The sequence below is a fragment of the Bufo bufo genome, chromosome 6 (genome assembly GCF_905171765.1).
Source record: "Bufo bufo chromosome 6, aBufBuf1.1, whole genome shotgun sequence".
NCBI lineage: Eukaryota > Metazoa > Chordata > Amphibia > Anura > Bufonidae > Bufo > Bufo bufo.
In genome coordinates, this window is record NC_053394.1 from 101,328,161 (window position 1) to 101,400,249 (window position 72,089).

A 72,089-nucleotide genomic window follows, 5' to 3' on the forward strand; every position below is an offset into this window, starting at 1 on the left:
GAACGCAAATTTCCGCAAATGTTCGTGAACGGGCGAACCGTGCGAACCGCCATTAGACTTCAATAGGCAGGCGAATTTTAAAACCCACAGGGACTCTTTCTGGCCACAATAGTGATGGAAAAGTTGTTTCAAGGGGACTAACACCTGGACTGTGGCATGCCGGAGGGGGATCCATGGCAAAACTCCCATGGAAAATTATGTAGTTGACGCAGAGTCGGGTTTTAATCCATAAAGGGCATAAATCACCTAACATTCCTAAATTGTTTGAATAACGTGCTTTAAAACATAGGGTATGATGTTGTATCGATCAGGTAGTGTAAGGGTTACGCCTGCTTCACAGTGACAGACCAAACTCCCCGTTTAACACACACGCAAACAACCGCAAACAGTCCATTTTCACAACCGCAAACTCCCCATTTGCACAAGGTTGAATACCCAAGCAAGCCATGTCCCGTTCCTTGTCCTCACTGACGTCATTGAAGGTCTCTTCCTCCACCCAGCCACTTACAACACCAAGGGTCCCCGAAAGGTGACAACAAGCCCCCTGGGATGCCTGCTGTGGTTGGTCTTCCACCTCCTAAAAGCCACCTCCTTCTCTGACTCCTCTTCTTCAGACTCCTCTCTCTGCGTTGCCGCAGGTTCAGCAATCGACGACGACAAGGCTGCTTCTGGTGGTGATGGTGACCACAACTCTTCCTCTTCATGCTCATCTACGGACTGATCCAGCACTCTTCGCAGTGCACGCTCCAGAAAAAAACGCATATGGGATGAGGTTGATGATGTTGCCTTGGGTTTGACTGACCATGTTTGTCACCTTCACAAAAGGACGCATGAGCCTACAGTCATTGTGCATGAGCGTTCAGTAACGCGGCCAAAAAATACCCAGCTCCGCAGAGGCTGTCCTCTTTTTATTTTATTTAAAAAATCTGTTCTTACCAGTTTAATCTCTGTTTTTTCCCCTATCAGGGGCCGGTGTGGTGTATGGAATAGATTTTCGGAACCGGGAGATGGAAAAAGATGATTGGTCGGTCCTCTTACTTCCAATTTGGTGCACTGCGCGTGTGTCGTGCAATGTACTATGCAATCCCAATATGAGTGGTATGTTAAGTAGTACTATTCCTATCAGTTTAATCCCTGTTACGTCCCCTATCAGGGGCCGGTGTATGGAATAGATTTTAGGAACCGGGAGATGGAAAAAGATGCTTGGTCGGTCCTCTTACTTCCAATTTGGGGCACTGCGCGTGCACCGTGCAATTTACTGTGCTACCAGATATGAGTGGTATGTTAAGTAGTACTATTCCTATCAGTTTAATCCCTGTTATGTCCCCTATCAGGGGCCGATGTATGGAATAGATTTTAGGAACCGGGAAATGGAAAAAGATGTTTGGTCGGTCCTCTTACTTCCAATTTGGGGCACTGCGCGTGCGCCGTGCAATTTACTGTGCTACCAGATATGAGTGGTATGTTAAGTAGTACTATTCCTATTAGTTTAATCCCTGTTACGTCCCCTATGAGGGGCCGGTGTATGGAATAGAGTTTAGACAACCGCAAAGAGTTGTCAATAGTTGACACACTCATGACATAAATTTTATTCCTCTATGCGTCAATCTTGGTGTAGTGATGAATGTGCTCGGGCGCGCGTTTGGCAGATTGCAGGCGATGGCGGTTTTTCAAAGCCTATGGTCATGCTGAGGTAGTTCAGTGACAGTTAAGTGACCCAGAAAACAATGATTCTGCAGTGTGGGCCCATTGTTGGCCTAGTAGGCTTTAATGGTCACCTTAGATGATCACAAAGAAAATTAATGTTTTTTCTATGCAAAATTATCCAGCCGATCGCTTTTGGTCTGTTCACAATGAAGCAACGACCTTATCTCATCTGGGGTGTGCCAACATTGCCATTGCCGACACACTCATAGAGGTGATCGCTTCATTGTGATACGCAATCCCCTTCACCACAACAAGGTAACGATCACGAAGGGGAATTGACACATGTATGTGACTTTTTTTTTTGTTTGTTTTGTTTTTGCAGCCACAGTGCAGCACCAGAGGCCAGAAAAATTGGGCATGTACACATGCCTGAAAAATTAGGTAATGTTGCAGCCGGAAAAATTTATGTTTTCCAGGCAGAAAGTGCACTAAAACATTTTGCCTTGAACCCTAGTTGGAGAAGTCATGCAACTCATCCGGCATACAGAGATAAAATACAGCAGCGTGTGGACCATTTTTAGCCCAAGGCAGCTCATCTCATCACCAGGCCTTTTTTAGTCAAATGTATCGCCCACTGTCAGTCCCTTCGGGATCCATGCCTCATTCATCTTAATAAAGGTGAGGTAATCTAGACTTTTTTGACCTAGGCGACTTCTCTTCTCAGTGACAATATCTCCTGCTGCACTGAAGGTCCTTTCTGACAGGACACTTGAAGCGGGGCAGGCCAGAAGTTCTATCGCAAATTGGGATAGCTCAGGCCACAGATCAAGCCTGCACACCCAGTAGTCAAGGGGTTCATCGCTCCTCAGAGTGTCGATATCTGCAGTTAAGGCAAGGTAGTCTGCTACCTGTCGGTCGAGTCGTTCTCTGAGGTGCACCCCGAAAGGGCTGTGGCGATGCGTAGGACTTAAAAGCTTTGCATGTCCTCTATAAACAACACGTCTGTAAAGCGTCCTGTCCCTTGCCGGCGTGGTCGTGGTAGGAGGAGGATTTCTTTCACCCTTTCCCCTGTTAGATTCCGTTGTGCTGTGACATCACCCTTATACGCTGTGTAAAGCATACTTTTTAACTTGTTTTGGAACTGCTGCATCCTTTCCGACTTCCGGTAATTCGGTAACATTTCAGGCACTTTCTGCTTATACCGGGGGTCTAGTAGCATGGCCACCCAGTACAGGTCATTCTCCTTAAGCCTTTTATACGAGGGTCCCTCAACAGGCACGATGTAACAGTCCTACAGGCTCACCTGAGTAAGGGGACCGCTGGCTGGAGGTATGAGTGGAGCCCAGTGGCAAGGACCGCAGGTAGGTAGTAAGCGTGGTCAGACAATCCGGATGGCAACGGTGGTAGCAGTTCAGTAGGTAGGGATAAGGCAGAAGAGTAGTCGGTAGGCAGGCGGTGGGTCAGGGCAGGCGGCAGTAAGCGTGGTCAGACAATCTGGATGGCAACGGTGGTAGCAGTTCAGTAGGTAGGGATAAGGCAGAAGAGTAGTCGGTAGGCAATTCCTGGTCAGCAGTGGACTTCCAGCAGTAGTAAGAGCAACAGATGAGGAGAAGCTTGATCAAGGCTCAGGAGCTCAATAATCAGAAAACTGGAGTGCAAGGGGCTGGACTATATAGGGAAGTACCAGGTGTGGGGAATCAAGGGTAATGAGCAAGGCTAGGCAAGACTGAGGTTAACTAATAGGCTTCAGGGAGGAATGTCCAGAGAGGACGGAAGCCTAGTAAGCAGGGCTACCGCCTGGGATGTGGCTGGTCACGGGTTCGAATCCCGACAGTACTCCCCCCCTTCCAAGGTGACCTCTGGGCACCGCAGGGGCAGGCTTACCGGGGTGCCGTTGGTGGAACTCTTTTACCAGTCTGGGGGCGTGGACATTTTCTTCTCGCTCCCAGGAGTTATCCTCGGGAGGGTAACCCTCCCACCCAATTAGGTATTGTAGTCTTCCCCGGTGGATCCTGGAGTCGAGAATCTTTGCGACAATGTATTCTTCTTCACCCTGTACCCTCACAGGTGGTGGAGGGGGCGAGTGGCGGCCTGTGAAGGTGTTCTCCACGTATGGCTTGAGGAGAGAGCAATGGAAGACAGGGTGCACCCTAATGGAGTCCGGGAGGTCGAGCCGGAACGTGACCTCGTTGATTTGTGCGGTGATCCGGAACGGACCCATGTATCTTTGGGCAAATTTTTTGGAGGGGACCTTCAATCTGAGGTTCCTGGTGGACAGCCACACCTTGTCTCCCACATGGAAGCCCGGGGTGGGTTTGCGACGTCTGTCTGCTCCCTGTTTAAAGCGCCTCTGGGCAAGCTGGAGGTTGTCTATAATGTTCTCTTGTGCCTCCTGTAGGGTTGTTAGGCGTTCGGCCACTGCTGGGAGGGTGGAGGCAACGGGTAGGTGGGGAATGAACACCGGGTGCGAGCCTGTGTTAGCAAAGAAGGGGCTGTGCTTGGTTGAGCTGTGCTCAGCATTGTTGTAGGCGAACTCGGCCGTGGGGAGATGATCAAGCCAGTCATCCTGCAGGTGGGAGCTGAAACAGCGTAGGTATTGCTCTAGGGTCTGATTAGTTCTCTCCATCTGCCCGTTTGACTGAGGGTGGAAAGCAGAGGACAGGTTCACTTTAACCCCGAGCGCCAGGCAGAAGTTCTTCCAGAACTTTGAGGCCAATTGTACGCCTCGGTCGGAGACCACGTCGTCCGGGATCCCATGCAGCCTGAAGACCTCTCTGAGAATAAGATCGGCCGTCTGTTTGGCTGTGGGTAGGCCTTTGTAGGGGATGAAATGGGCCATCTTGGTGAGACGGTCGACCACGACCAGGATGGTGTTCATCCCTTTTGAAGGAGGAAGGTCTACCACAAAGTCCATGGAGATCGAGCCCCAGGGGCGGGAGGGAATCGGGAGGGGTTGTAACAGACCCACGGGAGAGGAACGAGGAGTCTTATTGCGGGCACAGACCGTGCACGAGGAGATGTACCTCTTGATGTCCTCTTTGTATGTTGGCCACCAGAAGGAGCGGGAGAGAAGCTCCTGGGTCTTTCTTGTGCCAAAATGGCCGGCCACCTTGGAGTCATGGTTGAGTCTGAGCACTTCGAGCCGTGCGATTTCTGGTACATATAGTTGTAGGTCCTGATGAAACCAATGATCGTTCTTAAACGTAAGGCTGACATTGCCTGTGGGGTGGGGGAGGAAGGGGTCATTTTCATATCCTTCTTTGATTGTGCCCAGGAGTTCTTTAGAGTAGGTGGCCCCTACGACCCTTCTCTCGGGTAAGATGTTATTTTGGCCCTTGTTACTCTGTGAGGGCTCGGAAAACATTCTGGAGAGGGCGTCAGCCTTGCCGTTTTTTGATCCAGGGCGATAGGTGATGAGATAGTTGAAGCGGGAAAAGAATAGGCTCCATCTGGCCTGTCTGCCTGAGAGTCTCTTAGTGCTGCGGATGAACTCAAGGTTTTTGTGGTCAGTTAGTACGATTATGGGGTTGGTGGCTCCCTCCAGCAGGTGTCTCCACTCGGAGAAGGCATCCTTGATCGCCAGTAGTTCTTTGTTCCCGATGTCATAGTTCTTCTCGGAGGGGGACATCTGGCGGGAGAAATATGTGCACGGGTGTAATAGCATCCTCTCCCCTGTCCGTTGTGACAAAACTGCCCCCACCGCAGAGTCTGATGCATCCACTTCGACTGTAAATGGGAGCTCGGGGTTCGGGTGGATTAGGATTGGGGCAGAAGTGAAGAGGAGTTTCAACTTGGTGAAGGCCTCCTGGGCCTCGGGTGTCCAGGAGAAGGGGACTGCCTTATTGGTGAGTTGGGTGATTGGTGCTATGACCTTGGAGAAGTTCCGGATAAACTTCCGATAGAAGTTGGCGAAGCCAATGAATCTTTGTATCTCCTTCTCGTTCTTCGGAATGGGCCAGTTCATCACAGCTTGGACCTTCCCCGGGTCCATACTTAGGCCCGCTGGGGAGATGATGTATCCGAGGAACTGAGTGGTGGTTCGCTCAAACTCGCATTTCTCTAGCTTGATATAGAGAGAGTTCTGTCTGAGCCTCTGCAGTACCCTGCGGATGTGTTCGCGGTGCTGCTGAAGGTCTTCAGAGAAGATCAAGATGTCGTCCAGGTAAACGACTACAAACAGATCCAGCATGTCCCTGAGGACATCGTTAATGAAGTGCTGGAAGGTGGCGGGAGCATTGCAGAGTCCGAAAGGCATGACCAGGTACTCGAAATGACCATAACGTGTCCGGAAGGCGGTCTTCCATTCGTCCCCAGGGCGGATTCGGACGAGGTTGTAGGCCCCTCGAAGGTCGAGTTTGGTGTAGATCTTCGCTTCCCGGAGTCTCTCAAGGAGTTCGGAAATCAGTGGGAGCGGGGTACCGTTTTTTTTACGGTTATGTCATTAAGCTTTCTGTAGTCTATGCAGGGACGCAGGGAGGAGTCTTTTTTCTCTACGAAGAAAAAGGGGGCTCCCGCGGGGGAGGTGGAGGGCCGGATGAACCCCTTCCTCAGGTCCTCGTCCAGGTACTCTTTCAGAGCCTTGAGTTCAGGCTCTGAGAGGGAGTAGATACTGCCAAAGGGTATTTCGGCCCCGGGCAACAGTTCTATAGGTCAGTCGTAGGGTCGGTGTGGTGGCAGCTTGTCTGCGTTTTTCTTGTCGCAGACATCCTGGAACTCGCTGTATTGAGGGGGTAGCAGATCCTTGACGGATAGCTTTGAGATGGTGGTGTCTTCGGGTGGAAGGACGGGTCTGTGGGAGCAATTTAGCGAGCAGAACTCGGACGGGAATCGTATGCAGCGGGTTTCCCAGTCCACCGAGGGGTTGTGGGTGGCCAACCAAGGGATGCCCAAGATCACCGGGAACTTCGGGGAAGCGATCAGCGAGAAGTGGATCTTTTCGCGGTGATCGGGTTCTATGAGGAGTTGTAGTTCGGTGGTCTCGTGAGTGGCCGGCCCCGAGGAGAGTGGGGATCCGTCGACGGTTTCCAGGTCAACGGGGGCTGCCTTGATTGTCAGTGGAATGTTCTTTTCGCGGGCGAAGGTTAGGTCCATGAAGTTGCCTCCCGCCCCGGAGTCTAACATCGCTGAACAGGGGAGTTGTCGCCCCTCAATGTCGATGAGGATGGGAATGATGAAATGGGATCCATGAGCCGCCGTATTGTTATTTTCCGGGGCTGCTGACGGGGTTGGAGTCTGTGGTCCGAGGACCAGAGTCTTTCTCTCTTCCTCTCGGAGAGTCTTTGATCTATCCGGATGCATAACTGAATGAAGTCATCCAGATCGTCCGGGGCCTCAACTCTGGCCTTTATTAATTCTGACAGGCCTCGCCGGAATTGGCTCCTCTGTGCCGCTGGGTTCCAGGTGGTGTCTGTGACCCAACGGCGAAACTCGGCGGTGTATTCGGCGACGGAGCGTCTCCCTTGCTGCAGACCATGTAGTCGCGCCTCAGCTGTCGCACAGCGGTTGGGGTCGTCGAAGACTTGGCTCATGGCGGTGATGAAGTTGTTTAGGTCGTCCAGGAGCTGACTGTTAGTCTCCACGTAAGGTGATGCCCATGCTAATGCTTCTTCCGTCAGGAGATTGACCATGAATAGCACCTTCTTTTTCTCGGTGGTGAAGGGGGCCGGGTACATCTGAAAATAGATGCGGCATTGGTTTAGAAATCCCCGATACTGGCGTCTGTCGCCGCCGAATCTTGATGGGAGTGGCATGCGGGTCTCTGCGGCCGCGCCGCGGACGTCCAGGTGTTGCCTCTGTAGTTCAATAATCTCCCTTTGCTGGCTTTGGACTACGCCTTGGAGCTGGGCAAATTTCTCCTGATATGTAGTACCAAATTCTTGAAGTTCGGAGACCTGCTTACGCAGAGTGGCCATTGCGGACTCCATAGTGTGGCTGATTATTCTGTAACAGTCCTACAGGCTCACCTGAGTCAGAGGACCGCTGGCTGGAGGTATGAGTGGAGCCCAGTGGCAAGGACCGCAGGCAGGTAGTAAGCGTGGTCAGACAATCCGGATGGCAACGGTGGTAGCAGTTCAGTAGGTAGGGATAAGGCAGAAGAGTAGTCGGTAGGCAGGCGGTGGGTCAGGGCAGGCGGCAGTAAGCGTGGTCAGACAATCCGGATGGCAACGGTGGTAGCAGTTCAGTAGGTAGGGATAAGGCAGAAGAGTAGTCGGTAGGCAATTCCTGGTCAGCAGTGGACTTCCAGCAGTAGTAAGAGCAACAGATGAGGAGAAGCTTGATCAAGGCTCAGGAGCTCAATAATCAGCAAACTGGAGTGCAAGGGGCTGGACTATATAGGGAAGTACCAGGTGTGGGGAATCAAGGGTAATGAGCAAGGCTAGGCAAGACTGAGGTTAACTAATAGGCTTCAGGGAGGATGTCCAGAGAGGACGGTAGCCTAGTAAGCAGGGCTACCGCCTGGGATGTGGCTGGTCACGGGTTCGAATCCTGACACACGACAGCATGAAAGACCCCATTTGCACAAGGTTGGATGCTGAGCTACTCATGTCCTGTTCCTCATCCTCACTGAAGGTCTGTTCTTCCCCCCAGCCACGTACAACACCACGGGTACCAAATAGGTGACAACGAGCACCCTGGGATGCCTGCTGTTGTTGGTCTTCCTCCTCCTCAAAGCCACATTCCTCCTCTGACTCCTCTTCTTCAGACTCCTCTTCCAGCATTGCCGCAGGTCCAGCAAGCGATGCTGATAAGGCTGTTTCTGGTGGTGATGGTGACCACAACTCTTCCTCTTCCTCTTCACGCTCATCTACGGCCTGATCCAGCACTCTTTCCAGGGCACGCTCCAGGAAGAAAACAAATGGGATGATGTCGCTGATGGTGCCTTCGGTGTGACTGACTAGGTTTGTCACCTCCTCAAAAGGACGCATTAGCCTACAGGCATTGCGCATGAGCGTCCAGTAACGTGGCAAAAAAATACCCAGCTCCGCAGAGGCTGTCCTAGCACCCCGGTCATACAAATACTCGTTGACAGCTTTTTCTTGTTGGAGCAGGCGGTCGAACATTAGGAGTGTTGAATTCCAACGTGTCGGGCTGTCGCAAATCAAGAGCCTCACTGGCATGTTGTTTCGCCGTTGAGTATCTGAAAAGTGCGCCATGGCCGTGTAGGAACGTCTGAAATGGCCACACACCTTCCTGGCCTGCTTGAGGACGTCCTGTAAGCCTGGGTACTTATCCACAAAGCATTGTACAATCAGATTCAACACATGTGCCATGCACGGCACATGTGTCAACTTGCCCAAATTCAATGCTGCCAACAAATTGCTTCCGTTGTCACACACCACTTTGCCGATCTCCAGTTGGAAATTAATATATGTCAAAAAGGCTGTAATTTTCTCACTTCACCACACAACGGCTAATAAGCCCCTTTTTCCCCCCACTAATACACGCCAAAAGAAAAGGCTTTAGAACATATAACTGCGGCCGTGAACGGCAAATAAAGTTTTTTTTTGCCACAAATACATGCCAAAATGGGCTGTAATTTTACAGGTATCATCTATTGCAAACCTGAAATGAGCAGCAGTATAATGGCAATTTGGATCCCCAGTTAGTGCAGCAAGGTGTAATAGGATTGTTCTTATCACCCAGGCTGTACACTCCGCCAATGAACCCTGTTCTGCTTTAATACTGTGTAATAATTACTCCATATCCTTTCCCTACACTTCTATTGAGCAAAATTTAAATGTTCAAGTCTTTCCAAGCACTGTCCCTAGCACCTGCTAACGTCTCTCACTGCACTAAGTATCCTGTAAAATGGCTGAATCCAAGATGGATGAGGCATTTTATAGGGCTGTGACATCACAGGGCTGGCTGCTGATTGGCTGCATGCATGTCATTGTGGGCGATCCCTCGTTCCCAGAGATCCTTGCTCCATGTCCAAACATGTGCAGAAGCCATTTTAAGAAAAAATGTGAATCATTACCACGAAGTGTGAGGAAATTCGGATTCGGTGCGAATAAAATAATTCCTGAAATTCGGGTCGAATTCCACTTCGTCAGTTTCGATTCGCTCATCTCTAATCAGGACCCAGGCTAGAGGTTTTAACCCTTTCCTAAATAGCTTTCCTCACATATACACCTTCAATTACTTCACCCTGTGAAATACCATGTGAGAAACCACAACATGTTAATGTTATTTTGTGGATTTATACAGTGTTTTTGAAGGATGAGTTTTAATTTTCATTGGTACCATTTTGGGGTATAGATGACTTGTTCATTTTACTCCATTTTTAACAGCAAAAACAGCAATAAAACCTTTGATCACATGTACAGTATAATACACTGCGACATGCAAGCACTGTGGGACGCGCATTGCGCAAGTCTGGAATGGTGGCGCAAATAAAGGTGAAGAAGCCTCGTCTTCAATATCGTCATAAGAAGTGTCGACTCGAATTTGCAAAAAAGTATGAACAGTGGACCGTAAAATAATGGAAACGGGTGATTTGGAGCGATGAGATGAAAGTCAATAGACTGGGCTCTGATGGGTGCAAATGGGTCAGGAAGAAACAAGGGAAAAGGGGGCTAACGGATCGAGAAATTAAAGGAACTGTGAAGTTCGATGGAGGAAGCCTGATGATATGGGGTTGTTTCACAGCCAAAGGTGTTATATACTTGACCACAGGGGTGCCGTTCGGTCAAAACAGTCGGGGCTTGAGCCTAGGACGTTTTGTCCAGTGCCCCCAATGTTATGCTGGCCCCACCCCCCTTTTACTTGTTCCGCTACTTGTGGGCTGCGCAAACATGAGTTCAGTCACTTAGGTGCGCAATCCCGTCCTGCAGCGCGTGATCCCGTGAGACCCGTCGCTGTAGGTCACCGGTCTCGCGGGATCAGGCGCCGCATGACGGGATTGCGCACCGAAGTGACTGAACTCATGTCCATCCAGCCAGCGGATCAGCGGAACAAGTACAAGGAGGATGAGGGGATGATCTGTGGGATTGCCCGGACGGCTAGGCCCTTCACAGTAGTTATTAACCCCTTTCAGCAGTCCACCATTCACTGAAGGGGGGACTGCTGAAAGGGGTTAATAACTACTGTGAAAAGGGGACTGCTGAAAGGGGTTAATAACTACTGTGAAGCCACCTCCCCCAGCGTGGCTTCATGGGGTGGGGGAGTGGCTTCACAGGGCGTGATACAGTGGGCTTGTGCATACTGTTTTCAGACCCTAGCAACGCCCCTGCTTGACCAGGATCGATGGTGGTCTCAATGCTGGGTTATATGTGAGTATCCTACAAGATGAGTTACTTTGTACACTTGAGTACTATGAGTAAGAAAAGGACGACATAGTGTTCCAGCAGGACAACAACCCGAAGCATACTTTAAGATTGGTGAAGGAATAAATCAATGACAATGAAGTAGAGAAGTGAACACTTGTGGTTAGAGTTGAAGAAAAAGCTGTATTCGTACCCAAGTGAGTTGACCAGTATGTACCAACATTGGGAACATGCAGAAGAGACCTGAGAACAGATATTGGTCGAGACATGCTTGAATCTGATCGAGAGCATGCCCAGAAAGATTCAGGCAATGTTGAAAGCCAAAGATTAATTTTCAAAATACTAACAAAATAATAAAGATTACAATTTTTTATTTTAGGAGCAAAACAGTAACAATGCAGTTACATGACAAGAATATGCATAACTGATCATATGCTAAATAGTCGCAAGTCCAATTTATGTATGAAATAGCCAAGATGATTGTCTATAAAATTTTGGTAGTCTTACGTTCGAAGCTGTAGTGGATCGTGAGATATGGAGCCTGAAAGTCAAACGTTCTAAACATTGTTACCCTTTTTCTCATCAGTGTATGTATTATGAAAACTGCAGATCTTGCAGATTGTATTTATGAATGGTTTAAATTCCCTTTTTCATTTTCTAAGACAGCCACCTCACTTTTTCATGAGACCTGACTGCTTCAACATTAAAAGCTGGGTAATGCAATATCTTCAATTTGTATGTGAGACTCACCAAATACTACATTATACAGGGCTATAGACTTCAGTATAGGCAGTATAGTGTAAACCACAGACTGTACAAGTTAGCTGCAACAGGAATTTCTTTAAAAGGAACTTGGCCTATAACATGAATACTACTGCTATCCTATGCTTTCTGTCTGTTACTTCTATTGCAGGGATTCTGGAACATGTGTTCATTATTGTCCTGAACATCATGAAATGGAGAAAGACGCAAGTTTTGAATTCTTGTGATGTTATGGTGTCTAGGGTTGAGCGAACCCGAACTGTAAAGTTCGGGTTCGTACCGAACTTTAGGATTTTTGGACCCCTGCACAGCAGCCAATCAACAAGCGTCATACTACTTGCCCCAAGAGGCCATCACAGCCATGCCTACTAATGGCATGGCTGTGATTGGCCAGAGCAGCATGTGACCCAGGCTCTATATAAGCTTGAGTCACATAGCGCTGCACGTCACTCTGCTGTTACAAGTGTAGGGAGAGGATGCTGCTGGACTTGTGATTTCAGGGAGAGAATAAGAGAGAATATAACTCAGCGATCTACAGACAAATAGTTGTGTGGGTGCAGGGCAATATCGTTTTACCCTGCCCTGAGCTCATTGACCAAAAAATACTAACTTTTATTATTCTGTTAGTTAGGTGGGTGGTGGTGGCGGCGGCAATTTTATGCATGCTCAGTGCACCAGCACTGCATCTGAGCTTTTGGGACATTGCAAATCACCATTTATTTTGGGCATCTACAACATCTGGATTAGTCAGTGTGCAATTTAAGGTAGAAATACACCCATCATTTTCTGGGATTTTAAAAACACACAATTTTTTTTTAAAAAAATGCATTTTCCAGATCTGCAAGTGTTAAATTCAAGTTTAATATATACAGCTTTCATATTCTGTTAGCAAAAAAATACTTTTTGGCAATCTACAACATCTGGATTAGTCAGTATGCAATTTAAGCTAAAAAAACACCCATCATTTTCTGGGGTTTTAAAAACACACTATTTTGTTTTCCAAAAACAGTATTTTCCAGATCTGCAAGTGTTAAATTCAAGTTTAATATATACAGCTTTCATATTCTTTTAGCAAAAAAAGACTTTTTTGGCAATCTACAACATCTGTATTAGTCAGTGTGCAATTTAAGGTAGAAATACACCCATCATTTTCTGGGGTTTGAAAAACACACTCTTTTGACAAAAAACACTATTTTCAGGCCTTGCAGCATCAGAACGTGTGAAATTACAGGCTTATATACTTTTGTCAAATTCAGTTTTTAAACAAAGACTCATTTGGGCACAAAAAATGTATTGGCAGCCCTTGATGCAGATGTCATTGTGAGATAAACCCTTAATACATTTGGGTTACATTCAGAGATTTTAAATACCGCCATTTGGTGCACCAATATTAAATTTAGGCCTCCACTGGTTCAGGCCCTGTGAGATACCCCTCTACAGCACATACAGGGGTTTGAATTAGGCATTTGAAATACAGCCATTTGAAATACAGCCATTTTGTGCAAAGATATATTTACTTCAGGCCTACACTGATTCAGGGTGTGTTTGATCCCCCCTATACATACGGGGGTTTAAATTAGGCATTTGAAATACAGCCATTTTGTGCAAAGATATATTTACTGCAGGCCTACAGAGGTTCAGGCCCTCTGAGATACTACCTCTACATACAGGGGTTTGAATTAGGCATTTGAAATACAGCCATTTTGTGCAAAGATATATTTACTTCAGGCCTACAGAGGTTCAGGCCCTATGGGATACCACCTCTACATACAGGGGTTTGAATTAGGCATTTGAAATACAGCCATTTGAAATACAGCCATTTTGTGCAAAGATATATTTACTTCAGGCCTACAGAGGTTCAGGCCCTGTGGGATACCACCTCTACATACAGGGGTTTGAATTAGGCATTTGAAATACAGCCATTTAAAATACAGCCTTTTTGTGCAGAGATATATTTACTGCAGGCCTACAGAGGTCTAGGCCCTGTGAGATACTACCTCTACATACAGAGGTTTGAATTAGGAATTTGAAATACAGCCATTTGAAATACAGCCTTTTTGTGCAAAGATATATTTACTTCAGGCCTACAGAGGTCTAGGCCCTGTGAGATACCACCTCTACATGCAGGGGTTTAAATTAGGCATTTGAAATACAGCCATTTGAAATACAGCCATTTTGTGTAAATACAGTCATGTCCATAAATATTGGGACATCGACACAATTCTAAATTTTTTGGCTCTATACACCACCACAATGGATTTCAAATGAAACAAACAAGATGTGCTTTAACTGCAGACTGTCAGCTTTAATTTGAGGGTATTTACATCCAAATCAGGTGAACGGTGTAGGAATTCCAACAGTTTGCATTTGTGCCTACCACTATTTAAGGAACCAAAAGTAATGGGACAGAATAATAATCATAAATCAAACTTTCACTTTTTAATACTTATGCAATAGCACTCTGCAACCAGCACTCTGCCCTGCCTCTATGCTGGATGTTGAATGAGGCATTGGTGTACATTTTGGCCAAAGCGTAATAAGCCACTCACCACGTCAAGGTCGCCTCTATGAGTGGTCCCTAACACTAGTTCCTACCTGTTTATGGGCCATGATAGCCACACAAAGTCCATGGAGCGCAGGCACAGCATGCACACCAGGCACACTCTGCTTTTAACCCCGTCCGGTGCCGTGACACCTTTCATCGGATCCAGGGATGCAAGTACCAACATGCATGCTGAGCCCACTATATACTTCTCCTGGAGCCAAATGGCTACTGGTAGGCACTGTAAAAGTAGACTCAGTTTTATACTGACTTTAAAACCAGCCTTCAGGGCAGACTAACTGGTCAGGTGTGCATGACTGCATGGAGATCGCCACGCCTCCAATATATAATACAAAGAAAAAATGTGGGGGATTCAGTCAGCACAACCCTGTATGCAGGTGCACATCGCTATGGCGAAATACACATACAAACGCAAAAACACAAATGCAGTAGCACTCTGCAACCAGCACTCTGCCCTGCCTCTATGCTGGATGTTGAATGAAACATTGGTGTACATTTTGGCCAAAGCGTAATAAGCCACTCACCACGTCAAGGTCGCCTCTATGAGTGGTCCCTAACACTAGTTCCTACCTGTTTATGGGCCATGATAGCCAAACAAAGTCCAGGGAGCGCAGGCACAGCATGCACGCCAGGCACACTCTGCTTTTAACCCCGTCCGGTGCCGTGACAGCTTTCATCGGATCCAGGGATGCAAGTACCAACATGCATGCTGAGCCCACTATATACTTCTCCTGGAGCCAAATGGCCCATAAACAGGTAGGAACTAGTGTTAGGGACCACTCATAGAGGCGACCTTGATGTGGTGAGTGGCTTATTACGCTTTGGCCAAAATGTACACCAATGCCTCATTCAACATCCAGCATAGAGGCAGGGCAAAGTGCTGGTTACAGAGTGCTATTGCATTTGTGTTTTTGCGTTTGTATGTGTATTTCGCCATAGCGATGTGCACCTGCATACAGGGTTTGTGCAGACTGAATCCCCCACATTTTTTCTTTGTAGTATATATTGGAGGCGTGGCGATCTCCATGCAGTCATGCACACCTGATCAGTTAGTCTGCCCTGGAGGCTGGTTTTAAAGTCAGTATAAAACTGAGTCTACTTTTACAGTGCCTACCAGTAGCCATTTGGCTCCAGGAGAAGTATATAGTGGGCTCAGCATGCATGTTGGTACTTGCATCCCTGGATCCGATGAAAGCTGTCACGGCACCGGACGGTGTTGAAAGCAGAGTGTGCCTGGCGTGCATGCTGTGCCTGCGCTCCATGGACTTTGTGTGGCTATCATGGCCCATAAACAGGTAGGAACTAGTGTTAGGGACCACTCATAGAGGCGACCTTGACATGGTGAGTGGCTTATTACGCTTTGGCCAAAATGTACACCAATGCCTCATTCAACATCCAGCATAGAGGCAGGGCAGAGTGCTGGTTGCAGAGTGCTATTGCATTTGTGTTTTTGCATTTGTATATGTATTTCGCCATAGCGATGTGCACCTGCATACAGGGTTGTGCTGACTGAATCCCCCACACTTTTTAATACTTGGCTGCAAATCCTTTGCAGTCAATTACAGCCTGAAGTCTGGAACGCATAGACATCACCAGACGCTGAGTTTCATCCCTGGTGATGCACTGCCAGGCCTTTACTGCAACTGTCTTCAGTTCCTGCTTGTTCTTGGGGCATTTTCCCTTCAGTTTTGTCTTCAGCAAGTGAAATGCATGCTCAATCGGATTTAGGTCAGATGATTGACTTGGCCATTGCATAACATTCCACTTCTTTCCCTTAAAAAACTCTTTGGTTGCTTTTGCAGTATGCTTTGGGTCATTGTCCATCTGCACTGTGAAGCGCCGTCCAATGAGTTCTGAAGCATTTGGCTGAATATGAGCAGATAATATTGCCCGAAACACTTCAGAATTCATTATGCTGCTTTTGTCAGCAGTCACATCATCAATAAACACAAAAGAACCAGTTCCATTGGCAGCAATACATGCCCACGCCATGACACTACCACCACCATGCTTCACTGATGAGGTGGTATGCTTAGGATCATGAGCAGTTCCTTTCCTTTTCCATACTCTTATCTTCCCATCACTCTGGTACTAGTTGATCTTGGTCTCATCTGTCCATAGGATGTTGTTCCAGAACTGTGAAGGCTTTTTTAGATGTCGTTTGGCAAACTCTAATCTGGCCTTCCTGTTTTTGAGGCTCACCAATGGTTTACATCTTGTGGTGAACCCTCTGTATTCACTCTGGTGAAGTCTTCTCTTGATTGTTGACTTTGACACACATACACCTACCTCCTGGAGAGTGTTCTTGATCTAGCCAACTGTTGTGAAGGGTGTTTTCTTCACCAGGGAAAGAATTCTTCAGTCATCCACCACAGTTGTTTTCCGTGGTTTTCCAGGTCTTTTGGTGTTGCTGAGCTTACCGGTGCATTCCTTCTTTTTAAGAATGTTCCAAACAGTTGTTTTGGCCATGCCGATTGTTCTTGCTATCTCTCTGATGGGTTTGTTTTGTTTTTTCAGCCTAATGATGGCTTGCTTCACTGATAGTGAGGTGCTGGCCTGCCCTGCAGCCAGTGTATTATCTGAACATGTGTTTAGCACGGCAGGGACGTCATCACAGACAAGCGCAGCCGCCTGTCCACAGCCAATGTGGACAAGCTCAAGTTCATTAAAATGAACCAGGCATGGATCCCTCAGGACTTGTTCGCACCTTGTGCAGAAAAGACATGTATACTGGCACTAAGCAGCCATTGTTATACTGAAGCGCAAATGCTCATGTTTGTATTTTGGATATTTCACACTCTTTTGGAGTGTACCTTAATTTTACAAAATTAAATTAAAACCAAAAACCTGTGTTGGCTATCTCTTCCTTCTCCACCGTCGCTTCCACCTACTCTGCTACGTCCACCGCCTCCTCAAACTCCTACTCCATATGGAACTCCATCTCATAAATCTATTTTTTTTTTTGTACGTGTTTTATTTTATATCATTTAATTACTTTGTTATTTATATTTTCTGGTGGAATTCCTAGTATGACGGTTAAAAAAAATAAAAAAAATTGTCATTAACATTTTCTGGTGAAATTCACCAATTTTTGGGTGTATAGTACCACTGCTATATCTAGTAAGCCGGTTAACAAAAAAAATATATTTGTCAGTTACATTTGCAGTTGAAATTCAAAAATTTTTGGGTGTGAAGTACCACTGCTATACCTAGTAGACAGGTTAACCACCTCTGCTCCCCTAGCTTAAACACCCTTAATGACCAGACCACTTTTTACAATTCTGTACTACACTACTTTCACGATTTATTGCTTGGTCATGCAACTTACCACCCAAATGAATTTTACCTCCTTTTCTTCTCACTAATAGAGCTTTCATTTGGTGGTATTTTATTGCTGCTGACATTTTTAAATTTTTTGTTATTAATCGAAATTTACCGAAATTTTTGCAAAAAAATGAAATCTTTCACTTTCAGTTGTAACATTTAAAAAAAAAATACATTTCTATATAAATTTTTCTCAAAATTTATTGTTCTACATGTCTTTGATAAAAAAAAAATGCAATAAGTGTATATTTATTGGTTTGGGTAAAAGTTATAGCGTTTACAAACTATGGTACAAAAATGTGAATTTCCGCTTTTTGAAGCAGCTCTGACTTTCTGAGCACCTGTCATGTTTCCTGAGGTTCTACAATGCCCAGACAGTAGAAAAACACCACAAATGACCCCATTTCGGAAAGTAGACACCCTAAGGTATTCGCTGATGGGCATAGTGAGTTCATAGAACTTTTTATTTTTTGTCACAAGTTAGTGGAAAATGATGAATTTTTTTATTACAAAGTCTCATATTCCACTAACTTGCGACAAAAAATAAAAACTTCCATGAACTTACTATGCCCATCACAAAATACCTTGGGGTGTCTTCTTTCCAAAATGGGGTCACTTGTGGGGTAGTTATACTGCCCTGGCATTTTAGGGGCCCTAATGCGTGAGAAGTAGTTTGAAATTCAAATGTGTAAAAAATGTCCTGTGAAATCCTAAAGGTGCTCTTTAGAATGTGGGCCCCTTTGCCCACCTAGGCTGCAAAAAAGTCACACATGTGGTATCGCCATACTCAGGAGAAGTAGGGCAATGTGTTTTGGGGTGTATTTTTACATATAACCATGCTGGGTGAGAGAAATATCTCTGTAAAAGTCAACTTTTCCCATTTTTTTATACAAAGTTGTCATTTTAGAGAGATATTTCTCTCACCCAGCATATATGTAAAAAGACACCCCAAAACGCATTGCCCTACTTCTCCTGAGTACGGCGATACCACATGTGTGACACTGTTTTGCAGCCTAGGTGTGCAAAGGGGCCCAAATTCCTTTTAGGAGGGCATTTTTAGACATTTGGATTCCAGACTTCTTCTCACGCTTTAGGGCCCCTAAAATGCCAGGGCAGTATAAATACCCCACATGTGACCCCATTTTGGAAAGAAGACACCCCAAGGTATTCCGTGAGGGGCATGGCGAGTTCATAGAAGTTTTTTTTTTTTTGGCACAAGTTAGCGGAATTTGATTTTTTTTTGTTTTTTCTCACAAAGTCTCCCTTTCCGCTAACTTGTGACAAAAAGTTCAATCTTTCATGGACTCAATATGCCCCTCAGCGAATACCTTGGGGTGTCTTCTTTCCGAAATGGGGTCACTTGTGGGGTATTTATACTGCCCTGGCATTTTAGGGGCCCTAAAGCGTGAGAAGAAGTCTGGAATATAAAAATTCCAGACTAAAAATTTTTACGCATTTGGATTCCGTGAGGGGTATGTTGAGTTCATGTGAGATTTTATTTTTTGTCACAAGTTAGTGGAATATGAGACTTTGTAAGAAAAATAAATAAATAAATAAATAAAATAAATCAATTTCCGCTAACTTGTGACAAAAAAAAATAATCTTCTATAAACTAGCCATGCCCCTCAAAAGTGATCTTTTTATAGCGCCGCAGCGATTTTACAGTATTTTTGCAGTGATCAGAAAAAAAAATTCTGTCACTTCTGCGGTGGGGCGGACTGAACGCAAGTGTGCGCACAAGATCAGGCCTGATCGGGCGAACACTGCGTTTTTTGTAGAGCCTATAGAAAATGTCCTATTCTTGTCCGCAATTGCGGACAAGAAAAGGCATTTTCTATATAGTTCTGGCAATGTGCGGATCCGCAAAATGTGGAAAGCACATTGCCGGTGTCCGTGTTTTGCGGATTCGCGGTGTCCGTGTTTTGCGGATCCGCGGATCCGCAAAACACATATGGACGTCTGAATGGAGCCTTACAGGGGGGTGATCAATGACAGGGGGGTGATCAGGGAGTCTATAGGGGGTGATCACCCCCCTGTAAGGCTCCATTCAGACATCCGTATGTGTTTTGCGGATCCGCGGATCCGCAAAACACATACGGACGTCTGAATGGAGCCTTACAGGGGGGTGATCAATGACAATGGGTGATCAGGGAGTCTATATGGGGTGATCACCCCCCTGTCATTGATCACCCCCCTGTCAGGCTCCATTCAAACGTCCGTATGTGTTTTGCGGATCCGCAAAACACATACGGACGTCTGAATGGAACCTTACAGGGGGGTGATCAATGACAGGGGGGTGATCAGTGACAGGGGGGTGATCAGGGAGTCTATATGGGGTGATCAGGGGTTAATAAGGGGTTAATAAGTGACAGAGGGGGGTGTAGTGTAGTGGTGTTTGGTGCTACTTTACAGAGCTGCCTGTGTCCTCTGGTGGTCGATCCAAGCAAAAGGGACCACCAGAGGACCAGGTAGCAGGTATATTAGACGCTATTATCAAAACAGCGTCTGATATACCTTTAAGGGGTTAAAAAAATCGGATCTACAGCCTGCCAGCGAATGATCGCCGCGTGCACAGGAAATCTCGCCTCTCACGAGATGACGCGTAGATGCATGATTGTGCCTGAGTCAGCCGCCTCCGGAACGCGATCCTTCGTTAGGCGGTCCGGAGGCGGTTAAACAATAACAAATTTTGTCTCTTACATTTTATGGTGAAATTCACCAATTTTTGGGTGTATAGTGCCACTGCTATACCTAGTATGACGGTTAAAAAAAATAATAATATTGTCATTAACATTTTCTGGTGAAATTAACCAATTTTTGGGAGTATAGTACCACTGCTATACCTAGTAGACCGGTAAAAAAAATAATAATTGGCAGTTACATTTTAAAGTGAAATTCAGCAATTTTTTGGTGTGATGTACCACTGCTATACCTATTAGACCGGTAAAAAAAAAAAAACATTTGTCAGTTACATTTTAGGGTCAAATTCACTAATTTTTGGGTGTAACATACCACTCCTCTACCTAGTTGACAGCTTAATACATTTCAATAATTTTTATTTTAAATTTTCGGGTGACAATAAACAATTGTTTTCTGTCATAGACCCCTGCTCTACCAAGTAGACAGGTTAATTAATTTCTCTAATTTTTCTGTTAAATTCTTGGGTTGACATTATACAATTTTAGACGTGAATAAACCCCTGCTCTGCATAGGTGACAGGGAATAAAATTTCTGAAATGCTTCTTTAATTGATGCGCGCCACCTCCTTTGATTCAATGCTTAAACTTAAGCAAGTTGTGCCACATTTAAGCTTTAATACTTTGTCCCACATTTCCGCTATACTCTTTTGCCCAACATTTGCGCCTCAATAGCTTTTCCCACAATTCCGCTTGACCCTTTTGGCCCACATTTGGACTTCTGTAATTTGTCCCACATTTGCGCCTCAATAACTTTTCCCACATTTCTTCTTGATCCCAAATTTTTTAAATAAATTTATCTCCCTCAAATTTGGTCTCTTTTTCTCACGCTCCCTCTCCTGCCTGGAACTCTGATTCCTGCCACCCGTAATCACCATGGTAGACGCATAAAAGAACATCAAAAGTTGATAGAGCAGATATCAAATTGGATCGTGAACATCACGGGGACGTGCAACATGGTGGGTGGGGCAGTAAGTATGGACACGCCTACATGAACTAACTGACAGAGGTCAGCCCCTGCAACTTCTGGGTCTCCAAATTGGGCACATGGCCTGAGCTTGCCCTTTACGCCTTGGAGGTGCTGGCCTGCCCTGCAGCCGGTGTATTGTCTGAACGTGTGTTTAGCACGACTGGAGGGTTATATTTCCCAATGTTTTGGGGTGTACCCTAATTTAAAAAAATAAAAGTAAATTTAAAACCAAAAAGCAGTGTAGGCTACCTCCTCCTCCTCCACCGCCACTTCCACCTACACCGCCACATCCACCGCCTCCTCAACATCCTTCTCCATATGGACCTGGTCCTCCTAGATCAAGATTATTATTTTTTATTTTTACGTATTTTATGTTATTTTAAGTCATTTCCCTATCCACATTTGTTTGCAGAGCACTTGCCATGCTCTTAACCACATTTTGACGCTATTTGCAGCCCTCTAGCCCTTTCCATGACATTTTTGCAGCCATTTTAGTGCTCAAAAGTTCCGGTCCCCATTGACTTCAATGGGGTTCGGGTTCGGGGTCAAGTTCGGTTCAAGTTCGGGTCCCGAACTCGAACTTTTTTCCGAAGTTCGGCCGAACCCGTCAAACCCGAACATCCAGGTGTCCGCTCAACTCTAATGGTGTCCTATATTGCAGTCTCAAATATTCTGCTGCTGTGCATTTCAGTCGGATTTTGCTATTCTGCTATCCTCGTACCAAACTTCTACGCCAATGAAAACATCATGAATCCCATGTCTGTCCTATGTTTATTTGTCCTGTTTTCCTGCCTCTGGTTTTCCGCCTGGCTCTGTGCTGACTACTGTTTAAGGATAATCCACAGTAACTCTAAATTGTTATTCAGGCTCAAATAAAGGTTTCAGAAACGTGCACCTTTGTTGGCTAGTGTCTCCGTTGTAGCATCTTTCATTATTAATCTACCTGGAATTTTTGATCTTCAGGTTATAGCACAAACAAATATCACAGAAAATGTAATTTCTCCTGTGTTGATACAAAGTCGCTGTTATTGTTTTTTGAGTGTATTTTTATCTTTCACGTCTTTGGCATTTGCTATTTCTTTGTCTTCTGTTGTGTCCATTCTCATATCTCTCTTCAAACATATTAGGCGAATGGGAAGGAACACAAGAATTATGGGAAATGATCGACTTGCAGCCCATTTTGGAGCAGCCAAAACTGTGACTTTTCTAATGCTTCTCTATCTCTTACTATATGTTACTCAGTTTTCAATTTTCTCCGAAACAGCATCGCCAGGTCAACAATGGTTTTGGTTGTGCAGTTTTATAATCTTGAGTTTTCCTACAATTAACTCTGTTGTGCTAATTCAAGGAAATCCACGCCTTTGGGCAACATTCATCAATATTGTGCAAAGCATAAAATTTTGTAATGAATGAACTATGTAAATGCAAAAGGAGGACATGATCCTATGCATGGTATTTTATTGAGTTTTATTAATCAATATGAGCTGTATTAAATATACATAGTCCTTTCCAACATTGTTAAAGGGAACCTGTCAGATGTGTAACTAGAAAAGGCATAACCTCATATCCCCTCCCTGAGCATATTCTCCACAATCCCCCCCCCCCTCCTAAGTCTAGTCAAGACCTGCTATGCATGCCATACAACACCCACCCAGTAGTTATGTCCCCTTAGTACCGCCACACACTAGTTATGCCTGTTATGGCTCCCTTCACAGTAGTTATGCCCCCCTTAGTTTCCTCATACAGTAATGCTGTCCCCTTAATTTCCCCACATAGTAGTGCTGTCTACTTAGTGCCCCTGCACAGTAGGGCTGGGGATGATCCTCCAATAAGTGCAGCAGATGCAATGCCATTGCATTGCACCTGCTGGGGAGAGCACAGACCAGGGAATGAGGCCCAGGCCATAATGGATTACAGCCATTATGGCCCATGCAACTGTAGGACACCACAGCTGTTATGGAGGTAGGTCGTCCCTGGAACCTGTCATATTGAACTTAAATATCAAGTCAGCATATTATAGAGCAGAAAATGCTGAGAAGATTGATATACAGTTTTGTGAGAAAAAAATTCAGTAGAACTTGTAGTTAATTTATTTGAATCTTTGCTCAGTCTAGGCTTAAATCTCCAGTGGGCGGTCTCACTGAATGATTGACGGTCTTCCTTGTATCAGTATAAGAACATTTTGAAATCTGTCAATCAGTGATTAGGACCAGAATCCGAATGGCTTTAAATGAATAAATTAGAATTTATACTTAATCTTTCCCCAAAAAGCTATATATCAATCTGCTCAGCTCTTCCAGCTCTATAATATGCAGCCCGCAGATCATACTACATGTTCAATGTGACAGGTCCCCTAAAGCAAAGAAAATAGTCATTGTTGTACTAAGTTTCTTTTAAATGTTACCCATGAGTATGTTGTAAGTAATGCCTATTGTAGAGTTTCAGTCCTCCGGTATTTCAACAGTAACCAGACTAGATTTTTCAATTGTGATGTCAGATATTAGAGATATTTCGAAAAATTCGATTTGGCCGATTCGTCGAACTTTGGCAAGAAATTTGATTTGTGACAAATTAATTTGTTGCGAATCGTGATAAATTAGGTTACACCCAGGCCACTCTACCTAATCATATCCATCCCACTTGGTGGAGTGTGAAGGCTTGGAAGTTAAACGGCAGGGAGATTGCAGTAAGAGTGTATCGCCGTATGCAATACGTTCTAGTGCACCCACACATTTTAGTAAAGCCAAAAACCCATTTGCGCCCCAGCAGGAGCTATGTTCAAATGGCTCCTTAGTGGAACAAAATAAAGAAACGGAGGCAGCTCCAATAAAGTAGTTGGAGTAAGAAAATGTCCTTTAATGCATGTAGTAGCAGTCCAAACATATGCTTTCCAATCCCTTCTTTTAGCTGTAGGTTTAATGTGTCTCACTATTACAGGTCACTGTTACCATCAGGTCTAATTTATTGCTGTGGAATTAACCGTGCAGTGCCCCAAGATTCAAATAGTGGCCCAATTAAAGAGTGGGGAGGAGGGCAGCAGCAACAGTGGCAGTAACCGTTACAATAGTGGCCCCATAATAGAGTGGGGATGGGGGCCAACAGCAGTGGCAGTAACTGACAATAGTGGCCCCATGACAGAGTGGGGAGCGGGGGCAGCAGTAGTGGTAGTAAGACTGTGTTCGCATCACTGTTTATTTTTCCGCTCTTCTGATACGAAGCCTGTATTTGGAGCACCCATGAATCCTCTTTCGGACAGTCAGTATTTCATCAGTAATAGACAGAGATAAAATGTAATATAAATATTTGCATCTCTTCTGTGTTTTGGACCCACTCCTGCTTTTGGCTTACAAATACTGATGAAATACTCATGCAAAATACTGTGAAAGAGGCTTAATGCTAAATTTACATCTGTTTTCACACATGAGATCGGCTACATCTACAACTGTTTGGTCCTCCATTTTGTCACCCTCACCTGTCTCTTGCGCATGTCTCCGACCTCTTGTGAGATGGGGGAAAAACCTCTCATTGTCTGTCACTGTTTGTATAGATTAAATTAAATGATCTGGAATGACATTCTGCTGTTTGGCCACAAGATGCCGTTGTTTCCAAAACACAGCTAACAGTCTGCATATATTTCCATATTCATGAGAGGTGGCGTTTCAGAGCCTGGAGAAGAAAAGGAAGCATCCATCTTAGAGGAAGCTGAGACTGAGGAACTGTGTGAGCTGAGAATCGGCATCCAGGTGTGCGAGCATCCCTCAGTGACCAAAGCTGCAGCTAAGTGAAGCTGATCGTGTTCAAAACCCTGATCCTGTCCAGAGGAACGAGGATTGATTTCAGTAATGCTGATGAGAGCTGAGGAGCAAAGTTACATACACTGCAGTACCGCATTCTATTTGGAGAGGCATTTGTTCTGTTCAGAGTCACCAGCAGATGCAAGGCAGACCCGGATCAGTAAGATCATGCACGCACCGAATAACAGTGTTGGCGCCTAGAGACTGAGACCAGGCCTGTAGTTAGTTAGTTAGGGTCTCTGTTTGTGTCAGGCCACAAGTGTCACTACTGTTCATTGCAAGGACTCTATAACTTAAAGTGACATTTCACAGTGGAGAGCTGATAAAATTCCCACAAACTCAAGACAGGCTGGCGTTTTGCTCAGAAGGAATACTCAGAAGCTTGTGCTACAGTACCAGTTATGTTAGGGGGAATACTGTAGAGCTTTGTAAGATTGTAAACTGTTGTGCTGCACCGCAGACTAGCCCGTACCACACACCCATACAGTGGTTCTTGTTTTTTTAGGGTAAAAACAGGTAAGATGTGGCAGTTTAGTAGTGCCCGCCAGTAGGTAAATTACTGCACTTACCTCCTGCATCTTACCATCAGAGGGCGCCGTTCTGTGCAGCGCAAGGGTCTCAGCCTTCGTGCTGGGTGTATGCAAATTTATTGTATATTCCCAGCATTTGTGGTTGTGTTTATTGCCACATTTAAGTAAAATTCTGTTTTGGCATAAGCTGGTGTTGGGGTTGCTTTCCTCGTTCATGAGTTCACTGTATCCTGGGGTGCCCCGGTACATGGAATACACTCTCACAACCCGACTGTCATCATTGGTATGTAACCCCTGCAGAGAAAACAGGGACTCACAGCAGCAGACAGGGCTGATTTTTCTGAGGTGAAGTGGATTACAAATCCCAGGAGCACTTGCTCCTCCCTGCAGCCAACAGTAGGGGGACCAGGGGGAAATAGGAAAGACGAGGAACAGCAGCCATCTTTAAGACAGCAATATACAGATATTCACAGACAGAAGTGTGCCCTGTTTCTGTTCAGACATTACAGCACAGTCCTGACTGCTCCTGCGATTCCTGTATAAGAAGGGAAAGCTCAGCTGCTGCATTACCCCTACAGCCAAGTCTGCATCCCAGGAGCCTCTTGCCCCTGACTCCACTGCCATCCAAGCTTCTGAATCCTGCAGCCCCCAGTTGGTTCCCAGGCAGGACAATCGTAAGTGCACCATTAGTGCTCCAACGTTTTCTGCAAACGGCCCCAATTTTCAGACTGGGTTAATTGCTAGACAGTAGGGTATAGTAAGCTGAGTGCTAGGAGTAGAAAGCTGGGAAGTGCATACTGTCTTTATCTTCCAAAGAAAAGTGTTTGTGATCACCATGGCTGCTTACTGTTACAGATAGCTAACCCCATTCACCAGGGTTTTTCATAGAAATGCAATTTGTGCTTTTTTCCTTTTATTGCATTATCTTTATGTTCTTCACCATTGTTCACCAGAGCTCCAAGCAAGATTTTGGTGGAACTGTGTCATAGTGAGGTGAGAACCACCATACACCCTACCGAGGGATGCCCAAATTGTACGCATAGAGGAGTCCGCAGCGGACCTCTCCTCCAAGTCTGTCCTGGCCTGTAACTGGTGACTGTCCTTATAAAGCTCATCCTCTCTGAAAAGCGGAGCAGAACCGTTGGCGTACAGGACAGGTGAGGGACAGGTGAGGGAACAGAGGCAGTTCCTTGGCTATACCAACTGAGCATGGTGTCAGAGGAGCCCACCGATTCCTGGCTGTGTGTATCCGTTGTCACTTGAGATGATGTCGAAGAGCGAATCAACCATTTCAGCACAGCTGGATTGTTGTTCAAAAGACGACCACTGGGTGACAGTGGCAGCTCTGGCCTGTTGTTGCAGGTGCTACCAACCCCTCTTCATCTGCTGCAACTTATGCAGGCTACAACAACATTCTTTACACTACCAGTTCCTTTGGAGGGCCCTGGCAACTGTCTGTTGGCTGTAGTGTACAGTAACTGTATCAGTAATGTAAAATATTAACTAAGAATGTGGCAGCAGTTCAACAAGATGCAGACAGCGATATATTAGACTACCTTTTAATACTGAGGCATAGTAATTATATGTATAAACTAACAGATTAGTGGGGATTATGACAGAAGTTCAACAAGATGCATTCAGCAATATGTTAGACCACCCTTTAATATAGAGGGATAGTAATTCTATGTATAGGCTAACAGATTAGCTGGGATTGTGGCAGCAGTTCAACAAGATGCACACAGTGATTAAACTCAACCTGCACTGTCCCTGAAGTCTCCCTATGCTCTCCCTACAGTCTCTAAAAACTCTCCCTACTGTGTCCTTGCACTGTTTTTGCACTGTCCCTTCACTCTCCCTATCCAATATTCCCCTATTAATAGCTTTTTGAAACACTATCGCTAGCACATAAGCGCTTATCACATCTATCCCTAACTTCAGCTCACAGTAAAATGGCAGAGACCACGCAGGATGAGGCTTTTATGAGGCTGTGAGATCACAGGGGATGGCTATCTGCCAATTAGCTGGCTACACGGCAATATTGCTTTCCCGCGCTTCTTACTTTCACTTTGTGACACGTGCAGCAGCCATTTTAGAAAAAAAATTTGCTACCATGAATCGCGAGGAAATTCGGATTTGTGGCAAATCAAATATTTCCTAAACTTATGATCAAATTCCACTTTGAATACTTAGATTAGCTCAACACTATCAGGTATATTACATTATTCAGCTTTGACTTGTATGATTTTACAAACCAGCTGACCTAGTATCCTATCACATTTGCCTAGCAAAAGTATACAAAAGATCTAATTTAAATTATTTTCTGTATTCAAAAATGTTCCAGTATTCATGTAAACTATATCCCTCGCCGTTCTTCTCCGCCTTGAGAAAAGTAAGGAGTGGATTCAAAACAGAGTTGACACGTGAATGGAATCTTTGTTTGTCTTCTGCTTTTTGTACCCACTCCTAGGTACCAAATCCTAAGCCAATTCTAATGCAAAATAGGGACCATGTCATACAGGCCTTACAGCTGCTACATAGACAGGATCCGTGGTGCTTCTCATTTTTCCTTCCTCCTGACAGATCAGAAGAAGGGTCAAATGAATGATGATGTCAACCAGGCCAAAAAGTCAAAATAGTGGCCCAGTTATGGAGTGGGGAGGGTGAGAACAAAATAAGAAGTCGACAGAGTGGCCCAATGACAGAGTGGTGAGGTGGCAGCAGCATGAGGAGACCACAGAGTGGCCCAGTGGCAGACTGCTGAGGTGGCAGCAGCATGAGGAGACCACAGAGTGGTGAAGTGACAGCAGCATGAAGAGACCACAGAGTGGCCCAGTGACATAGTGTTGATGTAGCAGCAGCATGAGGAGACCACAGAGTAGTAATGTGGCAGCAGCATGAGGAGACCACAGAGTGTTGAAGTGGCAGCAGCATGAGGAGACCACAGAGTGGCCCAGTGACATAGTGTTGAGGTAGGAGCAGCATAAGGATACCACAGAGTAGTAATGTCACAGCAGCATGAGTAGATCATAGAGTGGTGAAGTTTCAGCAGCATGAGGATACCACAGAGTGGCACAGTGACATAGTGTTGATATAGCAGCAGCATGAGGAGACCACAAAGTAGTGAAGTGGCAGCAGCATGAGGAGACCACAGAGTGGTGAAGTGGTAGCAGCATGAGGAGACCACAAAGTGGCCCGGTGACATAGTGTTGAAGTGGCAGCAGTATGAGAGTAAGGGCCGGCTCCAGGTTCATGTGGGCCCTTGGGCGATAAATCCCAGTGGGCCCCCTTGAGGCATTTGTTTACATTTACATGTCCCCCTGTGGCTCCCACATGGTATAATCACCCCCTATACAGTATAATGACCACTAGTGGCACTTCACACAGTATAATGACCCCACAACGGCCCTCCATTCAGAATAATAACCCCCAGTCCCCCCATCATTCAGAATAATGACCCCCAGTAGCCCCCACACTGGGGGAATACTGTATGGAGGGGGCACTGGGGGTCATTATACTGTATGGTGGTCACTGGGGGTCATTATACTATGTAAAAGGCCCTCACAGTATAATGACCCCACAGTGGCCCTCCATTCAGAATGACCCCCAGTCGCCCCCATACTAGGGGTTATACTGTATGGAGGGGGCACTGGGCGTCATTATATAAATGGGGGCTCTGGTGGTCATTATACTAAATGGAGGGTCAATGGGGATCATTATACTAAATGGGGGGCACTGGGGGTCATTATATTGTGTAAGGGGCACTCACAGTGTAATGACCCCCCAGTGGCCCCCTCACATACCTATGATTGCTGGAGCGCAGAGAAGCCAGCGGTCCTGTCATTCACTAACCACAGCTCCCTGCGCTCCTTCTCTCCTCAGGCCTGCTGCAGCAGTGAGACACACGTGATGACGTCACCCCTGGGCCTGGAGGAGAGAAGGAGAGAAGGAGATGTGCTGTGATGTAGCTACAACTGACTGGGCTCCACGGCAAATTTTAGTACGCCCCCCCCCGTAAAAAATGCATACGTTAAAGGGGTTGGCCACCATAAGTATAAAAAACAATAAAGTGCCCCAGACAATAACTAAAGCCAAGAGGAATTTGTATCATAAAAATCCCAGCATGCATCACAGCAAAGCGTCTCCAGGGGAGCAGTCACATGACATCTCTGCCTACTTGTGATGCCATAGTGACAACAGCACCTTAGGTGTCATTTCATCAGTGCTTTAGCATACCTCCCAACTTTAGAATAGAAGGAAGAGGGACACTACGTGCCCAGGGCTACTTTCACACTTGTGTTTTTTGCGGATCCGTCATGGATCTGCAAAAAACGGTTCCGTTACCATATTATAACCGCATGCATCGGTCATAAACGGATCCATTTGTATTATGTCTTCTATAACCATAACGGATCCATCTTGAACACCATTGAAAGTGAATGGAGGACGGATCCGTTTTCTATTGTGCCAGAGAAAACGGATCCGTTCCTATTGACTTACATTGTGTGCCAGGACGGATCCGTTTGGCTCAGTTTCATCAGGCGGACAGCATTTTGGTGTTCGCCTCCAAAGCGGAATGGAGACTGATCGGAGGCAAACTGATGCTTTCTGAGTGGATCCTTTTCAATTTAGAATGCATTAGGGCAAAACTGATCCATTTTCGACATACCTCCCCCGTACCGGTCCTCAGGTCAGCAATTATCACCTCTGTAGAGGCTGCTTTTTCCTTATAGCCCGTTATCTCCATATACAGCTGTATAAAAACTTTATCAACATCTGCATAATATTTTTCTTTCTCAGCTAACTGGGACTGCAGCATGCTAATCTGACTATCTTTTTCCTTTTGTTGTGTTTCTAGACTAGAAACCTGTTTAACCGCTTCTACACAACAATAACAATGCAAATTTACAGGGGGCTTTGTCTCTACAAATGATTCCACCTTCTCCAGCTTGCTAATGGAATCATCAAATATGCACATCAGCTTAGCAAGCATGTGAAGCCGCTTGGACGTTTGTTTGAGCATGAAGAGGGCATTGGCTATTTGCTCAGTCCCCTTAACTCCACAATCCTCTTACCCCCAACCCCACACCCTAACCCAGGAAATAAACACACCACACCACTGCTTGGATTTAATCGGCCACAGCAGCCGTTTATTGAAATAAATACAAACATATATACCATAAGTTAACCAATGACGAGGGAGGTCCTAGAAGCCCCAAAAACTCCATAAACGCTGGAACACCTGCGTCTCCATCTTGCCCCCAGCCGTTGAACCCAGCTCGGAGGCAGCAACTGATGGACGCGTAATTAGTTCCTACCAGCTCCTCAATGAGAGTCCAGCCCCTCCCGCGGGGCCCTCCCATCCTCAGGTACCACCATATTCCTCCACTTCAAGGACCTCCCCCGCCTCCATGACTGCCGCGACATATAACACACCAACACTCCCCTACCTCCCTTTCAAATAGGGCCGGGTGGGTGGGCGTTCCACTCCCCTGGCCGCACTGTCCTCACTTCCGCCTTCTTCCTCAGTCACCGCTCTGGCCACGCCCCCCGCCGCCCTGGCAACTCGTGCCTCTTCACCTGTACCGCCCCCACAACCAACTAACCCTTTCCTCACCTGTCCTTCACCGCCAAGCCTCTTCATGCGCGTCCTCCCCCACCGCTGCGCTCCAGTCCGTCCTGACTTGAAGAGGGCATTGGCTATTTGCTCAGTCCCCTTAACTCCACAATCCTCTTACCCCCAACCCAACACCCTAACCCAGGAAATAAACACACCACACCACTGCTTGGATTTAATCGGCCACAGCAGCCGTTTATTGAAATAAATACAAACATATATACCATAAGTTAACCAATGACGAGGGAGGTCCTAGAAGCCCCAATAACTCCATAAACGCTGGAACACCTGCGTCTCCATCTTGCCCCCAGCCTTTGAACCCAGCTCGGAGGCAGCAACTGATGGACGCGTAATTAGTTCCTACCAGCTCCTCAATGAGAGTCCAGCCCCTCCCGCGGGGCCCTCCCATCCTCAGGTACCACCATATTCCTCCACTTCAAGGACCTCCCCCGCCTCCATGAACGCGCAGCTTGACCACCTCAACCCTGCGCGTCCCTCCACACACGCAAAGCAATTTCAACCCCACTCTGGAGCCCCAGAGCCCACAAATCCGTACCCACCGCATTCAGGTGCACTCCATCCGCTCTCCAAAATGCACCCTCACCCTTTTCCAACACCTCATGCCGCACCACCACACCACCATTCCTTGCCATAAACCGACCCACTGCCCTATTTACCTTAATCCGAGCCTTATTAAGGTGCCTTCCGCGGCACAATGTCAGACCAAACTGTGACCATACCTGGAAACAACGCCCAGATCCTGAGCAAGTCAAACTTGATGTCACGGACCAATTCTCTAAAAGGACGCTTACCCAAATCATTCCCCCCCACATGCAAAACTAACACCTCTGGAGAACGGTCCAACCACACGAAATGATGCACCTCACGCAACACTCCACCCCACAACATACCTCTCACCCCTAACTACCTGATCGTAGCACACTCCAGACCAATACCCAACTGTCGCCCATTCGGCCTCACATCTGCTCTGATCGCACCCCAGAACACATAGGAGTGCCCCAGAATCCACACCAAAGCCGCCGCCGTCCGACCTGTGAACACAAAAAGAACAAATTAAGACCCACCTACCGTCCACCTTACATCTACAATAATGCAGGCCGCAGATATGATTTAAAACGCACCGACTCCCAACGCCCAATCTTCCTAATAACCTCCTCACTGGCGCCCCACCTGGCTGCCTCGGTTGCCGCACCAATTCTGAACGAATGACCAGAATAATCCTTAACCGGCACACCCAAGCACTTTAAACATTTTTTAAAAACCGCCAGGAACTGAAACCTAGACAAAAAATAACCATCCTCATGCCTAAGAAAGGGAACCTCATTACGCTGTAGCCCCGCCCCATAAGACCCTGCACACCGGACACATACTACACCCAGGTACTGAAAACAACGTAAAACGCTGCCCCCTACCCTCCTGATCAGTCTTTGACCTCCGAATCCGGACATACACCCTATCACCTGCCAATTCCACATCCTCACTCCTAAGTCCCCCCGCTCTACTAACGCTATCACACACCAACTCCCCCAAGCGAAAAGCACCGAAAAACGCCAATGCAAATGCAGCCCTAAACAGCACCAACTCCAATCCAGAGCTACAAACACAACTCAACTTATCAACCATTTGCACCAGCAACTCAAAAGACACCGGCCTCCGATAGTCCGGCACCCTGCCTGCCCCCCTACGCCACCCCTTCAAAACCTGCTTAACCAAAAAAACCTTAGTCAAATCCAGCAAACCCCGCAACTTAAAACCAAATGCTACACCCGCAATCAAATGATTCACCTTTGACACCGACCACCCCTCGCTCTTCAACTGTCCTAGCAACATCAACAACCTCACATCACCATCACCAACTCCATCCCCCCAGGATCCGTTCCAATTTTCCCAGGTCGTCCACGCCTTACCGTACTCCCTCCAAGTACCCGAGCTCAATGAATCCCTCAACATCCCCATCACTTCTCCTCCAGGATCCCCCACAGCCACGGCGGACACTCCAGACCCTCCACCTCCGCTTCTGGCGCAAGAAGCCGGAACCGCTCCCACTGTAAACGAGAAAGAGAATCCGCCACCGAATTAGACACTCCGGCCACATGTTCTGCCACCAACCACATATTAATCGACAAACATCGCAATACCAGAAACTGTAACAGCCTAACCACCGGCGGAGAAGATGCGGACAAACTGTTGATAGCCTGAACCACTCCCAAATTGTCACAATGAAAACGCACCTTCCTGTTTTCAAATTTCTCACCCCACAACACCACCGCCATCACAATAGGAAAAAGTTCCAACAACGCCATGTTCTTCACCCACCCACGACTTACCCACGAATCCGGCCATACGCCCGCACACCATTGTCCCTGGCAATAAGCCCCAAAACCCACTCCCCCCGACGCATCAGTATATAACTCAAACTCCACACTATCACACAACTCCGCCATCATTAAAGACCTGCCATTGTACTGACCCAAAAACTCCGCCCACACCCTCAAATCCCCTTTTAACTCCTTCCGTAACCTGATAAAATGATACGGCGCTAACACACCCGCCGTAGCCGTGGCCAATCGTCTACAAAAAATTCTACCCATTGGCATAATCTGACAAGCAAAATTTAACTTACCCAACAATGACTGCAAATCCCTCAACCTAATCTTCTCCCTGACCAAGGCCCTACCAATCTCCAGACGCAAATCTACCAACTTATCCTGTGGCAGCCTACACTCCATCCTCTCAGTATCTATAACAATCCCCAAAAAACACAACTCTGTCACTGGCCCCAGTGTCTTCTCCCGCGCCAGCGGTACCCCAAACCGTGCAAAAACCGACTGCACCGTGTGCAGCAACAAAGAACAGGCCCGCGAATTCGCCGGCCCTAAACACAAAAAATCGTCTAAATAATGGATAACGGATGAACAACCAGAAACTTCCACCACTACCCATTCCAAAAATGAGCTAAAGGTCTCAAAATATGCACACGAAAGAGAGCACCCCATCGGCAAGCATCTATCCACAAAATAAGCCCCATCCCAAAAACAACCCAACAAACCCATGCTATCCACATGTACCGGAAGCAAACGAAAAGCTGCCTCCACATCAACCTTAGCCATCAACGTCCCCTGCCCCAACCGCCTCACCCATCTTACAGCCGCGTCAAAGGAGGTATATACCACCGAACAAAGTTCAGGATCTATACCATCATTGACCGACGCACCTCTTGGATAAGACAAATGATGAATGAGCCGAAACTTGTTCGGCTCCTTTTTTGGCACTACACCTAGCGGGGACACCCTCAATCCCATAATCGGCGGCTCCTTGAATGGACCCGCCATCCGCCCCAACTCCACTTCCTTCCTCAACTTCTCCGCCACTACTCCCGCGTGAACAAGCGCGGACCTAAGATTCTTATGAACCGTAGGCCCCGCCGTAACCACCGATGGAATACGAAAACCAAACCTGAAACCATCCCCCAACAAACCAGCCGCAACCCGATCTGGATATCTATCTAGGAACACCTGCATCTCTTCCACCCGCACCGGCGTCCGTCCCTTTTCCAGCCCCATCACCCCCCTTATTCCTTCCCCCTTTGAAGCAACGGTTAGCTCCATGGGCTCCCCCACATCCTGTGCACTCGTGCTTAAATTTGCACTTGGCCCCAAATCTGCAATTTCCTTCATTAAAAAGGAAGCACAACCCTTTTGCCGATGCCGCTGCCAAAGCCCCCAGGGATGACCCCCCGGACTCACCACGAAAGGACTGCCCAGCCCTAGGAGGCGCCGTCACCCTCAACCACAACCCAATATCCTTATGATCCCACCGGATATCAGGTCTCACCGCCTTTCGCTGTCGGAACTGCTCGTCGTACCGGAGCCAACCCACACCACCATAGACCCTATAAGCCTCCCCAATAGCGTCCTGGTAGCAAAACAGCGCCGAACAGCATTCCGGAGCCTTCTCCCCAATGACACTTGCTAATATGGCAAACGCCTGTAGCCAATTAGCAAAGGTACGTGGAATCAATCGATGCCTACGCTTATCCTCATCCTCCTTTTTCCCCTCCTCCTTCTTACCCCTATCCAGGTTAAACCTTTCCAATGGGAGCAGCGAGAATATCTCCACATACTCTCTCTTCCAGATCTTGTCTCTCACATCTTGCTTTAAATGAGCCCCAAGCGGCCCCTCAAAGCACACGTACACCTCACCGCGAGCCCTATCATCCAGCCTCTGCACCTCTTCCTCCCCCCCGCTTGCGTCTCCACCGACACCGACCCCGCCGTGACCACCTGCGCCCCTGTTACCAACCCCGGCACCACACCCCACCCCGGCAACGGAGACCCAGCACCAGCACCCATACCTGACAACCAACCCGCCAATCCCCCCAAAAACTGCCCCAAACCCTTACCAAATTCACCCATGGCCCCCCCCCCCCGCCACCCGGGAAACCCTGCGCTAACACAGATCCCCAAGCAATCTCACCAGGCACCACGGGCACTGTGACTCCCGCTGCCGTAGATCCTGACTCCCGCCGTACAGACACTTCACCGTCAAAGCTCCTGGATGTCGACGGCTGTTCCTCCTGGACCACCTGGACGACCCTCTGCACCACGCTGGACGGACACCTGGACGAGACCGCGGCGCCCACCGCCGCAAGGGGATCTTCCTCCACACTGCTCATATCTTCTCTGGGCCTGCCCTGGAATTCGTCTCCCACCAGAGCAGCCCGAGGGACCCGGATACTATCTGACAGCCGAGTAGACCGCCCGCTGAAGGAAGGACTGGGCCGGTCCACCGTTCCTGGTCCCGAAACCATTTGCCCTGCCGCAGGGAACGGGGGAAGGGGCGTCCCGCTCCTCAAAGGGCCCCGCCGAGAATTGGGATTCCTCCCACGGCGAGAGCGGCTCGCAGGAGGCTGAGCGGCCGCTCTCCGCCGCCGAGGGTCCGCAGGGGGGCTCCCTATTCGGCGCCGGGCCCGGGGGGTGATTTCAGGGCTTAGGCGCGCCGGCGGGATACTCCGCCGCGGCCGGGCAGCCCGAGCAATGGGGGTAGCCACAGGAGCAGGAGAAACTATGCAGGCGCCCACCTGCTCCTGCAGCCAGCCAGGCCCCCTCACCTCCGCCTCTCGCCGCAACCTCTCCAGCATCTCTTCTACTGACATCTCTGGCGCCGACATCCTGGAGACCGTCCTGCTCGTTCCGCTCCCCTGGCCGCACTGTCCTCACTTCCGCCTTCTTCCTCAGTCACCGCTCTGGCCACGCCCCCCGCCGTCCTGGCAACTCGCGCCTCTTCACCTGTACCGCCCCCACAACCAACTAACCCTTTCCTCACCTGTCCTTCACCACCAAGCCTCTTCATGCGCGTCCTCCCCCACCGCTGCGCTCCAGTCCGGCCTGACTCACCACGCTTAGCAATGTGCAATTTGTCGTAGGAATCAGCTTGATCTACCAGAGATTCTCATAACATTTGCACAGATTCATTTGATCTAGGCAATACAAGGTTAAACGTACTGTATCTACCTAACTTTTCAAAAGTCCCATGTCCTGCTTTGTCACTCATGGTTATCCCTGCGAACTGTGTGCTACTCCTGAAAGCCTTTTTTTTACCAACCAGCAGATTCTACTGAAGGACTGAAAAAAATGAAAGAAAAAAACAAAAAATACAAAACAACAAGCACCTCACAGGTTATAATGGGAAACAAAGGAAACAGTCAGTAACCTAAGAACGTCACTTAAATAGGTTCTCTGTAATTAATTGAACTCACAATAGGATCAATTAAAACATTTGGGCCTAGCTCACCATTGTAGAGGGGGGTTTTTGCTTCTTGGAAAATGGAGATTTATGTATATCTTCGTTTTCCATCCCTTCTATTCTATTCCTAGCATGTTGCCCTTGTTTCCCATACAACACGATTATTCTGTGTATAATTATGCAGTGCGCAGCCCTGCAGGGTATTGCGATAGTGAGATCACGGTTACTTAGGCAGACGAGGGTTGCTCTTGGTTACTCACACTTTATAGGATGACCCTGGGCAGGCGTACAGCAGTGATGGAGAGGCTGGCACAGTAGTCCTCTGGGGCACTCTCTGTATATAGGGACCAGGCCAGTGGTAGGTGAGGTGCCCTGAATGTTGCAGGTTTAATGTGCCGGTGGCAAGATCCCTTTAAGATTCGTGACGCCAGTGCCTGTAACGGTGGCACACCGATTTATAGTAGGAAGAATTGAGGAACACAGTTTGCAGTGAACCAAAACTTTCTTTACTGGAACAGTTAACTATATACAGTTCTTTAGGTTCAGTTCCATATGACAGAGGCAGTCTTAAGCAGGCTTATACAATGATGGCAGGCAACAATGTTCTTGCAAGATACTCAGAGGGTTAAATACACTCACAGATCAGGCTGCACCTTTTCCTCAGAAATCCTGTGCACTATTCCTCAGAACTCCTGTCTGACTTAATCCCAAGGCCCGTATGCCCTATTGGTGGCTTTATCCTTGGTAAAGAAACTTCCTCAGGTATATATCTCCTTGCATTGAATAGACTCTTCTGCCCTTCATCTCTCTTGTTTGGCTGGAAACACTTCTGCTCTGCTATGTGCTGTGCTTTGTAGGAACTGGAGGTTTCTCAGGAGGTAACTCTAACCCTGGGAACAACTAGAAGCCTGGGCTGTCTAGCTGCATGTCAGAAGCTCACTTCAGCTGCTGCCTAGCTAAAGTCCACACTCACTTCTGACTCTATACACCTTTTCCCTGAACAGGACCTGACTATATATAATAGGGGTTCCCTAGCTCCCTCTACTGTCTTGGAGGAGGAAGTACACCCTAACCGGCCTGATACACAGATAAACAGGGAAAAATACACATAAAAGCATAGCATAGCAATGTGATGTAAAATACCATGCCACTGTTCCACAGGAGGTGGAGAACAACGTGGCCCAATTTACCCTTGTGTAGTGCCCACATTTACCTAGTGGGACACTACATACCCCGTTGCTTTAACGTTGACCATCCTCGGCGCAACACAAGGGGCCCTGCCCAGCTGGATACTGTCACCTGAAAGACAAAAAGTGCAAAGCAGGAACACACATCTACATTTGCAGTACATATATATATATATATATATATCAGGCAGCTCCGCTGGCAAAGGAACAAGTCCGGTGAAAAGGGGCGTCGTTCTCTTCACTCAGGATAGCATAGGGAACAGGGGCGCTGACCTGGTGCAGCGTATCAAGGATAATCAGGATTGTCCATAGTAATTAAATACAATAGTCCCATAAAACAGCATCTCAGAGGCCCACTAGCACTGTGGTCATCCCTGGGCACATTTCTTGAAGTTATGATTTGCATATAAGAGTCACAGCACATAAAAGTCCACATTATTAAAATGGCATATAAAATAGTGCTGCAATGTCCCTATTCAACCTGAAAAGGGGGTTGAAAGGGTTAAAGTGCAAAAATAAACAACAGGCACAACTTGGCTTAAGTCCTGAAAGCAGGCAGGAGGTCCTGTAAACAGTATGGCAGCAGAGAAATGAAATTACACCCTAACAGGCCTGATACACAGATAAACAGGGAAAAATACACATAAAAGCATAGCAATACACATCAAAATGTGATGTAAAATACCATGCCACTGTTCCACAGGAGGTGGAGAACAACGTGGCCCAATTGACCCTTGTGTAGTGCCCACATTTACCTAGTGGGACACTACAATTACACCTCTTCCAGTCCTTCATATACCCCAGGAGCAACCCTCGCAGATACTTATATATAAAAATAGTTTACTGATAACATAGAGATGACAAAGCAATGGACATTATACATAAAGATACAGATAACACAATACATAGAGGACACCACCACACACAGCCACCTCCGTTCCTGCCCACCCTGGATGCTAAGAAAATGTGGCTAATAATGTGTATGTATATACAGTATATACAGAGTCCACCAATTTACAGTCTACTGGATCTACTCTTCCAACCAACTCACATCCAGTACCTGACCATTAGTACATGTACATATAGAGACTCATGCATAAACAACATATATAATCTAGCTGGTAATACAATTGCAGACTACAAATATCTATATGTACACATATAAAGTCTACTGGGATATTATACTTATATACATACCCACATAAGCACACATATAACTTAGCTTACTTTCATCCATCGGTGTCCAGGAAGAGAAGCCCCAGCCCCACTCCCAACTTTCACCTATCTGTTGCGGTGTCCCAGGCCCCCACCATAGACTCCACCCTGTGATCACCCAAATATCTTCCCCCATCTCTTGGTCAAGAGGATGTTGTTCAACTGCTTTCACAATGTGCCCTTCCTGCCTTAGATATGCTAACAAGGGACACACTGCTACTGGCCATACTGAATGGGTGAATACCACTGGGTCCAATTATTAGGCATATTTATGTGGTCTTCAGGATGAGGTTCTGGCTGAAAGCCATATTTCCCTTAACACTCCCCTGTACCAGGACCGCCACGGAAATCCGTGACTGTTCTGCCGGATACTAGAAGGAGGTATGGCTTTTGGCCTCATGCACATGACCATAGCCTGCCTATGCCTGTATTGTGGCCAGCGAACAGGGGGTCTGCAATATACAGGCACCAGCCGTGTGCGCACCGTATGAAGTGATGGGTCTGAAATCCGAGAGATACGGTGTGGTGCGGAATGGAAGTGCAGATCGGAAACCTATGGAGTGCATCCATTGGTTTTCTGTCCATGCCTCCGCACTGTGAAAAAGTACTGTCGGATGCAGATTGCAGACCCCATTTAAATGAACGTGTTCACGTCTGCAGACAGTGGACACACTGTCGGCGCCCATGCATTGCAATGTATACACACACACACACACATACACATGTGTGTAAATATATGTATATAAATATGTATATATACATATGTGTATGTATATTCATATATATATATACAGTACAGACCAAAAGTTTGGACACACCTTCTCATTCAAAGAGTTTTCTTTATTTTCATGACTATGAAGGCATCAAAACTATGAATTAACACATGTGGAATTATATACATAGCAAACAAGTGTGAAATAACTGAAAATATGTCATATTCTAGGTTCTTCAAAGTAGCCACCTTTTGCATTGATTACTGCTTTGCATACTCTTGGCATTCTCTTGATGAGCTTCAAGAGGTAGTCCTCTGAAATGGTCTTCCAACAGTCTTGAAGGAGTTCCCAGAGATGCTTAGCACTTGTTGGCCCTTTTGCCTTCACTCTGCGGTCCAGCTCACCCCAAACCATCTCGATTGGGTTCAGGTCCGGTGACTGTGGAGGCCAGGTCATCTGGCGCAGCACCCCATCACTCTCCTTCATGGTCAAATAGCCCTTACTTTCAAAGTTTTCCCAATTTTTCGGCTGACTGACTGACCTTTATTTCTTAAAGTAATGATGGCCACTCGTTTTTCTTTACTTAGCTGCTTTTTTCTTGCCATAATACAAATTCTAACAGTCTATTCAGTAGGACTATCAGCTGTGTATCCACCTGACTTCTCCTCAACGCAACTGATGGTCCCAACCCCATTTATAAGGCAACAAATCCCACTTATTAAACCTGACAGGGCACACCTGTGAAGTGAAAAAACATTTCAGGGGACTACCTCTTGAAGCTCATCAAGAGAATGCCAAGAGTGTGCAAAGCAGTAATCAAAGCAAAAGGTGGCTACTTTGAAGAACATAGAAATGACATATTTTCAGTTGTTTCACACTTGTTTGTTATGTATATAATTCCACATGTGTTAATTCATAGTTTTGATGCCTTCAGTGTGAATCTACAATTTTCATAGTCATGAAAATAAAGAAAACTCTTTGAATGAGAAGGTGTGTCCAAACTTTTGGTCTGTACTCCAAAGAAATGCCACCCCACACCATTACTGACCCAATGCCAAACCGGTCATGCTAAAGGATGTTGCAGGCAGCAGAACGTTCTCCACGGCGTCTCCAGACTCTGTCACGTCTGTCACATGTGCTCAGTGTGAACCTGCTTTCATCTGTGAAGAGCACAGGGCGCCAGTGGCGAATTTGCCAATCTTGGTGTTCTCTGGCAAATGCCAAACGTCCTGCACGGTGTTGGGCTGTAAGCACAACCCCCACCTGTGGACGTCGGGCCCTCATATCACCCTCATGGAGTCTGTTTCTGACCGTTTGAGCAGACACATGCACATTTGTGGCCTGCTGGAGGTCATTTTGCAGGGCTCTGGCAGTGCTCCTCCTGTTCCTCCTTGCACAAAGGCAGAGGTAGCGGTCTTGCTGCTGGGTTGTTGCCCTCCTACGGCCTCCTCCACGTCTCCTGATGTACTGGCCTGTCTCCTGGTAGCGCCTCCATGCTCTGGACACTACGCTGACAGACACAGAAAACCTTCTTGACATAGCTCGCATTGATGTGCCATCCTGGATAAGCTGCACTACCTGAGCCACTTGTGTGGGTTGTAGACTCCGTCTCATGCTACCACTAGAGTGAAAGCACTGCCAGCATTCAAAAGTGACCAAAACATCAGCCAGGAAGCATAGGAACTGAGAAGTGGTCTGTGGTCACCACCTGCAGAACCACTCCTTTATTGGGGGTGTCTTGCTAATTGCCTATAATTTCCACCTGTTGTCTATCCCATTTACACAACAGCATGTGAAATTGATTGTCACTCAGTGTTGCTTCCTAAGTGGACAGTTTGATTTCACAGAAGTGTGATTGACTTGGAGTTACATTGTGTTGTTTAAGTGTTCCCTTTATTTTTTTTAGCAGTGTATATACATATACACACACACAAAATCATAGTTTGTGGCTAGATGTCCTGCTTTCCCTGTTGGTTGCAGGTGGCGTGGCCTACCAGAACCGGTGGGCGTGGCTTAGCGGGTCGGCTGTGTGGTGATAGTGCAGGGGGGATGGGGATTGACTAAGTAGCTTCTGCAGTAGGGACTCTGAAGGTTTTTATTACAGCCAGCTTCTGACAGGAATCAACTGTTTGTAGAGAGGGAACAAGCAGCTGATTCCTGTCCCAGTTGGAGCGGGCAGCAGGGAGCCGACCACTGACAGGAGCAGACTGCACATGCGCATGGACGAGCTTCCTCTCAAGCTCCTCCATATCGCGTGCAGCCATGGACGAACTCAGCTGCAAGGTAGAGCAGGACTAAGGGGGAGCGGCTTATAACTGAAAGAAAAGCAGACAGATGTGTTTAATGAAGTATATTAGGAACTTTTCCCTGCCTGCCACACTGTAGTGGAGAGTATTTAAAGAGTGGCCAACCCCTTTAATGTATAGTTTTTTTTACAATGGAACTGTATGGTGAACGAACGCCATCAGTCTGAGGCATCTGTTAACGCATACATTTTTGGTATACATTAAATGGATGGCACAAATGGCATGTGAACCCAGCCCTAGTGTCAGAATAAGCACCAGTACACAGCGGAGCAGCGTGGCGGAGAGGGGAGGCCGCCATGTACTGACAGAGCGCACAACCTGATCCTGGTGGTTAGGGATGAGGACTGTGTTTCCCAAGGATCATTTATCTATTGGGAAATACAGGGCACAGTATAATACACTAGAATCTATATAATATAAAGATATTAGCCCTACCCCCGAATAATAATACAATTAGGGGGTCATTTATTATATAGAAATACGTCTATATTAGGTGTATTTTTGACACAGATGTGGCGCAAAGGTCCTTAGCACCGTAATGTGTATCTTTTCCCCGCTCATGCCAGGTCTAAAAAAAGTGGCGTGGGCAGGGAAGGGGATACAGTTATGATCATACAATTATTGGATACCACCGCCATACAGTGATAACACCGCCATACAATGATAAAACTACCATACAGTGACCGGATAAAAGAGTATAAGAGGGCACAGTACAGGGAATGACTAAGGGTACTGTACAGGGTACAGGGTGTGGTAAGAGGGCACAATGCAGGGTATAAAGGTGTGGCATCAGGCGGGTGGCAGCATCAGAAGAATAGCTGAAGCAGGTAGCCAGAAGAAACAGGTCTCGTTTGTCAAAGTGTTGGTGTGGCACCATGGGTGATCTAGTCTGATGCATCAGGCATTGGTGTTTGAAAATCCTGGCTGATCCATGCCTGATTCATCTTCACAAAGGTCAGTTTCTCCACATTTTGGGTGGACAGGCAAGTTCTTCTTGTGTAACTATGGCCCCCGTAGCACTAAACACCTGCTCTGATGCCACACTGCTGGCCGTACAGGAAAGCTTGTCCAAGGTAAACTCGGCCAGTTGCGCCAACAAATCGAGTTTGGCTGCCCGGTAGTCCAGAAGATCTTCGATGTGGGGTGGCAGGGTGCACTTCAAGTATGCCATAACCTGCTGGTTTCAGGTTCTGCTCTATGTCTAGCTGCTGCTGCTGGTGAGTAGTTTCTTCAGTAGGCGGGTGAAGAAAACTGCTCATCAGCGACTCTAGACTTAAGTTGCTGCTGTTGGAGCTGGTACTGCTCCTGCCCCCCCAACCTACCCCAGCAGCCATGGCAGTGGAACATGAGCGCAGAGGGCCCCCCTGGTCAGACCTGAGTGAGGATGGGCGACAGTGCACATAGGCAGCGGCCAACTGACTACAAAGGATGTCTCGATAGTAGTTCAGTTTGTCCTCCCTCTCAGCGGGTGTAAAAAAAAGCCCCCATTTTAGACCAGTAGCGAGTGTCTAACATGGTTGAGAGCCAGTAGTCATCCCTCTGCCGAATGGTGATAATTCGGCTGTCACTACGCAAGCAACTGAGCATGCATAGGGCCATTTGTGCAAGTGACTCAGAGGGACTCTCTGTCTCCATCTCCACTTTATACTGCCACGGTGTGTCTGGGTCATCTGCCTCATTTTCCTCATCGCCCTGTAGCTACTCCGGCTGCTCCTGCTCTCCTGTCACCTGTATACAAAAACCAGCCATTTCTCTATGCATTGCTTGTGCTTAAATATCCTCCTCCTCCTCTAGTTCAGCCCCCACAGGGCTCATGTGCCGTGAGATGTAGTTGCCATGTCTCCTGTCCCTTGGCCAGCCAGATTTAGCAGCATCTGTTCCAGGACATGATTCAGTGGAATGACGTTCATCCCATAGTCCTGGCGACTGACAAATAAAGTGGCCTCCTCAAACGTCATGAGTAGGGATGAGCGAACCCGAACTGTATAGTTCGGGTTCGTACCGAATTTTGGGGTGTCCGTGACATGGACCCGAACCCGAACATTTTCATAAAAGTCCGGGTTCGAGTTCGGTGTTCGGCGCTTTTTTGGCGCTTTTTGCAAAGCAGCCAATCAACAAGCATCATACTACTTGCCCCAAGAGGCCATCACAGCCATGCCTACTATTGGCATGGCTGTGATTGGCCAGTGCAGCATGTGACCCAGCCTCTATATAAGCTTGGGTCACGTAGCGCTGCACGTCACTCTGCTGATACAAGTGTAGGGAGAGGTTGCTGCTGCGACGTTAGGGCGAGATTAGGCAGTGATTAACTCCTCCAAAAGACTTCATTCAGTGATCGATCTACAGCTGTGGATCATTGAACTGCTGATATATTTATTTGCTCAGTGTTTTTAGGCTGCCCAGAGCGTTTTTCAGTCACTTTTTTCTGGGGTGATCGGCGGCCATTTTGCAGCTTGTGGTGCGCCAGCACAAGCTGCCACCAAGTACATTTAACCATCAATAGTGTGGTTATTTTTTGCTATATACTACATCAGGGTCAAGCTTTCATCAAGTGCATTTAACCATCAATAGTGTGGTTATTTTTTGGCCATATACTACATCAGGGGCAAGCTGAGCCTGTCATCCAAGTGCATTTAACCATCAATAGTGTGGTTATTTTTTGCTATATCCTACATCAGGGTCAAGCTTTCATCAAGTGCATTTAACCATCAATAGTGTGGTTATTTTTTGGCCATATATTACATCAGGGGCAAGTTGAGCCTGTGACAAAGTGCATTTAACCACCAATAGTGTGGTTATTTTTTGGCCATATACTACATCAGGGGCAAGTTGAGCCTGTCACCCAGCGCCTAAAAAATAGGCCTCACATTTATATTAATCCAAATCTGTCATTACTGCTTTAGCTGGTCAAGTTATTTAGTGTCCGTCAAAGCACAGTTTTTGTTCTGGGTTGAAAAACAATTCCCAAATTTGCAATTCTCAAAATTAGTGGTTTCTGCTGTATCAGGCCTACTTTAAATCTATCCCTAAAAGGGTATATTAGATTCAAGGTGCTGATAGGGAAATTCTCAAGAACTTGTCACAACCAGACAGTTGAGAAGCTCTGACAGGAGCTTTCCAGATCCTCCTCCTTGAGTTTCTTTGTTTTGGTTAAGTTCCTCATCTCGTTAGTCTATCTCAGCTGTCATGCAGTTGGACTGATTGCTTCCCTTTAAGTTCCTCCCCATGATGCATTAGGTTGCGGCTTATACAACTTCCTGGAGTGTGTGTGCTTGCTGTTTCTATTTTCCAGTCCTCTGCAAGATAAGTGCTGTTCCTTTATTTGTGATTTTCTGTCTGCTGGATTTTCAGGTGACCCTGACTCCCTCCGTGTCTAGTGTAGGGAGCCGGTGGTCGTGTCCCCTCACTATTGTAGGGTCTTCAGGTATTAGATAGCCGAGGTACGTGGATATGCGCCCATTCAGCTTTGGGGTGTTCTCATAGGCTGAGCAATTAGGGAGAGTGGCAGGTCTCATGTAGGGGTCTCCCTTTTGTTCCTTAGTTGTGGATCCAGTGAGTCATTATTGTATTGCATTGTCTTGTTTCCTGTACACCATCCATGACATTATAAGCCGCCAAAACCGTCTCAAGCATGGATCCGGTTTCACTTTTGGCTGAGCGCTTCCAGGGTCTTTCATTGGAGGTAGCTGATCTCCGTAAGACTTTTTCTCAGTTTCAAGTGACCGGTTCAGCTTGCGTTCATGGAGTTTGTTCTGAGCCTAAGATCTCGCTCCCGGATACGTTCTCCGGGGGTAGTGGGTATTTTGTGCGTTTTAGAGAGGCTTGCAAACTCCATTTTCGCCTTCTTCCCCATTCCTCTGGTGATGAGGAACGGAGGGTGGGGATCATTATATCGCTGCTCAGGGGTAACGCTCAATCCTGGGCCTTTTCGCTGCCGGAGGGGGCACGGCCCCTCCGTTCAGTGGATGAATTCTTTTTAGCCCTGGGTCAGATATATGATGATCCGGATCGTATTGCTCTGGCTGAGTCTAGACTACGTCTGTTATGCCAGGGTAAACAATCCGCAGAGATATACTGCTCAGAATTTCGGAGATGGGCAGCTGATACTGGTTGGAATGATGCTGCACTCCGAAGTCAATTTTGCCATGGTCTTTCAGAGGGATTGAAAGATGCATTTGCCTTTCATGAGAGACCTATCTCCTTGGATTCTGCTATGTCTCAGGCCGTTCGTATTGACAGGCGTCTTAGAGAGAGAGGAGAGATCTCTCCTTCCTGTCATACTCAGTCCCGGGACAGTGCAGCGGTCTCTTTCTGTGCGCAGGGGTCTCAGTCGCTGTCAGCCCCTTCTGAGCAGGAGCCCATGCAGCTGGGGTTGATTGCCTCTGACAATAGAAGATTCAGCCCGCATGGGAGGGTTTGTTTTTGTTGTGGAGGTATAAATCATTTGGCAAATGTTTGTCCCTCTAGGAGATTCAGGCAGTTTTCTGGGAGTAATAAAGAAACAAAAAGGAAAAAATCTTTTAAAAATCTTCCGTCTGTTACTATTGGCAGGGTTGAGGCGGAAATTGAAGGTTTTCTGTTTGCTTGTAGTTCCCGTTTTGTCCTGCTTGCTAGGGTGGCGCTAGAGAGCAAAAGCATTTTTTGTGAGATTTTTGTGGATAGTGGAGCAGCTGTCAATCTCATTGATAATCAATTTGCAATAACTCATGGTTTCCAGGTATGCACTTTGGGAAAGGATATTCCTGTTTTTGCTATTGATTCCGCTCCACTTTCTCAGAAATCATTAAAGGGCATAGTTCACAATATCCGTTTAATTGTGAGTGATGCTCATGTTGAGGATGTGTCATGTTTCGTCCTTAGCGGTTTGCCTACTCCTCTAGTGTTGGGGCTACCCTGGCTCACTAAACATAACCCCACCATTGATTGGCAAGCGAGGCAAATAAATGGTTGGAGTGACTTTTGCAGAGAGAATTGCCTCATGACATCTGTTTCTGAGGTTTCTACTAAGACTGTTCCACCTTTCCTCTCTGAATTTTCGGATGTCTTCTCTGAGAGTGGAGTTCAGGATTTGCCCCCGCACAGGGAGTACGATTGCCCTATTAATCTCATCCCAGGCGCCAAGCTGCCTAAATCTCATTTATACAATCTTTCCCAACCTGAGAGGGTCGCTATGCGTGCTTATATCTCTGAGAGTCTGAGAAAAGGACACATATGACCCTCGAAGTCACCTGTTGCCGCTGGTTTTTTCTTTGTTAAGAAAAAAGATGGTTCTTTAAGACGTTGTCTGGATTTCAGGGAGCTGAACAGTATCACTATTCGTGACCCTTATCCGCTTCCTCTGATCCCGGACCTGTTTAACCAGGTTGTTGGGGCTAAAGTCTTTTCCAAATTAGACCTAAGAGGGGCATACAACCTGGTCAGGGTCAGAGAAGGAGACGAATGGAAGACGGCTTTCAATACCCCTGAGGGCTATTTTGAGAATTTGGTTATGCCTTTTGGTTTGATGAATGCCCCAGCCGTTTTTCAGCATTTCGTGAACAGCATTTTTTATCATTTAATGGGAAAATTTGTATTAGTGTATTTGGATGACATTTTGATTTTTTCTCCTGATTTCAAGACTCATAAGGAACATTTACGTCAGGTCTTGCTCATCCTGCGGGAGAATAAATTATACGCGAAACTGGAAAAATGTGTGTTTGCGGTTCCAGAAATTCAATTTCTGGGGTTTCTTCTCTCCGCTTCTGGTTTTCGCATGGACCCCGAGAAGGTCCGCGCTGTGCTTGAGTGGGAGCTTCCTGAGAATCAGAAGGCGCTGATGCGTTTTTTGGGCTTTGCCAATTATTACAGGAAATTTATTTTGAATTATTCCTCTGTTGTTAAACCACTCACTGATATGACCAGAAAGGGGGTAGATTTTTCTTCCTGGTCGGTAGAGGCGCGTAAGGCCTTTTCTAATATCAAGGAGAGTTTTGCTTCCGCTCCCATCCTGGTACAACCTGATATTTCGTTACCCTTCATAGTTGAAATTGATGCTTCTGAGGTAGGGGTGGGTGCGGTCTTGTCTCAGGGTTCCTCTCCTGCCAAATGGCAACCATGTGCCTTTTTCTCGAAGAAACTCTCCTCCGCAAAGAGAAATTATGATGTGGGAGATAGGGAATTGTTGGCCATCAAGTTGGCTTTTGAGGAATGGCGCCATTGGCTAGAGGGAGCCAGACACCCTATTACCGTGTTTACTGACCATAAAAATCTGGCCTACTTGGAGTCAGCCAAGCGTCTGAACCCGAGACAGGCCAGATGGTCTTTGTTCTTTTCAAGGTTTAATTTTGTTGTCACGTTCCGCCCTGGGGTTAAGAATGTGAAGGCAGATGCCCTGTCACGTAGTTTTCCGGGAAGTGGGAATTTTGAAGACCCGGGTCCCATTTTGGCTGAAGGTGTGGTGGTCTCTGCTCTTTTTCCTGAATTGGAGGCAGAGGTGCAGGCAGCCCAGTCAGAGGCTCCTGATCTTTGTCCTCCTGGGAGGTTGTTTGTGCCTCTCGCTTTGAGACACAAGATTTTAAGGAACACCACGATACGGTCCTTGCTGGGCACCCGGGGGCAAGAGCCACACTGGATCTCATCGCTCGGAGATTCTGGTGGCCTGCGCTTCGTAAGTCGGTTGAGGGTTTTGTGGCAGCTTGCGAGACTTGCGCTCGTGCCAAAGTCCCTCATTCACGGCCATCAGGTCCTCTCCTTCCCTTACCCATTCCTTCCCGTCCTTGGACACATCTGTCCATGGACTTCATAACGGACTTGCCTCGTTCCTCGGGGAAGACTGTGATTCTGGTGGTGGTGGACCGTTTTAGCAAAATGGTGCATTTCATCCCTTTTCCTGGTTTGCCCAATGCTAAGACGCTGGCGCAGGCATTTATTGACCACATTGTCAAATTGCATGGTATTCCTTCAGACATAGTCTCTGATAGGGGCACGCAGTTTGTTTCCAGATTCTGGAAGGATTTCTGTTCTCGCTTGGGGGTTCGGTTGTCATTCTCTTCTGCTTTCCACCCGCAGTCAAATGGCCAGACAGAGCGCGTCAATCAGAATCTGGAGACATATCTGCGCTGTTTTGTGGCGTAGAATCAGGAGGATTGGTGTTCTTTTTTGTCCCTTGCTGAGTTTGCTTTAAATAACCGTCGTCAGGAGTCCTCTGATAAGTCACCATTTTTTGGTGCATATGGGTTTCATCCGCAGTTTGGGACTTTCTCGGGAGAGGGGTCTTCTGGTTTACCTGATAAGGACAGATTCTCCTTGTCTTTGTCATCTATTTGGCAAAAGATTCAGGATACTCTAAAGAGCATGAGTGAGAGATATAAGCGTGTGGCAGATAAGAGACGTGTGCCTGGTCCGGACCTGAATGTTGGTGATCTGGTGTGGTTGTCTACCAAGAATATCAAATTGAAGGTTCCCTCCTGGAAGTTGGGTGCTAGGTTTATTGGGCCTTACAAGATCCTGTCTGTCATCAATCCTGTTGCCTACCGTCTTGATCTTCCTCAGACTTGGAAGATCCATAATGTTTTTCATAAGTCCTTATTGAAACCTTATGTTCAACCTATTGTACCCTCGCCTTTGCCTCCTCCTCCGATTATGGTTGATGGAAATCTTGAATTTCAGGTCTCTAGGATTGTGGATTCTCGTCTTGTCCGCGGTTCCCTCCAGTACCTCGTTCATTGGGAGGGTTATGGTCCTGAGGAGAGGATGTGGGTCCCAGTGACGGACATTAAGGCCACTCGTCTCATCAGGGCTTTCCATAGGTCCCATCCTGAGAAGGTGGGCCCTGAGTGTCCGGAGTCCACTCGTAGAGGGAGGGGTACTGTCACAACCAGACAGTTGAGAAGCTCTGACAGGAGCTTTCCAGATCCTCCTCCTTGAGTTTCTTTGTTTTGGTTAAGTTCCTCATCTCGTTAGTCTATCTCAGCTGTCATGCAGTTGGACTGATTGCTTCCCTTTAAGTTCCTCCCCATGATGCATTAGGTTGCGGCTTATACAACTTCCTGGAGTGTGTGTGCTTGCTGTTTCTATTTCCCAGTCCTCTGCAAGATAAGTGCTGTTCCTTTATTTGTGATTTTCTGTCTGCTGGATTTTCAGGTGACCCTGACTCCCTCCGTGTCTAGTGTAGGGAGCCGGTGGTCGTGTCCCCTCACTATTGTAGGGTCTTCAGGTATTAGATAGCCGAGGTACGTGGATATGCGCCCATCCACCTTTGGGGTGTTCGCATAGGCTGAGCAATTAGGGAGAGTGGCAGGTCTCATGTAGGGGTCTCCCTTTTGTTCCTTAGTTGTGGATCCAGTGAGTCATTATTGTATTGCATTGTCTTGTTTCCTGTACACCATCCGTGACAGAACTTCACACACATGCTACAGTGCAGATCCAAGTCTAATTCTGTGATTAAATGTATACCTGTCATCCAGCGCCTAAAAAATAGGCCTCACATTTATATTCATTTAAATCTGTACTGTTTTAGCTGGTCAAGTTATTTTTAGTGTCCGTCAAAGCACAGTTTTTGTTCTGGGTTGAAAAACAATTCCCAATTTTGCAATTCTCAAAATTAGTGGTTTCTGCTGTATCAGGCCTACTTTAAATCTATCCCTAAAAGGGTATATTAGATTCAAGGTGCTGATAGGGTAATTCTCAAGAACTTCACACACACGCTACAGTGCAGATCCAATTCTAATTCTGTGATTAAACGTATACCTGTCACCCAGCGCCTAAAAAATAGGCCTCACATTTATATTCATCCAAATCTGTCATTACTGTTTTAGCTGGTCAAGTTATTTTTAGTGTCCGTCAAAGCACAGTTTTTGTTCTGAGTTGAAAAACAATTCCCAATTTTGCAATTCTCAAAATGAGTGGTTTCTGCTGTATCAGGCCTACTTTAAATCTATCCCTAAAAGGGTATATTAGATTCAAGGTGCTGATAGGGTAATTCTCAAGAACTTCACACACACGCTACAGTGCAGATCCAAGTCTAATTCTGTCCGTAAACGTATACCTGTCACCCAGCGCCTAAATAATAGGCCTCAAATTTATATTCAGCTAAATCTGTCATTACTGGTGTGCCTGTATTAGTGTAATACGGTACCTAAATAGATAGCCAGATAGTGTTAGGTGTCTGTAAAAAAAGGCCTGAATTTTAATTCAATACATTGGCCCGAATAATATTTTTCTTATTGTGGTGAACGGTAACAATGAGAAAAACATCTAGTAAGGGACGCGGACATGGTCGTGGTGGTGTTAGTGGACCCTCTGGTGCTGGGAGAGGACGTGGCCGTTCTGCCACAGCCACACGTCCTAGTGTACCAACTACCTCAGGTCCCAGTAGCCGCCAGAATTTACAGCCATATTTGGTGGGGCCCAATGCCGTTCTAAGGATGGTAAGGCCTGAGCAGGTACAGGCATTAGTCAATTGGGTGGGCGACAGTGCATCCAGCACGTTCACACTATCTCCCACCCAGTCTTCTGCAGAAAGCGCACAGATGGCGCTTGAAAACCAAGCCCATCAGTCTGTCACATCACCCCCATGCATATCAGGGAAACTGTCTGAGCCTCAAGTTATGCAGCAGTCTCTTATGCTGTTTGAAGACTCTGCTGGCAGGGTTTCCCAAGGGCATCCACCTAGCCCTTCCCCAGGGGTGGAAGAGATAGAATTCACAAACGCACAACCACTTATGTTTCCTGATGATGAGGACATGGGAATACCACCTCAGCACGTCTCTGATGATGACGAAATACAGGTGCCAACTGCTGCGTCTTTCTGCAGTGTGCAGACTGAACAGGAGGTCAGGGATCAAGACTGGGTGGAAGACGATTCAGGGGACGATGAGGTCCTAGACCCCACATGGAATAAAGGTTGTGCCACTGACTCTCACAGTTCGGAGGAAGAGGCAGTGGTGAGACCGAGCCAACAGCGTAGCAAAAGACAAAGAGGGAGCAGTGGGCAAAAGCAGAACACCCGCCGCCAAGAGACTCCGCCTGCTACTGACCGCCGCCATCTGGGACCGAGCACCCCAAAGCAGCTTCAAGGAGTTCCCTGGCATGGCACTTCAAACAATGTGCTGACGACAAGACCCGTGTGGTTTGCACGCTGTGCCATCAGAGCCTGAAGCGAGGCATTAGCGTTCTGAACCTTAGCACAACCTGCATGACCAGGCACCTGCATGCAAAGCATGAACTGCAGTGGAGTAAACACCTTAAAAACAAGGAAGTCACTCAGGCTCCCCCTGCTACCTCTTCTGCTGCTGCCGCCTTGGCCTCTTCTGCTGCTGCCGCCGCCTCAGCCTCTTCCTCTGCCTCTGGAGGAACGTTGGCACCTGCCGCCCAGCAAACATGAGATATACCACCAACACCACCACCTGCGTCACCAAGCATCTCAACCATGTCACACCATTTCCCTATCCACATTTGTTTGCAGGGGATTTACCTACATGTTGCTGCCTTTTGCACCCCTATAGCTCTTTCCTGGGCTGTTTTACAGCTTTTTTAGTGCCGAAAAGTTCGGGTCCCCATTGACCTTAATGGGGTTCGGGACTAAGTTCGGGCCGGGTTCGGTTTCCGAACCCGAACATTTCCGGGAAGTTCGGCCGAACTTCTCGAACCCGAACATCCAGGTGTTCGCTCAACTCTAGTCACGAGCAAACGGCAGGTGTCACGAATGAGCTGCCACTGGCTAACATCGAAGTTACATAGGGGAGTACCTCTGTCCACCTGTATCATCAAGAAATCGTTTAGGGCCTTTCTTTGTTCATATAATTGGTTCAACATATGGAGGGTGGAATTCCAATGGGTGGAAACATCACATATCAGCCTATGTTGGGGTACGCCATTCTGCAGCTCAAGGAGGGTGTGCTTTGCGGTGAAGAAGTGGCTAAAGTGCATACAAAGTTTCCTGGCTATTTTCAGGTTGTCTTGCAGATGGGTTGAAGACTTCAGGAACCGCTTTACAACCAGATTAAACACGTGCGCCATGCAGGGCGCATGGCTTAGCCCTCATTGATGCAGCAACGACACCATGTTCTTCCCGTTGTCGGTCACTATGGTTCCGATTTTAATTTGTCGAGAAAGCCATGATTAGATTTCATGATGAGGGATGCGGAGCAGTTCCTCCCCTGTGTGACTCAGTTTGCCCAGGCAAACTAGGAGCAGAACAGCGTGACACCACCATTGTCTTGCATATGTGGTATGCTGGAGTGGCAATGTGAATTGTCCCTACAGTGGAATCTGAGGACACAGTAGAGGATGAGGAGGCAGAGTCAGACATTGTCGCAGGACCATCAGCATGAGAACATGGAGGCGGAAGCGGCGTCACCTGGCCAAGCTGCTGGTGTGGCTGGGCAGTGCAATGGGCGCCTCCCCATAGGGCCATCTATAATGTGCGTCCCTCTCTGTGGAGGTGGGGTGTTTAGTTCCCTACCCTCTGCTGGGTGGATGTCTTCCTCTCAACACAGGATGTCCAAATGCAAGATGGCCGATTAACCCCAGTTTTGCCACAGTGCTGCAACTGATGCAGATTCACACTCTCCAGCAGTAAGTAGATGCTATAAAGTCTCTTGTAGGGGGTTTACTGATAGAGGGGGCCTTTCAGGCGCAAAAGTAGATCATGTTTCGTGATGCCAAGATTGCAATGGGCGCCTCCCCCTAGGGTCCTCTATAACGTGCATCCCAGGAAATGCCAAGTGGTATGTTGCGGCCTAAAATGTATCTGTATGTGTGTCACGGTGCTCCTACCTGGATAGGGCTGGACCCCAGGCTTTGACTCCGAAGCAATAAATAGGGGGAATAATTAAGGGATAATAGAATAACTTGAGTCCAGACCTTGTATGTAGTTGAATAGCAGCTTTACTTTGCATAAACATTCTCAAAACGGTTTACAGGCTCTGTCTTGGTTCCAGCAGGCTTTAGCATTATACTGGCAGGCTTCTTCAATAACTCTGCTTTCTTTCTTTCTCTCTGATGTACTGATAAGCTAAATAGGCAACTTGGCTTCCTCTGTAAGCTGCACTTTCTCTCTGTAGTCTGACTCTAAGTTATGCCAGGGAACTTTCCTCCTGGCTCCTGGGGCTTCCATATTTTGCCTCCATAGCCAGTAGAGCAGAGATGTGCCCCTGCACACCTTTTCCTTAGCAGGGGGTAAACTAGACTGACTAGAACTTCTGCCCCACCCTTCCTTCAAGAAGTAGGACTAGCCAACTTCTCTACAGAGGGGGGTTAGAATGGAATGGTGAGTTCCATTCTATCTAAGTACAGCTCTGCCGTGTTTTCTGCCACCTGCTGGTGAACCAGGCATATTACATGTGAACATAACAGTTGCATAACAAAATAGGAATGCAGAGTGTGGAGGACCTGGAATAAATACACAAGATGACATGAGGTTAGACCAGTAAAGACAGTAGCAGGGTGCAGGAGTGGTAACACCACTCTGGGGTGTTACATTCCCCCTTACTTGAAACTAAGCCATCCTCGGCTTGTGCTTAGGATGTGCTCTAAGGTACCCAAGGAAAAGTTAAAGTGCTGCATAAGAACATATATAGACTGACATAAAGACGGCTACCACTAGGTTTCTGTCCGTATGAGTAGGGCGTCTATTCACAGTTTGCCCTCTCGGTATAACCAGTGAACCACAAAATACTGCACTTAGTGCTCAAATACTCCACACATGAACTCGGGCTCAGACTGCTTGGCTGATTTGCAAGGGGGTGAGGTGAAAGACTGATGGACATCGACTGCAGGTGCCAACTGTGGTCTTTCAGCATTAAACTGGGTGGGAGACAATGTGAAGGAACTGGAGCCACTGTCAGCAACCCAATCTACTATGGCCTGTACTTGTTCAGGCCTCACCATTTGTAGAGCCGCATTAGGCCCGACCAAATACCGCTGCAGGTTCTGTCGCCTACTCGCACCTGAGGAAGGGGTTTCACTTGTGCGTGTAGCTGGCACAGATCGACCACGTCCTCTCCCTGCAACAGGAGCTCCACCAGCAGCACCACGACCTGGGCCACGTCCCTTATTTGACGCTCTCCTCATATTTCTCAAATTTAGGATCTTGCCATAAATGGGTGTTTTATTAATAGCAGAATAGAACGACAGTATCTAAAGTGTGTATCTCACACGTACAGATCCAGACTAGGCCACAATTAAAGTATTTTGCCCAAAATGGTTGTTTTTCAAATAACTGAATAGAGCCACAGTATGTAAAGGGTGTATCTCATGCGTACAGATCCAGACTAGGCCGCAATTTAATTTTTTTGCCCAAAATGGCTGTTTTTCAAATAACTGATCTCACAATGACATATGCAGCAAAGGCTACAAAATAAGTTTTTTGCCCAAAATGGGTGTTTGTTTAATAACTGAATATGACAGTAGTAGATAACCCTTGAATTTCACACATGCTGATGCAGCAAGGGCTGTAAAATTGTGTATTTTGCCCAAAAAGGGTGTTTTTAGAAACCCAGAAAATTATAGCTGTATTTCTATCTTAAATTGCACACTGACTAATCCTGCAAAGGCACCAGATGTTGGATATTGCCAAAAATTTGTGTTTTTTCAAAGGCAGAAAATGATTGAAGTTTTTAAAACTTGTTTTTAAAAATTGTTTTTAACAATCACAGATGCAGCAAGGGCTGCAATATTAACCGCCTAACGCAGGATCGCGTTCCGGAGGCGGCAGCCTGGCGCACAGTCACGCATATACGCGTCATCTCGCGAGACGCGAGATTTCCTGTGAACGCACGCACACAGGCGCGCGCGTTCACAGGATCGGAAGGTAAGCGAGTGGATCTCCAGCCTGCCAGCGGCGATCGTTCGCTGGCAGGCTGGAGATGCGATTTTTTTAACCCCTAACAGGTATATTAGACGCTGTTTTGATAACAGCGTCTAATATACCTGCTACCTGGTCCTCTGGTGGTCCCTTTTGTTTGGATCGACCACCAGAGGACACAGGTAGCTCAGTAATAAGTAGCACCAAGCACCACACTACACTACACCCCCCTGTCACTTATTAACCCCTTATTCACCCCTGATCACCCCTGATCACCCCATATAGACTCCCTGATCACCCCCCTGTCATTGATCACCCCCCTGTCATTGATCACCCCCCTGTAAGGCTTCATTCAGACGTTGTAATGACCGGCGTCACGCACAGGGAGGAAAAAGGGAAAGCCCTGCCCAAGGGAGAGGGAAAGGTGGTGACCCCTAACTCACCTTGCGGCTGGCACCTGACTGCCCTGACGTCCCTAGACGGGTTCCTCACCCGTGCGGCGATCACGTGCCTAAAATGAGCCCTAGATAGTGAACGGGCCGGTGGGATCGCTAGTCCGCACCACTGTCACTAAGAGGGAAACACCAGGGAGAGGACAGACAAAACAGACAAACACATACACCCAGGTGGGCGACCACAATAGACCACAAAGGTCCAACAGGGATCCGGAGGGTAGCATTCTGGACCAACTACCAGAGAACGCAGCAACACAGCTCAAGAAGGTCAGAATAGATGTCCAGGCAGGAAGCTCTATATCTGGCAACCAGAGAAGTGTGAGAGGGGAATATAAGGAGGTTTGGGAGTGCTGGACAAGGAACAGCTGAGGAGAAGGAGCTACGGATCCCTGAGTGAGCCAAAAGGGTTTGCAAAGCAAACCCAGAAAGCTACCATAAGGAAACAGCCCTATCTTACATAGAGCGTGCAGCCAACCGCTGCGACTTCCTGACCCCGGGTATAACGGAGTCAGGTGTGGTTCTTGACACCCTCGTGACAGACGTCCGTATGATTTCTACGGATCCACTGATACATGGATCGGATCCGCAAAACACATACGGACGTCTGAATGGAGCCTTATAGGGGGGTGATCAATGACAGGGGGTGATCACCCCATATAGACTCCCTGATCACCCCCCTGTCATTGATCACCCCCCTGTCATTAATCACCCCCCTGTAAGGCTGCATTCAGATGTCCGTATGTTTTTTATGGATCCACGGATACATGGATCGGATCCGCAAAACACATACAAACGTCTGAATGGAGCCTTACAGGGGGGTGATCACCCCATATAGACTCCCTGATCACCCCCCTGTCATTGATCACCCCCCTGTCATTGATCACCCCCCTGTAAGGCTTCATTCAGACGTCCGTATGATTTTTACGGATCCACTGATATATGGATCAGATCCGCAAAACACATACGGACATCTGAATGGAGCCTTACAGGGGGGTGATCAATGACAGGGGGTGATCACCCCATATAGACTCCCTTATCACCCCCCTGTCATTGATCACCCCATGTAAGGCTGCATTCAGATTTCCGTATGTTTTTTACGGATCCACGGATACATGGATCGGATCCGCAAAACACATACAGATGTCTGAATGGAGTCTTACAGGGGGGTGATCAATGACAGGTGGTGATCACCCCATATAGACTCCCTGATCACCCCCCTGTCATTGATCACCCCCTTGTCATTGATCACCCCCCTGTATGGCTGCATTCAGATGTCCGTATGTTTTTTACGGATCCACGGATACATGGATCGGATCCGCAAAACACATACGGACATCTGAATGGAGCCTTATAGGGGGGTGATCAATGACAGGGGGGTGATCACCCCATATAGACTCCCTGATCACCCCCCTGTCATTGATCACCCCCCTGTAAGGCTCCATTCAGACATTTTTTTGGCCCAAGTTAGCGGAAATTTTTTTTTTTTTTCTTACAAAGTCTCATATTCCACTAACTTGTGTCAAAAAATAAAATCTCACATGAACTCACCATACCCCTCACGGAATCCAAATGCGTAAAAATTTTTAGACATTTATATTCCAGACTTCTTCTCACGCTTTAGGGCCCCTAGAATGCCAGGGCAGTATAACAACCCCACAAGTGACCCCATTTTGGAAAGAAGACACCCCAAGGTATTTTGTGATGGGCATAGTGAGTTCATGGAAGTTTTTATTTTTTGTCACAAGTTAGTGGAATATGAGACTTTTTAAGAAAAAAAAATCATCATTTTCCGCTAACTTGTGACAAAAAATAAAAAATTCTAGGAACTCGCCATGCCCCTCACGGAATACCTTGGGGTGTCTTCTTTCCAAAATGGGGTCACTTGTGGGGTAGTTATACTGCCCTGGCATTCTAGGGGCCCTAATGTGTGGTAAGTAGTTTGAAATCAAAATCTGTAAAAAATGACCTGTGAAATCCTAAAGGTGCTCTTTAGAATGTGGGCCCCTTTGCCCACCTAGGCTGCAAAAAAGTGTCACACATGTGGTATTGCCGTACTCAGGAGAAGTTGGGCAATGTGTTTTGGGGTGTCATTTTACATATACCCATGCTGGGTGAGATAAATATCTTGGTCAAATGCCAACTTTGTATAAAAAAATGGGAAAAGTTGTCTTTTGCCAAGATATTTCTCTCACCCAGCATGTGTATATGTAAAATGCCAGGGCAGTATAACTACCCCACAAGTGACCCCATTTTGGAAAGAAGACACCCCAAGGTATTTCGTGATGGGCATATTGAGTTCATGGAAGTTTTTATTTTTTGTCACAAGTTAGTGGAATATGAGACTTTGTAAGAAAAAAAAAAAAATCATCATTTTCCGCTAACTTGTGACAAAAAATAAAAAGTTCTATGAACTCACTATGCCCATCAGCGAATACCTTAGGGTGTCTACTTTCCGAAATGGGGTCATTTGTGGGGTTTTTCTACTGTCTGGGCATTGTAGAACCTCAGGAAACATGACAGGTGCTCAGAAAGTCAGAGCTGCTTCAAAAAGCGGAAATTCACATTTTTGTACCATAGTTTGTAAACGCTATAACTTTTACCCAAACCATTTTTTTTTTACCCAAACATTTTTTTTTTATCAAAGACATGTAGAACAATGAATTTAGAGAAAAATTTATATATGGATGTCGTTTTTTTTTTGCAAAATTTTACAACTGAAAGTGAAAAATGTCATTTCTTTGCAAAAAAATCGTTAAATTTCGATTAATAACAAAAAAAGTAAAAATGTCAGCAGCAATGAAATACCACCAAATGAAAGCTCTATTAGTGAGAAAAAAAGGAGGTAAAATTCATTTGGGTGGTAAGTTGCATGACCGAGCAATAAACAGTGAAAATACTGTAGGTCAGAATTGTAAAAAGTGGCCTGGTCATTAAGGGTGTTTAAGCTAGGGGGGCTGAGGTGGTTAAAGGGCTTCTGTCAGCCCACTAAACCGTTTTTTTTGTTTTTGTTTATTAATAATCCCTACACTGCGAGCTCTGCATACATAAGTTAAATAATCATTTTGGTCCTGTAGAATTTGATAAAAAGCTATTTTTAAAATATGCAAATTACCTTGCTACCAGCAAGTAGGGCGGCTACTTGCTGGTAGCAGCCGCATCCTCCGATCCTAATGACGCCCCCTCCGCATTGTGATTGACAGGGCCAGGGAACGGAATCGTTTTCTGCTGGCCCTGCCTGTTAGCATTCAAAATCTGGCGCCTGCGCCGCGGCCGTACCTATCTTCAATCTGCGCAGGCGCACTGAGAGGCGGCCGCTCGCTCCTCAATGCACCTGCGCCGGGTGTAGATGTGATGTCATCGGCGCAGGCACATTGAGGATGGAGCGCCGAGCGAGCGGCCGCCTCTCAGTGCGCCTGCGCAGATTGAAGATAGGTACGGCCGCGGCGCAGGCGCCAGATTTTGAATGCTAACAGGCAGGGCCAGCAGAGAACGATTCCGTTCCCTGGCCCTGTCAATCACAATGCGGAGGGGGCGTCATTAGGATCGGAGGATGCGGCTGCTACCAGCAAGTAGCCGCCCTACTTGCTGGTAGCAAGGTAATTTGCATATTTTAAAAATAGCTTTTTATCAAATTCTACAGGACCAAAATGATTATTTAACTTATGTATGCAGAGCTCGCAGTATAGGGATTATTAATAAACAAAAAAATAAACGGTTTAGTGGGCTGACAGAAGCCCTTTAAGTATTTTGCAAAAAAAGGGTGTTTTTTTACTAACAGAATATGAAAGCTGTATATAACGCTTGCATTTTACACGTGCAGATGAAGCAAAGGCTGTAAAATAGTGTATTTTTCCTAAAAAGGATGTTTTTAAAAACCCAGAAAATTATAGCTGTATTTCTAGCTTAAATTGCACACTGACTTATCCTGCAAAGGCACCAGATGTTGGATATTGCCAAAAATTTGTGTTTTTTCAAAGCCAGATTATTATTGCAGTATTTCAAGCTTGGATTTGAATGTCACAAATGCACAGATGCAGTGCTGGTGCACTGAGCTTGCATAAAATGGCCGCCACTGCCCACCTAACTAACAGACGGATATAAGTTGTTTTTATCTGGCACTGGGCTCAGGGCAGAGTAAAAAGATTGTGCACTGCACCCACACAACTATATCTATGTAGATCGCTGAGTTCAATTGGAGTTCTGATAACAAATTCTGTCCTATTCTCTCCCTCACAGCAGCAGCATCCTCTCCCTACACTACGCACAGCAGAGTGATGTGCAGCGCTACATGACTCCAGCTTATATAGAGGCTGGGTCACATGCTGCACTGGCCAATCACAGCTCTGCAGCCTTTCAAAAAGCGCTAAGAAATCGCCGAACACCGAACCCTAACCCGAACTTTTACTGAAATGTTCGGGTTCGGGTCTGGGGTCTAAAAATCCTAAAGTTCGGTACGAACCCGAACTTTACAGTTCGGGTTCGCTCAACCCTAATCGTGGACGTCACGGGGACGTGCGATCAGGCAGAAGTTATCTAGAGTCAACAAAACGGTAGCAGGGCCTCTCCTGTATAACGTTTCTTCATCCAAAATACCGCAGTGACATTCCCTGTAATTTTTTGTTACTCATTCCAATAACAGACCATCTTTTTAAGAGTCCTGTATTGTTATTTATCGTCACTACTTCCACGAGTCGGGAGTGTGTGATTTGTGCGCCATCCGCTTGCCTTCCTTGGATGTGGTAGCTGTTTCTCAGGCTCCCTCTCCGGAATCAAACACTGATTCCTCGTTACCCGTAGTTTACAATGGTTTTGAGCTGGCAATTACATTGAAAGTTGATAGGCCAGACATCCGAATGGATCGTCGCCATCACGGGGATGTGCCATCAGCCCCAGGTTAACTAGAGTCACCAAAGCGGTAGCAGGCCACCGCCCATAATGTTTTAGATGTTCAGATCAGCAGGCCCTTGCTCCTAATGTTTTTGAGGGTCACCAACAGGCCATCAATCATAATTTTTAAAGGGTATGTATGATGCTCTCCTTTAGGTGTAACTAAGGGTGTATCGGAGTGCCTCTTCCTTGTAATTTTTGGCAGCACTTGCACTTTATATACAAGTAAATATTCAGGAAAGAATGTTTTCTAACAATTTTTCCTCTAAAATAGATTTTTTATCCCCCTTGGTTTTGTGCGTATTATTGTCATGATGTAAAAGTGGCGTACTATTCGGACAACATAGTGACCAGCACGTCCAAGATGCATCCATACATCCTCCCCATGCTGTTACAGAACCATTTCGGTGGTGTTACCAACAATTTCTGACATTTTCTTATGAACCAGGCACCCTCCCCTCTTCAGAGCAGGGGGTAACTGGTTTAATGCTCGGGTTCTCCCATTGACCTCCATTATACTCGGGTGCTCGGTCGAGCACCCGAATATCACGATGTGTTCGGCCCGAGCACCCGAGCACTACGGTGCTCGATCAACATTATGCATCTTGTTGAACATCTGCCACAATCCCCACTAATCTGTTAGTTTATATATATATATATATATATATATATATATATAATTACTGTGCCTCAGTATTAAAGGGTGGTCTAATATATCGACGCCTGCATCTTCTTGAACTGTTGTGGCCGTTAATCTCTTAGTTTATATATACAATTACTGTGCCTCAGTATTAAAGGGCAGTCTAATATATTGTTGCGCGCATCTTGTTCATCAACTACTGACAAAATCCCTGTTAATCTTTTAATTTATATATAGAATTACCGTGCCTCAGAGTGGTCTAATATATAGCCACGTGTATCTTGTTGAAGTGCTGCGACATTCATAGTTAATCCGTTACATTACTGTACAGTTAATGTGCACTATGGCCAACAGACAGTTGCCTTGGCCCTGCATCTCCCACCCACCTGCACCCCCTCTCCAGCAGTTAGGGCTCGCTTTCTTCTTGTGTTACTCAAGGAATGCCCCATGACCATTTTTCTCTCCTCTTTTAACAGTTCATTGGATTTAACTGCCTGTCATCTGCTGCACCACAATGTACTCTTCATATGTAGTTTCAGCGTGCAAGGTTTAAAGTTGAATATAACTTCAATTATTAGGTAAAATGCATATAGTGGTCAATTGTTGTCCCCATGTTGTCCCTTTATGTTATTCTCACATAAAAGGGGCATTTTCAGAAGATAACAGGCCACAACATCAATAATTTGCATATTGTGCCATGCACCTAACCAGCCAAACCCCATACCAGCAACAGCCCCTGTTTGGCCAACATATTATATGGCAGCTACTAGTTTTTAGGCTCCTGTGGCCATGTTTGGCAATAATCCTGTGGCCATATTTGATCTATCCACTATGTTAGGCCCATCTGATATTAACAGTAATACATGTTTAAAGCAAAATACCATCTGGTTAATAGTATATATTTGTAAAGTTTTTCGATTTTACACCTGGAATATAGAAATCATTCTTTTTTATGCACTGCTTAGGGGGCAAGGTCTTAAAGATGACTGCTCTCATCTTTTGCTGCTGGCTTTACTTGTTCCAAATCATCCTTCAAAGTCTCCATGTCTTAGAAAAGAGAAAAGTCAAGAGATGAAAAGCTGGATGTTCCTGATGACATATCATCAGTTTTAGATGATGTGGAAAAGGAGGAAAAGCAAATGGCAGAAGAAGTGTTCTTACACCTGTAGGGCAGGAGAGTGGTTGCAGTTGAAGCAGTGGGTTACCAACTAGGGGAGAGGTGCTGGTGTGGGGCTTTCTTTTTTTGTCACTCCAGGAATACCCAATGACCGTTTTCCTCTCCTCTTTTAACATTTTGTTGGATCCAATTGCCAGTCACCTGCTGCATCATGAGGTACTCTTCATATGTAGTTTTAGAATGCAAGGGTTAAAGGTAAGTAAAACTTTAATTACTAGCAAAAATGTATATAGTGGTCAACTATTGTCCCCATGTGGCCCCTTTATGTTAATTTCAGGAGATTGCAGGCTACAACAGTAATAATTTGATATTGTGCCACGCACATAACCAGCCAAACCCCATACCAGCAATAGCCCCTGTGTGGTTAACATATTATTTGGTAGCTACTAGTTTTCAGGCTCATGTCCCTTTTTGAAAGTTCTTCATTATTTGTATTGTTTTCAGAGCACATGGTACGAGGCCCATTTTGTTTCTGCATTTTTGTTTTTTCCTCCTAACGATTCCAATAGCCAACTTTTTAAACCCATATGAGGGTCTTTATGGGGGGGGGGGGGTACTATTTAAGAGCACCATTCAATTTGCCATGTCTGTTATTGAATAATGGGGAAAAAATTATTTGTGGGTTTAAATTGAAAAAATAAAAATAAAAAACTACAATACAATTCCACCACGTTTTTTGTTTTTTTTTGCATCACGGCGTTCACTGAAAATGTCATAATGTCCTTATTCTGTGTCTCAATACGACTACCGTGATACCAAACTTGATTTTTTTTTATCTGCTTTAAAAAATTTAAAAAATTGAAAATAAATTTCCATCACAATTTTCTGACAGCCATAACTTTTTTTTATATTTCGGTCTACAGAGCTGTATGTGGGCTTGTTTTTTGCGGCACAAAATTTAGATTTTATTGGAACTATTTCTGTGGTTCGTACGACTTTTTGATAACTATTATTAAATTTGGGGGGGGGTTGACAAAAAAAAAGGCAAATCTTGTGTTTTTAATTTTTTTTACATTATGGCGATCAGCGCACATGAAATTTTTATTAATATTTTAATAGTTCAGATATTTTCTGAACTATTGCTGTCCCCCCTCAATGAGCCCGCTACATACAAAGGAATGCGCTACATGACAAAGTAATTCACTACAAATCAAATTTCTTTGTGAAATTCAGCAAAGCAGCCAAATCAAATTTTTCATAACATCGCTCGTCATTATTTAAGATAAAACAGAGCAATAAAAACTGTATTTTTGTTACAAATAGAGAAGAGCAACTATGTGTAGATTTGGAGAGGAACTGGGGGAAGTGTGAGATGTGTCCACGCAGTGGCTCACAAAGCCAGGTTCAGTCCTTGGGTCTATGACCGAATATAATTATCAGCTTAAATTAAGTTTTTCTGTCCCTATTATTCTTAAAATTTTCTTTAAGGCTTAAAAGGCATCCATAGAGCGTTCTGATCCAGAGAAATGGTGTCCCACAGTTGTATAAGCATTATGCTCTATCTTGTGCCTGTGTAAGTTCATTCTGGATCGCAGTTTCTGTAAGTCTCGTCAGTATAAATTCCTCCATTTGGACACCTTGTATTATGTACATCACATTGGAGGATGCACATAAGAAAGTATAAATGATATTATAAGGTCTGTTGGATGTGGTGGAAATCTCCAACACAATAAAGACAATATACATATGAAGAGGATGAAACTGATTTTATTTTTCTTTTTAAAGGATCAGTTTCCCTATTTTGTCCAATGTACAGAGGGAACAAATGGATGTAGTGATTACCTTGGAGGATTTAAAACAGACAGTGGTATCTATTCTGGTAATTATTTTCCTGGATCAGATGGGATGGATTACCCTTTGAGCTTTATAGGAAGTATAGAGAGATTATCCATTCACATTTATAGGAGGTATTTAATGAATGCATTAAAATTGTCATTAGGACTAGTGTTGATTGAGCACCACAATACTCGGGTGCTCTGGCCAAGCACATCGGGATGCCCGGGTGCTCTACCGAGCACCTGAGAACGAGGCGGACTGACAACTCATGGGGCCCCCGGGCAATAGGAGATTATGGGGCCCCTGTGTCCCCATCCACCCTCAAGCCACACCCACACACAGCCCCACCCACATATCGTGCCGCCCACATCACCTACACTTGGTACAGAATTTATCTTCAATATGTTCAAAATATAAGTTAATTATAGTTAATGGGGCCGGCGGGCATTGTGTCTGCATCCAGCAGTGCCGGATGCAGTAAATTCCGGCAGGCTGTTCTCAGCTGAAACAGCCTGCCAGAATCACTAACGCATATGTGAAGGCAGCCTAATACAGCGCCACATACCTCTTACATCCAGTGACGTATCCTTTTATGTAGATGCTCTCTTTCTTCATCTTCTCCATTCAGACCAGACCACCATGATGATTTCTTTCAGCCATCTCTCATCTCTGCAGAGTTTGACAGACAGACATCTTAGTTTCCTACTTTTCCTCTGACCTTCTCAACATCCCATCATGCACCCCCAATACTGAGATGCTGTGCCCCAATAAACTATACTGTAGAAACAGATAAACCCCCTGAAAATACTAGTTACACACAGATAGTGCCCCCTTCAATCATTATTGGAACACAATGCTCTAAAAAATAACTGCACCCAGCAAATAGTGCCCCTGACACTAATAGTGTAACCATAATGTCCCCCAAAAATAACTGTGCTAAGCTGATACTGTGCCAGGGTGCCCCCAGAGTAATAGTGCTCCTCAAAATCCCAGCAATAGTACTAATTCTGTGCCAGAGTGCACTTAGTAGTAATAGTGCTCCTACAGTGCCCCCAACAGTAATTGTGTCCCAGAAGTAATAATGCTCCCATAGTCCCCCAGTTCTAATAAAGCCCCCTTATAATGTGTGCCAGTACAAAAAATGCCCTGTTGTGTGGCAGTAAAAAAAAAAAAAACTCATCTTAGTGCCCCCAGTAGAGCCAATGTCCACAGAGTGCCCTCATATGAACAAATGACCCGTACTGAGTGCCACTACAAAAAACACTTAGTGCCCCCAGTTGAGCAAAGGTGCCTACAGTGCCCCTATAATTTGTGCCAGTATAAAATACTCCTATATAGTGCCCCCAAAAGATGCCCCCATAGTGCTCCTTCCCCCCCTTCTCCATAGTGCCCCCCATAATGTGCCAGTATATAGGGACCCCAATAGATGCCCGCATAGTGCCCCCCATAATATGCCAGTATATAGGGGCCCCCAATAGATTCCCCATAGTGCTCCTTCCCCCCTTTTCCATAGTGCCCCCCCCCCATAATGTGCCAGTATATAAGTATATAGGGGCCCCCATAATGTGCCAGTATATAGGGGCCCCCAATAGATCCCCCCATAGTGCTCCTCCCCCCTTTTCCACAATGCCCCCCCCATAATGTGCCAGTATATTGGGGCCCCCAATAGATGCCCCATAGTCCCCCCCATAATGTGCCAGTATATAGGGGCCCCCAATAGATGCTCGCATAGTGCTCCTTCCCCTCCCTTCTCCATAGGACCCCACCCCCCTTCTTGCTATACTATACTAAAAATAATTAAAACAATAAACACTTATACTTACCTCCATGACACTCTCAGTGATGCGATGCAGGCCTCTTCCGGCCTGTGTCCTGCACTGTACCGATCAGGCGGTGTGATGACATCATAGCGCCGCCTGCAGCGGCCTCTGATAGGCTGCAGGCGTAGTGCCTGTAGCCTATCAGAGGAACGGGCAAGGGAGACGCCGCTCCCCTGCCCCCCACCGTTCATCTGTACAGATGAATATACACTCACCTAAAGAATTATTAGGAACACCATACTAATATGGTGTTGGACCCCCTTTTGCCTTCAGAACTGCCTTAATTCTACGTGGCATTGATTCAACAAGGTGCTGATAGCATTCTTTAGAAATGTTGGCCCATATTGATAGGATAGCATCTTGCAGTTGATGGAGATTTGAGGGATGCACATCCAGGGCACGAAGCTCCCATTCCACCACATCCCAAAGATGCTCTATTGGGTTGAGATCTGGTGACTGTGGGGGCCATTTTAGTACAGTGAACTCATTGTCATGTTCAAAAAACCAATTTGAAATGATTCGAGCTTTGTGACATGGTGCATTATCCTGCTGGAAGTAGCCATCAGAGGATGGATACATGTTCTCATTTTGTTTACGCCAAATTCGGACGCTACCATTTGAATGTCTCAACAGAAATCGAGACTCATCAGACCAGGCAACATTTTTCCAGTTTTCAACAGTCCAATTTTGGTGAGCTTGTGCAAATTGTAGCCTCTTTTTCCTATTTGTAGTAGAGATGAGTGGTACCCAGTGGGGTCTTCTGCTGTTGTAGCCCATCCACCTCAAGGTTGTGCGTGTTGTGGCTTCACAAATGCTTTGCTGCATACCTCGGTTGTAACGAGTGGTTATTTCAGTCAACGTTGCTCTTCTATCAGCTTGAATCAGTCGGCCCATTCTCCTCTGACCTCTAGCATCCACAAGGCATTTTTGCCCACAGGACTGCCACATACTGGATGTTTTTCCCTTTTCACACCATTCTTTGTAAACCCTAGAAATGGTTGTGCGTGAAAATCCCAGTAACTGAGCAGATTGTGAAATACTCAGACCGGCCCGTCTGGCACCAACAACCATGCCACGCTCAAAATTGCTTAAATCACCTTTCTTTCCCATTCTGACATTCAGTTTGGAGTTCAGGAGATTGTCTTGACCAGGACCACCCCCCTAAATGCATTGAAGCAACTACTATGTGATCGGTTGATTAGATAATTGCATTAATGAGAAATAGAACAGGTGTTCCTAATAATTCTTTAGGTGAGTGTAGACATGAGCGCTTCCACAATGGAAGCACTCATCTCTCCCTGCCGCTGCCACAGCCGCCGAGCCCCCTAGTGGCCGCCGGCCCTCGGTCCATGACAAAGTGCCCGAATGGACAGTCTGCCCCGCCCGAGTATAATGGAAGTCAATGGGAGAACTCGAGCATTGAACCAGGCACCCCCTGCTCTGAAGAGGGGAGGGTGCCTGGTTCATAGGAAAATGTCAGAAATTGATCGAAACACCACCGAAATGGTTTGGGAACAGCATGGGGAGGATGTCTGGATGCATCTTGGACTCCCAGGTTGCTGCTGGGAACGATGTTGTCTGATTAGTACACCACTTTTACAGACTCACAATAATACGCACCAAACTGAAGATAAAATCTATTTTAGAGGAAAAATTGTTAGGAAACATTCTTTCCTGTATATTTACTTGTATATAAAGTGCAAGTTCAGCCCAAAATTTTGTTGATTTTCGGAACTGGGGCCATGATTAAGAGGGACAGCCAGTGGCATCCGTATTGTGCTGGTAGAGGTGAAATTCATGGATGGCCCAAGACGAACCATAGTGAAAGCATTTGCCAAGAATGTTTTAATTAATCAGCAACGAAATTCGGAGGTTCGAAGACGATCCGACAGGCGATCCGGCGGCGTTATTCCCATGACCCGCCGAGCATCTTCCGGGAAACCAAAGTCTTTGGGTTCCGGGAGGAGTATGGTTGCAAATCTGAAACTGAAACTAATTGACGGAAGGGCACTACCAGGAGTGGAGCCTTGGCTTAATTTGACTCAACACGACAAACCTCACCAGGCCCGGACACGAAATGGATTGACAGATTGATAGCTCTTTCTCGATTCTGTGGGTGGTGGTGCATGGCCGTTCTGAGTTGGTGGAGCGATTTGTCTGCTTAATTACGATAACCAACGAAAATCCTCCGTGCTAATTAGTTATGTGATCCTCGGCGATGAGGATTGTGTTGACCAGACTCTTATGAGAGCGTGTCTGCTGCTTAGCTGACCATCGAAAAAATTATGGGAGAGGGCCTGCTACCGCTTGGTTCACTCTAGATAACTTCTGCCTGATCACACGTCCCCGTGATGTTGATGATCCATTTGGATGTCTGCCCAGCGATGGACTGGCCATTGGGAGTACCGGGAGAATCCCGGTGGGCCGATCGAATTATGGGCCGGCCAGGGCCGCCATCAGGGGGCCCTGGCCGCACGACCCCCCTGCACGCACAGTACACTCAGCGGCGGCATCACTACCAGACGGGGGCGGGGCGGTTATCAGCGAGGCCCTGATAGAATGAAGAGAGATGTTAGCCCCGCCCCCGGCTCAGCTGAATAGATGGATGTGAGCCCCGCCTCCTGCTTCGCCCTCCAGCGCAGCTGAATGAATGTGAGCCCCTCCCCTACTGCTGCTCCGCCCCCCGTTTAGCAGAATGGATGGCTGTGAGCACCGCCACCACCCCTCCTGCCGCTCCGCCCCCGCCTGTGCTGAATGGATGGATGTGAGCCACGCCTCTCTTGTTTCCCCGCCCCTCTATTTGCTCCGCCCCCGGCTCTGCTGAATGGATGTATGTGAGCCCCGCCCCTCTATTTGCTCCGCCCCCGGCTCTGATGAATGGATGGATGTGAGCCCCGCCCCTCTATTTGCTCCGCTGAATGGATGTATGTGAGCCCCGCCCCTTTATTTGCTCCGCCCCCGGTGGGCCGGTCAGTGGGCCGGTCTGGCTGAAGTCCAGGGCCACTTTATTGTCCCAGTCCATCCCTGTGTCTGCCCTATCAACTTTCGATGTTCTTTTATGCGCCTAACATGGTTGTAAGACCGTGAACCAGGGAGGGACCCCCAGCGAAGTCACAGACGAGAAAAGCGACACAGACACCAGCTTTTGTGCAAAAACAGAAATTTTACTGAACAGTAGTATTAACAGTATTTCACATACATTTTCAAATACAGTGAAAAACACAAAGTTACATTCCCTTCCTTTGTCCCCAAGCAACACTGTTTTACATGTCCTTAATACTCCCAGCCTAGACACGGGAGTAGCCTTGTAACACAGCAATAACAGAATACACAGGATACCCTATACTCCAGGCTCAGAGTCCCAGTCCAACTGAACAACCCTAATACGGCGGCACACACAGCAGAGCCTGCAAATCGATACTGTGCCGCAGGGTCACGGACCTGACCGATGGCGCACCCGGCAGAGCCTACAAGTCAATACCATGCCGCTGAGTCACTGACCTGAGTATATACTGTATATGCTGGTTGCTCCAAACCGAACAGCAAGTCCCTGCCACAACATGTGATCCTGCAGGACCTGTAACTTTGACCCTCTGTTCTGATCAGCTTCCTGACGCCGATGCTTATCCCTAGGAACAGAATCTGGATCCACACAGTCCTCTCAGACAGCTCACAAAATGGCAGACTGCTTCTTCTCCAGGCTGAGTAACTTCACCTCTTATGGCAGCCCTGACCGTTCCACGGCTCTTCCAGCCTTCCGGGAACCGATCTTCTTTCTCCTGGATGCCATCTGGATCGCTGACAGCCATCAGTCACTTCCAACAGTTACCCTGGCCACTCCAAGTCCCACTGACGCAAGGATGGCAGTGGATGCTGTCTCCCAGCCTCTGCCCAGACATGTCTGCTCAGCTCACCATTTCCTGTTTTTTCCAGCAGCAGCAGCATGAGTCATCCTCTCCACCTCTTATGCATATTCAAATACTTAGGAGTAGCTTAACTATGTGGAGGAAAAGCGGCCTCTAGTGGTAAAACAATGAAACAACAGTCTAGAACTTAAATGGAACAGTATTCATGCAATGAAAGCTGTTTCTTATTCTCACATCAACAGAATTAAAACCCGTTTTTAAGCAATGGTGGTTGTTTCACCCTCTTACATGGCGACTACGGGTAACGGGGAATCTGTGTTCGATTCCGGAGAGGGAGCCTGAGAAATGGCTACCACATGGGACTCACAGACTCCTCCCTCCTCCCATTGCAAGCATGGCCACATGCTGGAGGTAACTGGTGAGTTGTTTGTGAGTCGGCCTTATGCTCCTGTAATTTGCCCACTGGCTCCTGGTATCGCCCATACGGCTCAGGTAGGAGAGTGTAGGGTCCCGGGCTACTTGAGAAACCTTGTCGTGGTGTCCGGGCTTAGACATGTTCTACACCGTAGGACATGTTGACTAATCTCTCAATTTTAAAATCAGTTTGAGGATTTAGTGAGACTGCAGAGTGCACCTGTGTTTGTTATTGTTTTGTTATATTGTTATATTAATTATGACATCCGCACTTGTTACCTTGTGTAGGATGTCTATTGTGGTACTTGTGGTTCGCCGCGGGCATCCTCCATTGTATGCATTTTGCTGGGGATTGCCATTAGCAATGGGCCACAAGTGCAGGATTTGCTCCCCTATATATATGCACAACTGCATGTGGGTTTGAGCACCTCCTGCTAATGCCAACCTGTCTTCTTAGTTTGTATATATAGATTCCTGGTGGTGTATAAACTCCTATTTAAATGTGCCTGTTTTCCATCTACAGGTCACATTTAGGTGCACCTGTGAGGCCTGGGACATATCAGCAAGTCTTGAGTGGGACTCACAGACTCCTCCCTCCTCCCATTGCAAGCATGGCCACATGCTGGAGGTAACTGGTGAGTTGTTTGTGAGTCGGCCTTATGCTCCTGTAATTTGCCCACTGGCTCCTGGTATCGCCCATACGGCTCAGGTAGGAGAGTGTAGGGTCCCGGGCTACTTGAGAAACCTTGTCGTGGTGTCCGGGCTTAGACATGTTCTACACCATAGGACATGTTGACTAATCTCTCAATTTTAAAATCAGTTTGAGGATTTAGTGAGACTGCAGAGTGCACCTGTGTTTGTTATTGTTTTGTTATATTGTTATATTAATTATGACATCCGCACTTGTTACCTTGT